At 27.8% G+C, this 70215-nt stretch overlaps 2 protein-coding genes across 2 annotated transcripts; one reads left to right on the forward strand and one right to left on the reverse strand.

Moving 5' to 3' along the window:
• The first annotated feature begins 12406 nt into the window (after positions 1-12406).
• Positions 12407-14075, forward strand: LOC136075362 (uncharacterized). The gene is made up of 2 exons (XM_065788309.1): positions 12407-12661; positions 12836-14075. The coding sequence occupies exon 2, from the start codon at positions 12848-12850 to the stop codon at positions 13967-13969; it is 1122 nt and encodes a 373-aa protein (XP_065644381.1). The 5' UTR covers positions 12407-12661; positions 12836-12847; the 3' UTR covers positions 13970-14075.
• Positions 14076-18287: 4212 nt separating this feature from the next.
• Positions 18288-54734, reverse strand: LOC100200722 (G patch domain-containing protein 1). Its single transcript, XM_065788310.1, has 9 exons — positions 54220-54734; positions 53609-53971; positions 52431-52657; positions 41853-42080; positions 40260-40404; positions 35521-35803; positions 31159-31353; positions 19543-20051; positions 18288-19445 (listed from the first exon to the last, which is right to left on the reverse strand). Exons 2-9 carry the CDS (start codon positions 53955-53957, stop codon positions 18466-18468), a joined length of 2916 nt encoding a protein of 971 aa, XP_065644382.1. The 5' UTR covers positions 53958-53971; positions 54220-54734; the 3' UTR covers positions 18288-18465.
• Between the last annotated feature and the right edge of the window lie 15481 nt (positions 54735-70215).

Below are 70215 nucleotides of genomic sequence, written 5' to 3' on the forward strand. Positions count from 1 at the left end.
ACCATCTTCATAGAAGTTACCCAAAGCATTTGAAAAGTCAAAGATAAAACTCACAAAAAGAAATACTACTCTACCGCTTGCTACAAAATTTAAAATAAAAAATTACAAAATTAAAACATTCAACTTTAACCTACCTCTTCCCAGGTCTGGACGCCCTTTATCCTATTTTTATTGTATCGTGTAACAAAAAATAAAAATTTTAAGTTTTATGAAATTTATTTTCTGAGTTTAAAATTTTCAAACAAAGAGATTTGTTAAGCATTTTATACAAACTCTAGAGTTTAACGTAATTAACAGGAGCTATTGATGACTAACACTAACAGCACCGTCAAGATAACTGTCACTTATTTCACCCTAACTTGATAAAAATTTCATACTTTTTACTCTCTTTCTGGAGTATTCCGTTCATTGTCTTGATCTGAATTACATTTTAACCTTGACTTTACGACTTGCTCAATGTCACCTTCGGTTGTACTTATAGACTGTGCAAATGTATAGCTACTAAAAAAATGGAAACATAAAAATAATTTAAAGTTCGGAACAATAAAATTGTTTGATTTTTATACAAAATACTATAAGCATTTATCTAAATAAGTTTATTCATTTATCTAATTCTTACCTAATTCTTAATTCTTAATTACTAATTCTTTGACAAAAACAAAAATGTAAATGCCTTTGGTTGTTTGTTTTTCTGCCACATACAGTCTAGTCAGCTTCTACCACATACAGGTCATACATACAACATACAAACCAGTCAGCTTCTGCCACATACAGGTCATACATACAACATACAAACCAGTCAGCTTCTGCCACATACAGGTCATACATACAACATACAGTCCAGTCAGCTTCTGCCACATGCAGGTCATACATACAACATACAGTCCAGTCAGCTTCTACCACATACAGGTCATACATACAACATACAGTCCAGTCAGCTTCTGCCACATGCAGGTCATACATACAACATACAGTCCAGTTAGCTTCTGCCACATACAGGTCATACATACAACATACAGTCCAGTCAGCTTCTGCCACATACAGGTCATACATACAACATACAGTCCCGTCAGCTTCTACCACATACAGGTCATACATACAACATACAGTCCAGTCAGCTTCTGCCACATACAGGTCATACATACAACATACAGTCCAGTCAGCTTCTGCCACATACAGGTCATACATACAACATACAGTCCAGTCAGCTTCTGCCACATACAGGTCATACATACAACATACAGTCCAGTCAGCTTTTGAGCAAGTTTGTTTGTAAAGACCTTTAAAATTCAAAATTAAAAGTTGAGGTCTTTTTTTTTTCTTTCTAAAAAAAACTTTGTGTTAGCTAATGCATTTTGGCATGTCCCCTCCTTCCCCTTGAATATCTGGTGCACGAGATAAATTGTTTCGTAAATGATTAACTTTTTAATTGAAACAAACATTACTGAAACTTATTTTTTTCTTTAAACTAACTTAACCTCTGAACATCCATAGTTTTCAGTAGAATTGATGACAATAAAAATCTTTTTAAATTAACATATATTAGTTTAATTAAAAATTAAACTAATTTATGTTAATTTAAAAAACAACTATGTTTACAACAGTTTGAATAGATTTTTGATTTCTTAACTTTATCAAGACATTATTGAAGTCCAGAAAGTTGCAGTTGCAACGCTTTTTAAGTTTCTTGCACTTGTATTAATGATTGCAATGCAAATAATATTTTGAACTTGAGCAATATGGTTTTTGTCCTGCTGTATAATGCCTAACTTAGAGAGAATTAATGGAAGAGCTAAATTAGCGGATGAATTTAAAGAAATAGTAAACAACAACTGTGGAATAATTTCTTTATAATGCAAAGAAAGCTTAAAAAATAATATTTTTTGATTATTAAATATAATAGAATTTTGTTGATAGTATTTTTAGCTTTACATTTGTTTTACTTACATATTCAAAATATTTAAATTTTAAAGTGCTTAAAATGTCCAGTGGCTAGAAGCCAATATAAATATGTTAGTTACTTGTACATCTATCTTTTGATTTTGATAGTTATCAGAATTTATATAGCAATATATAAGTTCTGTTTTTTTCAAAGTTAAGTTTTTACAAACTAATATTTATATTGCCAAAGTTATATAAATTTTACTTCATAAAAACTTAACTTTGACTGCAGCTTCTTCAACAAATCCGTATATCAAAAAATCGACTATTTGTGGAATTGCTCGGTTTTGATAATTCTTTTCATCTTAAAAAGTTGAAAACTCTTTTAAATGATATACAACATTAGATATATTTAAAAGTTTCAGTCCATACACCTACAAATATATATATATATATATATATATATATATATATATATATATATATATATATATATATATATATATATATATATATATATATATATATATATATATATATATATATATATTGTTAAGTAAAAGTAAATATATCTATAAATATATATATACATTTTCATGTTTTTGTTTTAGATTTTGCAGCACTTGCTTATTTTTTCATGGTACCTGCTGTTATAACGGATTTGTAAAAAAATTTCATAACTTATGTTATGTCTATTATCTGTTAACTAAAAGCTAAGATAGTATTAATAATCAACACAACTAATTAGATAAAGTAATATAATATACAAGATACAAAATAATGAATTTAAGTTATATTATATTTCAGATAAAATAAAATTAAATTGTTATATTTATTTATAGGGTGGATACGGAAAAATCTGGTAAACTTGAAACTGAGATTTCTCTAAAACCACAAATGCTTGTTATTTTTTTTTTTTTTTTTTTTAATAAAACGTTACTTCCTTATCTTTAAGTGTGTTGATAAACTTTTGTTTACAAAGCAAAGGTTTGCAAAATAAAACGTTACTTCATTATCTTTAAGTGTTTTGATAAACTTTTGTTTACAAAGCAAAGGTTTGCAAAATGTTTCCGAAACAAATTGAGGTGTGTAAAAAAGTTGCGAATTTTTTTTTTCTTTAGCAAATGTCCATCGACTTCATATCGCTTGATTGCTAAACGTACAAATGTCCCAAAATCTACAGTCATAGATATTATAAATAAGTTAAGACTACTCAAAGCTTCGATAGAAAACCTGGAAGTGAAAGAAAGAAAACTTTCCATATATTCAAAAAGGTAAAGTTGATTCTCAGTTTAATAGCAAGAAATCTGAACCAGTCATAGCGAAATCTAGCAAGAAGTTCAAGACTTCGCGTTCTTATATCAAAAAAGTATTTAAAAATGCTGGAATTAAAGCATTTCATAAGAAAAATACACCTAAGAGAAGCTTAAATTGTGAAACTAAAGGAGTTTGGCGAGCAAAGAAGTTTTTTAAAATAATGGCAGATGAAAGAATGTGCATAATTGAAGACGACGAAACATATTGCAAGGCGAATTGAACTTCCTGCTCAACAATTATATGATGAGAACAAAGATAAACTTGCCGATTTAGATATATTTGACAAATAATATTTGCATCCAAGTTTCTTGTGTGGAAAGCAATTTCTACCTATGGTATTCAGTCCTCTTGTTTTGTTCTACAGTGGTGCAAAGATAATAATGCGAAAATTATTCCTAAAGATGCGAGTCCTCCAAATTGTTCTGACGAGCGCAAGATTGAAGATGTTTGAACAATAGATAAAGGAGTTTTTGTAAGACAGAGTAAAAAAAAATTAAACGGACTTCCAGAAAAAGAGAATAAATGCCGCCAAGAAGGTGAAAAATAAAAAAATCTGCGAAATGATGGCATCAACCCGCTACAAAATTTGATCTCTTGCCAAAAAGCCCATCAAACCTCTTAAAACTAAGTTGAAACCCTAATTGTTGTAAACACATTAAATATATAAAAAATTTAATTAAAAAACATTTATAGTTTTAGAGGAATCTCAATTTAAAGTTGACCAGGTTTTTCCGTGTCCACCTAATACTAATACCCGTATTACTGGTTGCTTACGGCAATATTTGGTGTCATGCGGTGTTACTGTTGTCTAGTATTTTTAACTTATTCAGGAAACACATAAAAATGTCTGTTAATATTAATCGTAATGTGTACTTACAAACATGTAATATGTGTAAGTACACATTACGATTTTAGGTGTTATGTACAGTTATATTATAATGTGCTAATATGTTTTATGTATTTGTTTATGTATGTATTATATTTTGTATATATGTTTATATTGTGTTGTTTCCATATTTTCAAAAGTAGTGTGACTTGACAACGTGTAGAGCAATATTGTTAATTTTGCTAGTCAAGTGGTGTACTTTGAGCAGAGGAGGCACCTCCGAAAGGTAATGATGAACAGCCTGCGAAACCTAAAAAAAAACAAGGTTAAAATTTATATATGTATACTATTTTTACTTATAGCAATAAGGAATGACTTTGCAGCATTTAGTGCCAAGCTAAATTTGGTGTTACTGCTTTAGAGTTAGATTATGTTGCCTAGCCTTTTTAAATTATTCTCAAAACACACAATAATGCCTGTTAATATTTAGCCTAATCTGTACTACAATTACTTTATGCTATCTGCTATTGTTGTTGTGTGTTATCTGCTGTTGTTGTTGTGTGCTATCTGCTATTGTTGTATGTTATCATTGTATTGTTATTGTTATGATGTTTTGTGTTGATAAAGAGCTTGGCTTACCTTCCGCTAGTATCGTTAGAAATGAATAGTGAGTAGTTTTGTTGACGGAGCTTGTCTGTTGACGGAGCTTGTCTGTTGTCGGAGCTTGTCTGCTTCAAGGCATTCACTAAAAGCCAATACAAAACATTTTGCAATAAATTCAATCTGTTTATAACTCAATTTGATTTTTCAACTTTAATTTTGTTTATAATTTTGCTTTTGAAACACTTTGTAATTGGCTTTTTGAAACCTTTACAAACAAAGAAAGTTTTGTAAACATAATTTCATTAGGTTTTGTTACTAACTTTACTAAGTATTTTCCAATTAATGAAACTGTAAATGAGACTTAATCAAAGTGATCTGTTTTCTGATATTTATCAGTAGTTAGTAGAAGTGAATTTTCCACTTTTTGCAGTTTTTATTCTATTCTGCTTACTGTTTTTTTAAAAAAGGGGGTAAACCGGCAGGTCATGAAATTTTGGTGTTCAAAATTGGTAGCTTTCAGGAATGGTGCAAACTTTAAATTTTGTTTTGATACTGGTATGAAATAAGAATGCTTTGCAAAAAGTTACAGTGGTAGGTGTCTGGGAACAATATACACCTTAAAAATCGGGAACCGCTGTCCCAAATGTGGAATAAAAAAAAAAAAATTTTTTTTTTTACCGTATCTTTAAATAGATCAAACTTCATTGGAAAAATTAATTATAAAAAATTAAAAATAAAAATAAAATGGCGACCAATGAAAGTTTTAAACCACTTCTATTTGAGGGGGTTGTCAACTTTACGAGGTCATAACTTTAGAACGTGAAAATAGTTTTTTACTAAATGAGAATTTTACAAATGAATTTTAGTCGAGTTCATAATGGTAGAGCTTTTTTTACGTGCTATTGTTACCCCCTTACCTAATAAATACTTGGAGTTTGGGGTCCAAATTTTATGGAAAATCTTTACATTTTTTAGAAAAAAAATGTTTACATTACAGGTTAAATGTATAAACAACATTCCTCTGTTTTGTATACTTACTTGTGGTATACAATATGAACTTTTTTTTATCTGCTGCAGTAGTTAATAAAAAATCCTAAAACTGATTAGTATTGCTCATATTGTTTCAAAATGCCAAACATTAAAAACTCTTATAAAGATAATAGAGCCTTATTCTGCCTAAATTGTTTTCAAAAGGATCAGGAATGACAGAAGTTAAAGAAAGAAGTCAGGCTTTGAATTGAACACATAAGTTCTTTTTCAAACCAAATGAAAACTTACCTAATGGCATTTGCACTAAATGTTGAAAAGCATTAGAAAGACTTAAAAAGGAGATAAAAACATTATTTTGAGTAAACCCTATGATTTCTCAAAAGTCAAAGTAAGTATACTTACCAGAAACCAATCATTCTGTGTTTGTGACATTTGTGAAATTACTCGAACTACAACTACTCCAGGATCAACATCTAAAATTAGAGGGAGAATCAAGTTGGGAAGAGTAAAGGCATCATCACCTGGAACAATAAAAATATGTAAATATTGTAGGGTTGTCATTGAAAGAGGATTACCTCACCTTTGCACTCACAATCACAATGAGAAGAAAAAATTGAACAGAAGAACTCGACAAAGGTAAGGTGAACCATTTATTTTTGATTTAATATTTCACAGGCTCAAGGAACAAAAAAAATTATATGGGGGGGAGGGGCAGTGCTAGGGACCTTTTTTTTTAGTAATCTTTCCTCCAAAAAAATAGCCCTGGGCCCCGATCTGTCATTTTGAGGGGGGCAATACTACTGGATAGGTCGAATAGTAGTAGGTCACAAATTTTTGTAAAAGAAACTTACGCCGAAAATACGGATAACAAATTAGGTCTATTCTATCCTTTTTTTTCTTTTACTTCTTAATTTGTAATCGTTTGCTTTTTTCTAAATACTAACTTCAAAGTTTTTTTATTTTAAAAATGATTGGGGGGGGGGGGGCAAATGCCCCTGGTGACCCCCCGGTTGCTACGGGCCTGTTTCAAACCTGAAATTAAAAAATTTATAAAAAATATTTGAAATATAAAAACTGAAAAAATGGATGTAAATTTCTTTTGATATTAAGGTAGACGAAGTGCTAAACTTCAATGCTCAAAAGTATTGAAAAAAAATTTGAAGAGGAGGGAACTAAACTCATAGTTGCAGCCAAAGGTCAAGCCATTGCAGCTAAAGGTCAAGCCAGAGAGCCAATGTTATTAACATAATTAGAAGCTGGAAGGGAAGATAATTATTTGAAAGCAATGTAAAAGAAAAATTAAGTAAAAAAGATAGGTTTTTAAATGTTATTGTGATGTTAAAAAAATAGTTTTTGAAAAAAACTTCAGGCAGTTGCTTTATAAAACAATAAAAGGCTTCTTGAAAAAGTAATAAAGGAGAGAAAATTGTCAGAAGACTATATTCTAAATGTGGACATTAACGTTGGAGGCGATTTTGTTTAAATATTATAGAAAAAGTGATAGAATGTTATGTCTAAAAAAAATGTTTAGCTATGAGGAAGGAATAGGTAAAAAATAATAAAAAATACAAAGATGGTGGCGTAAAAAAATTGTTTAGAATCGGCTTAACAGAAAACGTGGCTGAATCTCATTCAAATCTTGAGAAAATTATTTCTGTTTTAAAGCTAAATAGTTTAAAATACTTTTGTGCTTTTAATATGAAATTGGCCAATATGATTTTTTTTTTTAATTTTATTTAGGTTTCCCTTTACGGTCTTTACGGTCTTATCACAGAGCACCGCGGATGAGCATTTAATTGGAAGTTCACGCCTCCTTTTAAAATTAAAAGTACAGCATCAACACATCCTTGCCCTAAGTGTAACATTAGCAAAGAAAAATGCAAGATTTTGAAAATCATGGTAAAATCCGAACTATAGGAAGTATCTGTTCATTTGCTAATGCTTGGAAAGCTGCCTGTAAAGATTAAAAAAAAAATCTTATATTAATTGCGCTAACCTTTTTCCAAACTGGAAGAAGATGAACATATCATTTTTATAGTTAACTCCTTTAAAAGTTTAAAATATGCTAAAGATGCATTTCATGGTTCTAGTTTGTTACCTGAATATGAGTCAACCATTAACGAATACAAAGATGCTTTTGTTAAACTTGGTCAACAAGTGTCACCAAAAGTACATGCTCTTATCAAGCATATGTGTGAATTTCTTTCACTTATGTCAAAATTCAATCCAAATAAAGGATTCGGATGTTGGTCTGAACAGGCCACTGAATCTGTTTATTATGATTTCAAACAGTTTTGGGAGAGTGGATACAAAGTTTCTAGTAGCCTTAAAGACTATTCTGCAGAGGCTAATTAAATCCACTGTTACATACAACTCCCGACATACCTTCTTTAAAACAGTTTTAATTTTGAATTAAATATGTTGTAATATATATGTGTATCTTTTAGAAACTATTATTGGTTGTAAATGGAAATAAATGTAAATGTAAACATTAATTTTTGTCGTTTAAACCATTCTCTAATTGAAAAACAACTGAATATGTACTAAACGATTAATTTCAAGATTTTTTGTTTTTTAAAATGAGTAACCTCCAAATATGTATTTTCACACTAATACAAATAATATGTCAGAAAAAATTCATGGTGTTCAGAGCTTGGGTGTTCAGAGTGTGGTGAGCTTGGTGTTCAGGGTGTTCAGGTGTTCTGGGTGTTCTGGGTGTTCATGGTGTGGTGAGCTTGGTGTTCAGAGCTTGCCTCAAACTAGGGCTCTAAAATCCAAATACTTTTTATGGAAAGAGGCAATGATAGCACTTAAAAAAAACTCTGCCATTATGAACTCGACTAAAATTCATCTGTAAAATTCTCTTATAGTAAAAAACTATTTTAATGTTCTAAAGTTATGACCTCGTAAAGTTGACAACCCCCACAAATAGAAAATAGCCACTGGTATATTTTTAAGTTAGACCATTGACCCAAGGTGAGCCGGTCAGTTTTAACAGAATGATTACTATTATTACAAACTGCTGTATAAATAACAAGGGGGTTTTTAAATGTTCTATGGTCGCCATTTTTAAGCAATATGAAATATTTTTTAGATAAATTAATTTTCCAATTAATTTCGATCTATTTTAAGATGAAAATGTGGAAAGAAGTAAAAAATTTTTTTTTTCTTCTTTCCACATTTTCTTCATTTTTCAGATGTATACTGTTCCCAGGTTCCTAACACGGTAATTTTTTGTAAAGCATTCTTATTTGATACCAGTATCAATATTACAAAATTTAAAGTTTGTGTCATCTCTAGAAGATGTCAGTTTGTGTCATCACCTATCTTGAACACAAAAAATCAATGACTTGTCCATTTAACGCCCTTTTTTTTTGAAAGACTACAGAATATCTTCAAAATTTAGATAATAGTTATTCAAAGTAGTTTTGAAAATGCTAGTCGTTTCTGGTGGTTTTTTTCAAATAATTTATTTCCGCTACAGAATATTATATATTAATAGTACATTACGTATACATCGAAGTTATGTATTCCGTCGGGATATTCTTATATTTCGTCAATATATTTTATTTTTATATTTTATGTTTGATGCCACGTCAAAACATATTTGTCAATTTCTAGCTTAAGTTATATAATTTAATTCATTAATAAGATAAAATCAAAATCTTTGTTACGATTATATTTCTAAGCATTTATTTATGTATTCTACATGAAACGTATTTATTCACTTTTTTTTTTAAATAACTTCTCTTATTTTTATTTAAAAGCTTTTCTTTTTTTTTGTGTTATACTTCGGTGTGGCGAGAAAAAATGTTTATTACAGTAATAAAATTTTTCCTGTAATAAAAGTTTTTTAACGTTTTCGTCATTACGTTTTCGAACTCCTAAACTTGAACTCATTTCACAACTTAAAAAAGGAGTGGGTCGGAATAGAAAGCTGTATTTGTTTTTTCGTTTCAAATCTTATTTCAAAACAAATGCTAAGAAGTTTGATTTATTCTTAACGCTTTGCGCAATATTGCGGAACTTTGAACGTGTGTAATTTGCGGAAATCGTAACAATTTTTCAAACTTCGGGAGTTAATGTTTCACTTCTAACCTTAAATTGCCGTGAATTTGGTGGCTTCTTGAAGTTAAGTTTTTAATGTATTTTATACAAATATTTTTAAGATGCAGGGTTATAGTATTTATTATTTTTTTAAATATATAGATAAATGATAAATAGATAACATATACATCATTGAAAAGGTTACAATATAGGCTGTTAAGAATAGAAGTACAAAATTTCCTGCTAAAGGTGAAAATACAATTTATTATGCATTGAAAAAAATAGTAAAAAGTTCGTTACAAAAGTACTAAATTTTTACTTCGATGGAGAATAAAAAATTGTTCCAATTTATACCTTTTTCCATATTTTAAAATTTTTTTAGTCTATAGTGTCTATTAACTACCTTGTGGCTGCGATCTTAAGCGCAAAATGTTATTGAAAAATTGACGGTTTTTTAAACAGATAAAAAATGTCTTAAAATAAAAATAACTTTTTTTTACATTTATAACTAAACCAAAAAAAAAACTACATCTAAGCATGAAAAACTAAAGTGATTTTTTTTTTTTTTTTTGATGTTGTTGTTCTTGTAAGGAAAAAAGTTATTTATTTTAGTTTGTTTTTGTTTATGGTTGTTATTGTTTATAGTTTTTAAGTTTATGATTAATTTAAAAAAATTTTTGTTCTAAATTATTATTATTTTTAATACTTAATACTTTTAATACGGAACGTTTAAAATAGAGAAGTCACGAGGCATCTCTAATTTAAATCAATCAAAACTGATCAGTCAAAATACCGCATAATAATATAAATGATAATATAAATAGTGATTTTAAATACATTATGACTAAGATTCAGGTCAGAGAAAATAAAAAAATTTATCACGTATATCATATCTAAAAAGTATATATATTTGATAGTAGAAATCAGGTTTGGCCTAAATCTGTTTTTAAAACAGATGACTTAGGTGAATCCCCAGCAAACCAAGAGGGTTTAATAAATGAATCAATCACTATATATGTGCAATGAATTGATAAAAATGCGATGAATTTGTTGTTTGTAACTTTTATATTGAATGTGAAATATGTTTGTAAAATGAAATTTAATATTTATTTGACTTGTAAGTCTTTTATACTTTGTTACGTAACTAACACATTTTTTTATGGCATAACTTATGTAACAAAATATTTTAATATTTTAGAAATTTATTGCATAAGTTATTTTAAATTTTTAATAAGTGTTAGTTTACTAAAAAAGTGTGAATCGTTGCGCCACACAGATAACCTTTTAAATACAAAAATAAGTCTGGATCTGGGAAATATGCAAATATACTATTGTATAATTATATTGGACTTTATTTAAGTACATTGTTTCTTTAAAGCAATTTTAAATGCAATATGCAACTTATATATCCGTTTTTTAAAAAAACTCTAAAAATTTTTATCAAACATTAAACGTTTATCAAAACATAATTATAAAAAAAATATATTTCTACGGATTGGAAAATCCGTAGCTATCCTGTTCAAACACATGCAAAAGAAAAACTTACGCCGTTAGATGTAATGTGTTAAAACTTCTACAAGTGCGTCGCTACATGTAACAGCATGTACATGTTAAAGTTGTTTTTAGTTTGTTACGAAACTGCTCGAGTAAAACATGTTAAAATAGACAAAATATCAAATTTGACGCTACTTTTTTTTTATATATATTTTAACGCCCTTTTTTTTTGAAAGACTACAGAATATGCACAATTTAAAATGCTACAAAACTTTTGTAATTTGCATGAAATACCTCTTTAATTAACTGAGCTCAATTTAATATTTCTTAGTTCTTACACGATTGTCTCAATTTAATGAGACGTGTAAGAACTTAAAAACTTCTTTTTTTTTTCTTTTACTTAATATTACTGTTCGTCCAATTTAAGAAAAGTTATATAGTGTAATAAAACAAAACTGAAATTTAAAAAAAACAACAACAGAACAACTTTAAATAAATTCAATTTTTTAATGTTTTTTGCAGTAACCGTGATAATTTTTATTTATTTAATTTGCTTTATTTGCTATTTTTGTTTTATGCATTAAATAGGTCAAAACGCAGCCAATGCGCAATGGTAAGAGCTCAGAACTAAGAGGTCCTAGATTCAACACCGGCTCTACCCCAGCAAGCGAAATTGGTAAGAAAGAAGCGTGAACTTCCGAGTTAAACGCTCTTATGCGATGTTTTGTGATAAGACCGTAAGTAATTTTAGGAGCACCTTAATAACCAAAAAAAAAAAAAAATTTTATAATAAACTAATAATATTTAACTATATATGATTTTATAAAATATGTTATAATTTAATACTATTGTCATTAAAAATTACAGCCAATCTGTATATAACTTATATTATTATTTAACATTATATAACTTATATTATAAGTTATATAAAGATTTTATAGAATGTATTAGTCAGTGTTATATTGACGCACTGTATTTTTTTATTTATATTACACATAACTATTGAACAGAACAGTAGTTGTTTAGTAGTTGTTTTTCCTGTATAATAATCATTAAGTTTAAAATTTTTTGCTTTTATTATTATTTAAAGATAAAAATAAAAATGAAATAATGAAAAGGTATTGAAGCTAAGTTTATGTGATTTATTATATTTTGTTGATTAAATTGTTTGTGGGTTTGGCTTTAAAATAATTAACAATAATTAAGTTTACTTTTAATACTAACAACAAGCAGGGAAATGTTTTTTAATTAAATATATGGTTTTGATTTGACGAGGCATCATTAGGCGGTATTAAACGTTCCACAAGTAATTGAAACTTTAAACGTTTTACGTCGTATTTATATTATTTTTTTTGCGTTAAGAATTGTTACAAGACAAATATTAAACAGTTGCTTTAGTCTTTTTTCTCTGAATCAATGTTTTAATAATTAAAAAAATTACTGATCTATAATACGTCAGAATAAATCCAAAACTTAATTACATCGCGTGGACTTTTTAATTAGGTAAAGGTTTATTTGTTTATATATTTTATACGATAATTTAGAGTAAAACCTTTTGTGCATTATATATTATTGCACAATTTTGCTTAAAAATATGTTTTATTTAATTTTGTATAAAAAATAGTTTGAATAAAATATCTCATAATGTTAATAATTTAAATTGTATTTAATTTTTAGAAGAAGTTAAAAATGTTTTTAACGTTAGTCGTCCTAACAAGCTGTATCTTTTACTTTGTTTATAATCTACGCTACAAGTTTCTAAGTTTTCAACTTTACCTTTTGACAAGGATACAAGGTCATCGTTTTAAATTGGCTAAAACTCCAGAGGAAATCAAAGAGGCTCTGATGTTAACTGACAAAGGCCGCGGAATTGAAGAATTAATAGCGACACCAGCCTTCGATCCCATTCTCTCGTTAGAAAGCGTGAACGGTGAAAAGTGGGTTGAGTTAAAAAAAAATTTTCTAATACTTCAAAGATTTTTGCCCACAATTCAGCAGCTTGGCATTGTAGCAAAATACGAAATGACTAAAAAAATTAATAAAAACAAGTCAAGCGAATTCAATTCAAAAGATGTTTCAATTCTAACTTTGAAAATTTTTGTTAATTGGATGTTCAATGAGGTAGACTCTTTCAACAATATTTTGTGCGAAGAAAAACTAAACAAAATCTACAAAAGTTCAATTGAGTTTCGTAAACAGATTGCATTTAAAGGCGTGGGTTCAAAAGCTAAAAAACAAGAGTCCATTGACATCATAGTCGAACTGCTTAAAAGTAGTCAAAAATACAAAAATGTTTTCCATGATTGGTCCCAGCCAGAATACTTTTCCGTAGTGATGCAGCCATTCATCATTTCTCCAATGATTAACATCAGTGATATAGCTGTTTCAGTGAAACAAAATATGCATAAGATAGAAAAGTTCAACTTTGACATTGATAGTTTCATTGATCACGCAATATTTAAGGCTCATCCCTTTCCAATTTTAGAACGGTATAACAGAAAAACCCAAACTCATATATTCTTTAAAATAGAGGATCTTAAGGAAGAAAAATACAATTATGGATACGGACCTCGTGCATGTTTAGGTCGACTTTATGCGAGAGAATTTCTTAAAAATTTTTTTGAACCCATTATTCAAAACAAACAAACAATCAAGTTTATGCCTGAAAAGGGACACTTATATTCGGGTCGAGACAATGATAATGGACACTTAAAAGAAAGCATTTACCAACTAAAAATGATTGCCAAGATACTGTGTTCATTGTTTTTTGAAAGAGTTAGATTATACTTCAAATCTATTTCTCTTGACTAACAAAAATAAGTTTATTCGTTTATTTATATTCGTTTACTCTTTGTTTATCATTATTATTCTAATTTATATTTTGAAAATAAACTCATAAAATATTCTTTTAAAGTTACTTTAAGTTATATAAATTAAAAAATATATATATTATAAATGAAAAAATCTAATATTTATTTAAACTATATATGATTACAAATATTAATTCAGATAAATGATATCGAATTCTATCAAACGAATAATAATTGTATAAAGTTCTACAAATTATCGAAATCTAATGAATGGAATTTTTGTTTTATTTTTATTTTAGCCTAATTGTTTGAAGAAATAAATAATGATTATAAAAACAATTTTTTTTATTAGGGTATAGAATCATCTTTATGTAGTTATATGATAAATTTTATATGTAGATGCGTTTTTGTAGGGATGTGAACATACAAGTGACTAAGGATTGGTATTTGGAAAGAGAGTTGTTGGAAATAAACTTAAAAATTCACTAGGGAGAATCTTTCCATTGATATTTAAGACCGTCACTTTAGTGCAATAGTAAATGTGTTTTTTATAGATCATTTGTAATATAAAAAATGAGTTTAACTATACAACTCAAAACGTTGTCTCGATTACTCCTATTATTTTAATTTATATGCAACGTGTGCTACGGGTGTGTGTGTGTGTGTGTGTGTGTGTGTGTGTGAGTGTGTGTTTTTGAGAACCTCTTTTTTTTAATAAGCAATCGGTACGTTTTAAGGATTCGCCTCCCCTCATTCCAAGAATCGCCTCTGAACGCATGGCAGACTTGCTATAAAATACGTGTCTGAGATGTATTTCAAAACATATTTTTGGCGTCCACTATTCATCTTGCAAATATATATTACGGATTTGCATTTATAACATATAAAGTACATATATAATATAACCTTTGAATGTCATTTTCTTGTTATACCATAAAATATGGGAAGAATTTCATAAATACGGCTGCGTATAAACTTTTTTTAGAATTTATATACTTTTTACTATAATATTTATTTTTCGATATTTCGCTAACATATATATTAAAGTAAAAGGTACATACTATTATCATAAATAAGTTTATACGCAGTTGTATTTATTGAATTCTACCAATGTATTTTAAATACGTCTTATCGTCGGGGATAGTGCAAAATCACATAACTAGTAGGGGATAATACCGCGTATCTGCTCTAATGGCCTACTTATATTACAATTTAATTAAATTGTAATTTAAGTAGGCCATGCTGGACTACAGACTTTTTACTTTTAAAAAACTTTTTATTTTTTTTATTTTAATAGATTTTGGGCTCATTTTAGTATAAATAGTATTATTCATGTTTTTTGTAATCTCAGCAATAGATATTTGCTGTTAAAATTATTAATATCCCATTATAGTAGCTAATGCTAGTTACACGGTTTTGCACTATCTATTATCAATCCATTTTATTTATCTAGGAAATATGTATCATAAATTTGCATTTAATAATTAAAAATTATTCAATAAATAATAAATTTAAAACGAACTTAGAAAAGGAACATTTAGTTGTTTACCCTTCATCAGCAAGTCAATTGAGAAGAAAAAAAAGGAAAAGAAGTTTAAGAAACAAAATATTTAATCATCTACGTCATGGGTAGTAGTAAAATATTCTTAACGCCCACCTTTGTTTGAACAATTTATAAATTAGTGTTATAGAAAATTAAATTATACAAATACAATATTTTAGTACATTAAAAAAATGTGTATAACCACTTGCTGCATTAAAACAAAGTATCCTAATGTACACTGTATCACATCTGTATCATCACTATATCCTTTGCTTAAAAACTAATGATAAAACACATTACTTATTAATACTTTGAAATAAATATAAATTCTAAAGTAATTAAATAAAACTACCTAACTGTATTATTAATGGGGTTCTTGAAGTTGCAAAGTTAAATATTTAATATCTGGTTCTATTTATTTTGCTTATTGTAAGAAATAAGCAAAAGTCTCCTCTTACTACATGCACAGTCATGCATCAAGATATACTTCGAGCCTTAAAAACCTTAAAAAATTTAAAAACATTAACCAATACTGCAGTAAAGCGCTCAATTTAAGCAGCCGCAGTTAACATGGAATATAAACTGATTAATGTTCTACAAATATCTTTATTTTCCATGTAACTGGATAACCTCTTATATATTAGAATCAGAATCAAAGATTTTACTAGATATTGTGTAAAGAAAGGAAATTAATGAATACACGTTCCCATATATTTGGATATAAGAGATGCATTTTTTAATTCTGCAATAAGTTTACATATCCACCATAATCGAAATTCTATTTTCATCATATTTAATTTTTAAGAGTTTTTTTTGACACTTTGCATTAGCTTTTTTTATTATTATTATTATTTGAGGTGCCCAATTAGTCTTTACGGTCTTATCACAGAGCATCGCGGAAGAGCATTTGAAAGGAAGCTCACGCCTCTTTCCTTACCTATGTTATAAAACTTGCACAGAGGTGGCGTTCAACCATGGATCTCCTTCGTCAACAATCTATTTAATAGATTATAACTGAAAATTTTTTATTAGGGCCTTAAAGTTATAAATTAATATCATTAAATCTCTTGATAAAATCTGCCAAATAAAAAGACATCCTTTTTGTTGGCAGGGAGTGGTTTCATTGCTACTTTTAAAAAATTGCACGATACTATCATACAATCTATCATGTACTCTTTGACATTTATAGAGTTTCTGTGTACAAAAGTAATCTTATAAAACCTTCATTACTTTACCGGCACAGCTGCCAAAACATTTTATCATTTTTATGAATGAAGACTTTCACCTAAATTTTTTCCAACAAGATGTTGTCTGCGCAACGCACAATGGTTACATGAAATACTTGGTATTTGAGCCTTCAAGCAACAATATTATTCAAAGGAATAATATTTTGTAAAATATAATTACACAGAACCAAACCAAGCATGGGCGCCCGCAGGTTTTTTTGATGTTTCAGATAGGACACTTTCACAGATTGAGCAAACTCTAAACTTAAGTATGTTTATATCTATGCCAAGGAAGGCTTTGCAAAAATTTGGGAAAATTTTAAAACGCTTGCCCCCCTGCCTAAACGTGAAGGCACTGATGTAGTAAAATTTTCAACTTTACCATCTTAAATTAAATTTAAACTTATCGACAGATTTACACCCCCTCTTTTTTTTGTTGTTGTTGTTAAGGGGGGTATAAATTTGCGTAGTCATAACTTTTGTAATTTACAGTATTTTTCTACGAAATTTAAAATCTGGCAATAAATTTAAATTTAGTTTAAGATAGTAAAGTTGAAAATTTTACTACATCAGTGCCCTCACGTTAAGGCAGGGGGGGGGGAAGGGGGCGACCGATTTTGCAAGGCCTCCTCATTTAACATAGGTATGAATATTCTTAAGTTTGGAATTTGCACAATGTGAAAGCGTTATATCTGAAACATCAAAAAAAACCTGCGGGCGCCCATGAAACCAAGTTAAATAGGGAAAGGCTAAACTACTAATAAACTTATTACAATATTTCAACCGGCATACCTCATGGTATTCAATATGAACCATTTTATAACAAAAAATTCTGTTTTGCTCAAAGTCATCTCCAGGGCTAAACTTCAGTTTGCGATAAAAAAAATAAATAATAATAATACAGGTGTAACCGAATAAATAATAATACCGAAAAAATAATAACACAGGTGTAACCGAAATATGTTGATGAAAAATTAAAACTTTTACTTGTAGTTAAGTTGATTTTATGTTTTATCTACAAATAAAAAACAATGTAAATGATAAAAATATTAAACTAACGTTTTTTACTATTTTCACCTAAATAAAAAAATCAAAGTAGAATATTTTTGCAGTCTTTAACTTTTTAACTTCAAAAAATGTCACGCAGTGTTGTCTAGCAAACTTAAAAATTTAATAACTATTTGCTTTTATTGTGATGATAAAGTTTTTTTCGTTTCTAATTCTTATTTTCTAAGAATGCTTTCGACTACTTTTGGCCATTATTTCTAAAAATTTAGTCAAACTTCGAATTCTAAAACCTAGAGAATCAATATTTTTTAAAATAATTTTGGAATAAAGTTTCTAGTATAAAATAGTAACACTATAAAAAAAATTTTTTTTTTTTTTAGAGCAGATCACTATTAAAAATTGTATTTGTGCCTAATTCTTACGGAAACTCGCTATAAAACAATTTTCTATATTCAATTTAAATACAATATAATACGTTTTAAATTTTTTTTAATATTTATTTTCGAGTGCATCTTTTTATAAATATATTGAAAAACACTAAATTGTAACTCTTGGCAACTTTTTAATCATGAGCTATTGGTGTTCTAATACTTTATTAATTTTTATACAAATTTATAAAATGGAAATCAAAACAGATTTATTAAATAAAATTTAATTTTCTTTAGAATTAAAGAAAATTCAATATTTCAAATAAATACTTTTTGGCAGCTAATAATAAGTCTACATAAAATCCGCAGCAGAGGCACGTTTCTTTAATGTGTTTGAAACAGATTTAAGTTTTTTAAAAATTTCAGAACTACTTGGCACACTCTCATCATCTTGCTTTGACGACGATTTTTTGTCTTTATGATTCCCCGACGATTTATATTTATCGGACACTTTTTTCTCTCGAATGCATCTGGTATCATCGTCTGATTCACTAGAAACATTTTTCTTTTTATCTTTTCCACTCTTCTTTTTCTTTTTTTTCTTACTCTTAGATTTCGATTTTTTACTGTCGTTTTCGACCCATTCATCTTTGGAATCCTCTTGTTTTTTGAAGCTATTGCGACCAGATACTAAATAAGAATTCGATTTATTATCTTTTTTATATGGTGATGTTTCAAACCTTCCTTTATCGTATCTACGAAATTCATTTGTTTCTATTTTTTTATTAGTTTTAATTTCAGATTGATTACTAAAAGGTTCTTTTGAGTATTTAGAAGATTGAACTTTGACAGAATCTTTAGAAGAATCGTTAGAACATTCGAGTTGGTCTTCGTTAAGAAATGCCAGAGAAAAAAGTGGTTTATCCACTTTTTTGTCCAAGGAATAATCAAGTTGGTTTGTGGTACGACTATTGGAAAACTTATTATTATTGAGATTTCGAGATGATTCACTATAAACTGCGTTATTTACTTTATCACACTCGATGGTATTTATTGCTTCAATAGATTTATTCGCTGTTAAAGATTTATGTTCGTGATTTATTTTTAAATTTTGATCTTTAGAAAGTAATTCCTGTTTAACTTCTACTACTTCCGGATTATTTTCTACAATTTTTGATTCATTTACTACCATGCCTTTAACATTTTCTTTTTCTTCTTCGTCGGAACTACTCTCAGAAGTCGAGTTGTCAAAAATAGCTTTGAAGATATCAATGCTAGGTACCTCGGAATGTTCTTCTGAATGTACAGTTTGAGGAATAGTTGGACCGCTGTCTAAAAATGATTAAAAATTACAACATCAATAAAAACAGAAATTAATTTAATTTTTAGTGAATTGTTCGTACGAGCATAAATTAGAAAATCAATTTACCATTTGTATCATTAAGATGTGATAACGGACCAATAGTGAGCTTCTTCTTCTGAAGTATCGATTTACTTTTAATAACTTCAACAATGTTTTCATCTTTTTCTTCTTCCAGCTGGTTTTTATCAGAAGCCTTGTTTTTGATCATTAACAGCCCCTCTTCAAAAGAAGATTCTGTGAAGAAGCCATTCTTTTTCTTAATTCGGTCAGGTATTCCTTTTGTTTTCATATTCGGATAAGGATCTGGAATGTTGAACCGTTTGCATAATAACTGCTCCGGTCTCCATTCAACCACAGTACGTGTTAGAGAGCCAAACATTCCTGACTGAGCTGCCTTTTTATCATTCATTACGGTACTGTTATCTGATTCGTTATGTTTACCATTTTCATCTGCCGAAAGCATAGTTGCATGTGTAAACCTATTTTTTAATAATGAAGACGAGATGGGCCGATAAAGAATTGCAGCTCTAGCAAACTCAGTAAGTTCTCTTTCGCGTTCCCATTCAGTTACAGCACTAAATATATACATTTCAAAAAATTAAATTAAATTTAAAATAAAAAAAAATTACGTAATAAAAACCTCACAGAACTTCAGAGTGCAAATTCACCAAACTTTTGTAGTTCAAACTTTTGCGTAAGTTCAATAAATATAGATTCGAATCTATGATTCGCTAAACTTAAGCAGTTGGGTGATGATATAAGTTCAAAATTTATGATTTGCCCAACTTAAGCAGTTGGGTGATGATATAAAATGCTAATGCTATTAAAAAACTTAAATGCACAAAAAGTATAAAAGTATAAAAATAAATTTTGCAATTTTTTGTTTTCATTTAACTTTTTGATTGGAGTAGTTTTCATATAAATTAACTTATTAAATATTTCTTGATTTTAGTTATAAAAAGTAAATAAAAAATATCAACGACTGCATTCCTAAAAAATATGCATTAATGTTTTTCATCAATTTTTAAAATATACATATACTAAAATGCCATCCCGTTTAATTATTGCTATACAAAGGGAAAAATAACTAATAAGAGATATATGCTTATATATGATTTTCCATCAAAAAGCTTAAAATTTATTTTAAAATATATTAATAAATTTAAAATTCTAAAAATTAAATATTAAAAAAATTTAATTTATTATTTCTTTTCGAATAAGTGCTCTACTAAATAGGGGAAACTGGGATAAAAACTGGGGTAAAATACTTATGTAAAAAGCTTGTCTATAGTAACAAAAAGCATCTAAATCAATACAAATTTTATTTTAAAAGATAACAACATTGACAGCATGGTAACAAAGAACAAACACCATAGAATGTCAATTTTTTAAGTTATTGAACTTCAAAAAAATATATACAAATATCCAATTTTGTTTCATGCTAGAGGAAAAAGTCATGGAAAAAACTTCATTTTTTTTCCCCAACATCTTCACTTCCAACAAGGCTGCAAGCAACTCAAGGGTGAAATAAGCGATCGTGCAATATCTAGAAAAATATCTGGTCTTAAAAGTTTTAGTTTAAAAACCGTGAACTTTGTTTTCATGGGGATAAATTAATTTAAATTTGTAAGCGAAGAAGTTATAAATAAACAAAAGAAGAAACAATAAACATACGACTACAAGTGTTATTACTTTCATAGTTGTAAGTTTATTGCTTTTGTTTTTTTTTGTTTTTTTATAACCTTTCGCTAAGTTAATTTGCTGATAAAAACAAATTTCACAGTTTTGCATAAACTAAAACTTTGAAGACCAGATATTTTTCCAGATTTTGCGTTTCGCGATTACTTAATTGAACCCTTGCAACCACTATTAGAGTTGGAAGTTACTGAAAGAGAAAAAATAAAGTTTATAGAGCAAGATAACGATTGACAAAAAACTTAAAAGATTTCAAATTATATGAATCAGGAAAGCAAATTGAAGGAAGCGAATTCCAAAGAATTGATGTTCGAGGATAAAAACTAGACAAATAAGAATTTTAGGAGCACTTAGAAACAGTCACAAATGAAACTTAATTGAATGACGAATAACACGAGAATAAATTTTAAAGATACGCTTTCAAGAGATGCTAGCTCTTTAGAGCAGTGCCCATTAAAGTATTTATAAAAAAGAGAAGCAACATTGCAACGATGTGATGATGGTTGGAGGTTGGCTGCAAGAGCAGTTCCAACTATGTTTATAATGCATTTTTGCACCTTGTCTAAAAAAGAAAGGGTATCATTGGAAGATCTGCCCTAGATATGGCAACAGCATTCCATACAAAGACGGATTTGAAATTTATAGAGATAAAGAATAGAATCTGGAGCAAGAAAGTGGCGAGCATGATAAAGAGATACCATCATAGCAGATACTAATTTTGCAATGGATTGTAATGAGAAGTAAGAGTTACTCCTTAAAGACAAAGGGTAGATGACTCATCAAACACATTACTGTTTATAAATATAGGAAAATTGTTGCGATAAAGATTAGCTGAAAAAAATTGACTTTTATCTGAATTAAAGTTCGCTAGCCACTGAGAGCCTCATGCTGTAGCAGAAGTGAGATCCTTTTCAAGCTCAAATGCCCCCTCCAAGCAATCAGAGAGTGTTAACTTCTTATCATGACAAGAAAAAATAGTAGTATTATCAGCAAACAATGCCACCTTAGATGTGAGAATATCTGGAAGATTGTTAATGTTAATTAAAAAGAGCATAGGGCCAAGGATAGAACCTTGAGGAACCCCTGAAATTACAGGATATGAAGAAGAGTGCTGCCCATTGAGGACAAACTTTATACTACAATTGGTAAGAAAAGATTTAATAATCTTAAATATGTTACCTGATACACCATAAGAAGAAACCTTATGGAGAAGACCAGCATGCCAAACTTTATCAAAGGCTTAAGAAATGTCAAGAGCGATGACCTCCACCTCTATCTAATGCACGATAAAACCTATCAGCTGTTACCATTAACAAATCAGCAGTAGAAAAGGAAGATCAAAATCCATATTGATGATCAGAAAGTAAGTTATTAGATCCAAGATGAGAGATTAAGTGTTTGTAAATAAAAGATTCAAAAACATTGCTTATGATAGGAATAAAACTAATGGGACGGTAGTTAGACGAGTAAGATTGCTCTCCAGAGTTTTTGAAAATAGGAATAACAGATGTCGCTTTCCAGCAGGCCGGAAAACAAGACTCTGATAAGCATTTGTTAAATAGCTTTAAAAGAACACTTCTGCAAGACTATAACAGGTATGCTATCCGGACCACAAGCTGTAGAAGAGTCTAAGCAGGAAACCACTTTTGATACAGAAGCTTTCTGTTTGTTGGGTATCAGGTAGAATGCAACTAGTGGAATCAAGAGATAATATTGATGAAAAGTTCTTAGCAAACAATTCGGCTTTGTCTTTAGGTGAGGTGATAAAGTTTGAACCATACAAAAGAGGTGGAATAAAAGATTTACCCCTATTATAGATACTGTTAAAGGTTCTCCAGAAGTCTCAAGAGCCTAATTGTTGAGATGAAATATGAGATTTTGTGACCATAGAAAAGCGGGCTTTGGCGTTAGACAAAATCTTTTTACAATGGTTTCTAGCAATAGTAAACAGAAGTCTGTTATCTGAAGAATTGCTTTGATTGGAAAATGCAGGAAGACCACGGAGAAGACTTGACTAGAAGTCATCAAGAGAGAATAAAATATTCAATACTAGCCTGAATCCAAGAAGTTAAGTAAGAAGCACATTTGACAGCAAGAAGACGAAAGATTATAACTTGTATAACCATCAAAAAAACATCAAAATTATTCACTCTAAATACACAGTTCACAGACAAAGTTTGCAATTTTATTTTTTTCTTCGAGCACAGCACAGGAATTCATGTCAAGCTATGGAACTTGAGGAATAGTGCTCCTCACAATAAAGGTATAATGTCTTTATTTGTATATTTTGAGAACCAGAAAACTTTTGATGTAATTTGACATGATTGCATCCAAACATTTTTTTAAACTTCGTGGGATTAGATTTTACAGTTGTCAGAGTTATAGAATAATTGTTAAATCTGGATTTCAAAGCTCAATTCCAATCCAACTGCATTTTTGAGACTCTGAAAGGTGGGGTGTATTTGCAAAGCTCAAGTTTACCCTAATACTATACTTTTTTCCTATTCCCTATTCTATTTTTTTTTTCAAAATTATAAAATAAAAAGTTCTAAATAAATAATTTTAGTTCGCCAGACTCATCTCAATAAATTCAATATGAACATGGGCATCAGATGAGCAAGGCAAAAGCTTCCATCAATATAAATCAAACTTTGAATGCTGTTATCAAAAATAGTATAACAAAAGCACGAAAAAGGTCTGGAGGTTACTTCATGAAGGTGATTTGCAGTACAATCCGGAGAATCTAATGCTTTCTAATCTAACTATTTCTAAAGATTTTTGAGTTATATTTTACTGTCATTAATTTATCAATATGCAATTTGTACTTAACGTTGTCATTTTTTCAGTCTTTAGATAATACCAGTTGAAATATAACTATAAATAAGAAATATAAGAAATATAACATTATAGCTGCATTTAAAATTATAAATATAATTTTAAATGCAGCTATAATGTTAGGTGTTTTTGAAAAACAAGTGTAACACATGCAGATACTTAGTAAATTGTAAATATTTTTCCATGATTGTGATACATCTATGAATAACTGTCAACTCAATTCTTAACATAAATAAAAAGTTTAAGTAGTACATAAATATGACAAATCAGTTCAACTTTTAAATTGTTGCCTTTAAGTGACTTTAGATTATTCTGTAAAGTGTAAATTAAAAAAACCTAATAAAGGTTTTATTAAAAGCATCTAAAATCAACAAAAATTTTAAATTTAAAATACAACATTTATTTAAAAAATTTGTTTAAAATTTTAATCTAAAAAAATAATCTTTAGCAGCTTTAAATAGCCTATAACTCAGACATCAAGTGGCTGTAACTCTGACATCAAGTGGCTGTAACTCTGACATCAAGTGGTTGTAACTTCCATGTAAAATAAAGTGATAAAGCCAAAAACTAAGTGGTCCAAAAGGAGATCCTGAAATTGTTTGCTCCTAAAAAGACTCTCATGAAAAGATAAGTACTGGTGAAAGATAGAAGCACTGATTACTACTTAAGTTGCAACAAGAGTTCCTATTTTGGCACATTCAATGTGCATTTTATAACTTTGCACACACTTTTTATAGTGTGTACTAAGTTATAAGTGCCAAAATAGGAACCCATTTTTCAACTTTTCAACTTTGGTTGTTTTTGCTTTTTTCTTTCTAAAATCATTTATTTATTTAACTGTTTCCTTGCTTTTAATTTATTTGTTTATTTATAAAGGTATTTGTAATTTATAAAAGTAACCTTAGAACTTTCCTAGCAGAGTAGAGTTACATGCAGTTATTTCTGTCATATTATACTGATATAAATGTATAAAAGAAGTTGTTTTATTTGAATATTTTAGAATCATTTTGTAATTATATGCAATACTAATGGATTGTGACAAACAAACTTTTAAATTGAAGTTAAACATAATTTAATACCACAAAAAGCATAACATAAGGTTTAAATGACTATCCCTTAATCCCTAATATTAGACCAAGATTTTGGCAATTTTGCTAAGTAGTGCTCAAAAAATATATAAAAACATTTTTCTTAAACTTAAAATTTGTCAAAAATTTTTGTTACAAAATATCCCACAAAAAGTTTTCAAAATTGAGATTTTAAGAGATTTTTAAAGAATCTTTAACATCGTATTTTTTCAAAATGTAAATACAATTTACCAATAAAAAAAAGATTTTAGACTAGGGTTGGGAATACTGGACCAAAAATCCAATAACAGTATTTTGGTATTGAAAATTTCTAATCGTGGGATTCTGGTATTATTATTTTTTTAATAATAAAACAAATGAATAAATTTTTGAATTAAAAAATGTTTTGGCAATTAAAAAAAGCTAAATTTATTTATTTTAAGAATAAAAAAAAGAAAAACAAAATTAAGTAAAATGTTAGTTATATATTAATCATACATACACACATTTCATATAATTTTTTTTAAGATTTTGTCATTTATTGTAGGCCAAGATCAAAATATTTTGACCACTTTATGAACTTTTTAAATTAATGGTAACATTGGCTGATGTACCAGAAAAGAAGAATTATCATCATCATTTTTATTGAAGATTATGAGTAAACCATTTTCATTTTTATAATCTTCATCAACTAATAAGTCGTCATCTGTAGAATTCTGCTCTTTTTCAAATCTGGGTGTAGGAACAGATGTAATGTTGGCATCTTCTTCATTATGCAAGCTAGCCTCATTATTAGGTTTTTTGTAGAGTATGCTAATAACAACCAACTGAATTCCATGCACTAAACATAGCTGCTGATGTGCTTCAATTAACGTGCCAACCTTTGTCATAACTGCAGCGCCATCAGTGGTAATACTTACAATACTCTGGCTGTTAAGCCTTTTCTGATACCATATGATGTACAGATGTTGAATGATAAACCATCACATGCAGTCATCCTAGCTAAAATAGCTTGTAATGAGTCATCATTTTATCACTTTAAAAAAAATTGTTTATAGTTACTGAAGGTTTCGATTCTATACAAATTCTGAAGAGCCTAAAACAGTGGTGCTATCTACATCTTTTATCAATAAATTGATTTCATGAATTGTTTTTAAATAGGTATGAAGACCGCTTGTAAAACCTCCATGTGTTGTTATTATTCTCTTATACAATTTACATTTAGCACACTGTCCTGGTTTTTCTCTCACAAAATGAAACCACTGTGAATTTTTATCATTTGCTTTGGAATGCACCTCGAAATCTTGAATATTCATATTATAATATAAGTTGTGCATGAAAATATCTAACATACATAAATTTCAAATTAAGTAATGTCAAGACTTACTTAAACATGTATTAAGTTTTACAGTTTGACTTTCACTTAAAAATTGCATAGCATCGAGCTCTCCTTAATTTTAATCTGTAGCATTTATTTCCGTTAAAAAAACTATTATACAGTTTTAAAAATTTACCTTTTCAACGTGCCAGCGTGGCTGAGTGGATAGCGTGCCAAGCATCTGAACTAATAAGCCGTGGTTTGAGTCCTACCCCTGGTGACTTTTGTTTTTATTCTTTTTTAAATATTTTAAAAGTTTTTTAGAGATTATATAAAAACATATGTAACAATATTATTCACTTTAACAAACGAAAAGGTTTTTAAAAAAGCTAATTTTTTTCTAAAAACATAAAAACACCGAGAGAAAAAATTTGTTGCATGTCATGATTGAAATGTCATGACATGCAACAATTGCGTGTTATGACTGAGCACATTAATAACTTATGTTATTAATGTGCTCAGGTAATTAGTCCTAATAAGCTGCAGACGCTCTGAAAAAAAATTGTCTGAAACTTAATAAAGAAAAAACTTAATAAAACAGTCTTACTACTCCAGAAGGTGCTGCTGTGGAGGCAAAAAAAAAGAAAAAAAAAGACTGTAGCTAGAAAAAACTTTAAAACTTTCTTTTGACAATTAAAAGTTTTTTTTGCTAAATATATGCTGCAGCCGTTTCAAAATATCTTAACTCTTTTGGTGCGCCGAAAAATAGCAGCTTTTTATGGATTCTTATAAAAACATGAATATATTTAAAAAAAAAAAAATCCTAGGTACATAATGTTATACATTATTAAAAAGCTTATAAAATATTGAACAAATCTGTTAAAATTTTTTTTTTTACAACGATGTTAAAATTCATAATGGTGAAAAAAAAAAGCAATTTTTTTTGGGGTTTTTAGAAATATTTTTATACAAAGGTTGATCTAGAAGTTTATGGCGAAGTCTAATGTAAAACATATGTATTAAAGAAATAGAGCCTAATAAATTAGCATTCAGAATTTAAAGTATTTTTGTAAATAATGCTAACCATTATGGCAAGGCAGGTGGTTCATTGTTTTTTGGTATACTAGCAAAAAAAAAGGGGGAAATAATATTATAAAAATATAAAATACAAAAAACTGAAAAAATACTACTAAGATAAATACTTAAACTAACTTAAATTAACTTTTATGAAAATCTATACTGTATTGTAAAAGTTGTTTTGCTGCACTGCGTAAGGTGACGCAGTGAGGTGTTGACGTTGCAGTGAGGTGCATTGTTGAAGTTGCAGTGAGGTGCATTGTAAGGTAACGTTGCAGTGAGGTGCATTGTAAGGTGACGTTGCAGTGAGGTGCATTGTAAGGTGACGTTGCAGTGAGGTGCATTGTAAGGTGACGTTGCAGTGAGGTGCATTGTTGACGTTGCAGTGAGGTGCATTGTAAGGTGACGTTGCAGTGAGGTGCATTGTTGACGTTGCAGTGAGGTGCATTGTTGACGTTGCAGTGAGGTGCATTGTAAGGTGACGTTGCAGTGAGGTGCATTGTAAGGTGACGTTGCAGTGAGGTGCATTGTAAGGTGACGTTGCAGTGAGGTGCATTGTAAGGTGACGTTGCAGTGAGGTGCATTGTAAGGTGACGTTGCAGTGAGGTGCATCACATTTTTTTTTTTATGTTAAGTGTTGCACACTTTTTTAGTTTTGTCTTTTGCTTCCAAACAACTTCTCTTATTATTCATTACTAATACCCTTACTTACTTAATAATACCCTTACTTGTATTAATATTATTACACACCCAGATTTAAAAACATTAAGAAATTGTAAAATTTCATCTATTCTCGTTAAATTAATGGCACGTAAAAACCTCAACCCTTTAAAAAAAAAAAATTAAAAAACCTTTTTAGCTTACAATAAAATTTTAAAATATCAAAATTTAATTCATCATAATTATCAATAATTGAGTAATTTTGTTAATGAACAAAAAAAGCATATAAAAAATAAAAGATATTAAAAAATGAATAAATAAACAAAGTTTATAAGTAAAAAAAAAAAAAAAACTATAAATAAAGTAAATATAAATAAAATAAACTATAAATATAAACAAACAATAAATAAATAAACTATAAATAAAGAATAAATAACTATTAAGTTAATAATTCAAGTAAACTTACCCTTAAGTATATATATTAATACAAGTATATTAATACAAATGAGTCCACTTTCATAATCATAGCTATCTAACACATAATCCAAAACTTTATTAAGAAGAATATTAAATTTTTTTCGCAAAGCAATTTTTGAAAAACTTAAACACTTCAAAGCTTAAATTTTGTATTTAAAATGTATTAAATTTCTGGATAAGCTGCTGTTTCTGATTGGCAAATTATTATGTAGTAATTTTCAAAAAAAAAATCATTTAAAAAGCTCGGTTTGTTATAAAAAAAGAGTGGCAAGAAGTCATTGAACACCAGTGAACAAAATATTACGTATTTTCAGAAAAACGCATTTAAAAAAAAATTATTAGGAGAATTTACTTTTTGTAAAACGTTTTTTGAAACAAATAATTTTTATGATTTTTTTCAGAACTCTTTGAAAATATGTATTCAATAACGTTTGTAGACATCTAAACTAGCTTATTTTGTAAAAAAATTAAAACTGATTGTTTTTACTTTAAGGGCTTTTGAAAAACAGCTGCAGTATGGATGATACAACGAATATGTTGAAATGAGATAACTTGACGCAAAATTCAAAAGCTCTTAACAAAAGCCACTAAGCCAAAAAAATTAAGTAATTGCAGTTCAGTGCTTTCAGTGCGGTTTAGTGGCTTGAAAATTTTGTATGTGTAGTATGTTGGTGTTTGCAAAGAAACATTATATAAATTGTTTTTTAATATAAAACTAATTTTATTTAAACTTTGTCGTATAGGCAGGTTTGGCACTTAACTATGCCAATATAAACAATATATGAAAACAAATATGTTGTTTCTTTATGTATATTGTTTATAAAATGAAAAAAATCCACGTGTGTGACATTTTGATTGAGGATCGTATGTAATATAAGTGAAATTTTCTAATAATTACAAATGTTTTTTGCTCAAGCTGTTTTGTTTTGATTATTTGTATGTATGTTAATATATTTAAAAAAATTGACAAGATTGAAAAAACACGAAACATATTGTCTCATCCAAGTGGAAAATTTGAAATTAAATTTTAGATTTGCCCCTCTCATGATAATTTCTGATTGCTAAAATTATGTTATCTGCTTCTTAGATCATTAAAAATGATAGACGAGGCTTTTTCATAAATCGTAGAAGCCACAATTTTTTTTGCGTATGTGCATCACTTTGTCACAAAAAACTGGAAAAACAAACTATAGTTTGTTTTTCTATAGAAATAAGATTTTATTTAAATTAAAAAAAAAAAACTCCTACTATTAAAGATATATGAAATATATTTTTATGGGATATATTCTAATAAAGACAAAAACTATTTATTTATTACTATTGTAATAAACAGGGCTGTCCCGAGGGGGGCATAGGGGTGCCTAGCCCCCCTACGAATATCCAATATGCCTACGGCATATTGGATATTGGAGCCTGCAAAATTGGATTTATAGTTTGCAGTCAACAAATGCCAGAAAACGAGGATCTTTTTTTTATTTTTAGATAAGTTAGTGGGCAAAAAATTTTTTTTTGGCTTTAGTCAGCAAAAAAAAGACACGTCAACCCCCTTTTAAAATCAGCCCTGGTAATAAATACAAAATTTTAAAAATCCTAAATTTTTTTGGCTTAACATTTAGATTATCGTTTAATATTATTCTTGAGTTTTTAATCATATTCATAATAATGAACTTTTTTTTATGACTGTTTTAGTGGTCTAAGATTTTTTGCTACATTATTATTTTTTTGCTGAAAATTTATAAGCAAGATTAAAAAATTTCAAAATTTATTACACTGAGTAGAGGTCTTAAACCCCCCAAAACAACACTGATGACAGCGCACTTAACCACTGAGCTATCAATGAAATGCATTTAGCAGAAAAACAAACCTAATTGCAAGTCTCTTATAAGCTTTACATATGCGAAAAAGGTGCGCATGTTAAGTTGTTTGCTTTTAACGTTTTTTTTCACAATATATTATTTTACTAAAAAATATTGAAGTAAATAAGGAATAGGTATATAAATAATCGGTGTGAAATAGATATGTATAGAAATGGTAGGTTTGGTAAAGACCTCTATTTTACGGATCCGGAAAGCTGGGATATATAAGGAAAAAGTATAGAAAAGTTTGGTTTGGAATAGACAAAGACCCGTTTTTTACAGGTCCGATCTCAGCTAGTTTTATTTAATATTTTATTTTAACTATTGCAGCACGTAAAAACCACAATCATATAACCACATTTAATTTTGTACGTTGAATTTTGTTTCCATTTATAAGATCAATTAAAATTCTCGGTATCCGGAATACCGGGTACTGAAATCCCGCTATTCCTAACCCTATTTTATTCTAAGTTTTGAATAAGTTTTTTTATGTAACTTTAACGCAGCTCATGCACAATACTAACTTTACGTAACAAGTTTACATAATTCTAACTTTATGTAACAACAAGTATGGCTTTTGAAGCTCTTTCAACTTTTGTTAAAAGAGCTTCAAAATATGAGCTATGAAAGTTTGATGAATCCACATTTGAATTCAATATTTTAAAAAAGAAAATAAAAATAAGTAGTGAATATTTACGCATCATAGACAAGCTGAGGTTGAAGTCCAGCTTTTTGCGCATCAAGAAAGTTCTCGTAGCGTGATTGCTTCTCAGGAAATTTTGAGAATGGTTTAAACAAGCCATCAGTTTTACACTCAGATTTTGAGTCTGAAGATTCTGCAACAACTTTTGGTCGCTCTACATGGAAAGATTTATCCCATCTTGATGTAAACCTAAAAACATAGAAGTGAATAAAAGTAATAAACAAGTTAAAAAAGTTTTTGGATTTGTTTTGAAAGAAACATAATTGAAGGCAGAAACAATCTTTTAGAGCAAATAACTTTGTGATATGTGTATCTTCTGTTTAATATTATATCCACTGGATTTTTTTTAAACATTAGTGTTATATAGTTGTGTCCACCTGATATTATATTGTATTTGATCACCTTAGAAATTAATAAACACTTTACAACTTGTAAGATTTTACTTTTTATTTTTATCAGGAATATTTTTTTTGTAAAAAAGGAAATTTTTTTAAATTAAAGAAAAAATCCTTTCTGTTACTGCAAAATTGCCTAAGTTTGGTCACCATGTAACTTTGGTCAAAGAAAAAAAAGCATGCAAAACTCAAATTTTACAAACTTTTTTTCTCAAATAATAATTGTTATTACTTCGTTAATATAAATCTATAAAAAAAATAATAAAGTTTATTTGCAACCTGCTGAAATAATTTTTTAGCAAAACAGCAATTAAAAAAAAGGCATACAAATAAAATCTAAAATAAGCAATTTAATAATAATCTAAAATAAATTTAATCTTAGTATTATTAAAAATTACCAAACTAACTATATTCATAAAAAAATTATAAATTTTTGAATATTAACTACTTTGTTTTTTAAAATTAGTAAAAAATGTAACTTTGTGAATATGAACTAGTGTTGTGAATGTAAAATTTACAAGTAACTTTACCTGTAAGTTTACAAATAAATTCGGACATTTTTATAATGGATACCTGCCATGATATTTTATTTGAATAAAGAACTTATTTATAATTTAAAAAAATTTGTTTATAAACAAAATTAACCAGTCAATTTTTATGTAAACTTTGATTTCAAAATGGTGAATTTATATCGCTGATATGAACTCATTACAAAACAATAACATATATTGCAACACACTGAAAAGTTTTTTTGCAAGTTAATGTATCTATGTCATCTATGGATTTATGGTGCACAGATGGCTGGTGGTTTGAAGACTGTGTGAGTAAGAGGAAAGCAGCTTTAACATTTGGCTTCAAAAGATCAACCAGAAGTAATGGCAAGCATACTAAAAAAAAAAAAGGCAAACCAACCAAGTTGAGCGGCAATATCAAGGACATTTTAATAAAAATTTTAATATTTATGAGTGATATTGTTTTTAGTTTGAATAGACTTGAAATGCTGTGTGTTGTTATTAACTACTTGGTTAATTCAAATCAAATGTGTTTTGATGGTGGCAAAGTTATACTTGCCTGGTATGTCATTCTGAGCTATCATTCAGAACTACAAATAATATGCCGCCAAACCATGCAATGTCGACTCAGCCAGTCACTATTGATTTATTAAAATTTTATGTTTACATAAAAATATATTTTATAATAAATTATTTTTTAATAAAAAAAGTTGCAATTTAAAAAAAGTAAAATTCAATTTGTTTACAATCTCTAAAAATTTTCCTTTTTTTGTAAACTGCATAACATATAGCATTTTAATGACCTACTTTATAACTTTTTAAAACTATTTAATCAAAGTTTGCGCAAATTTCTGAAATGTATTTGGAATGAATCTGGCCTTTAATATGATCAAGGCAAATTTAAGGTAGTGAGTCGAAGAGGTTCAAAAGAGCCTAAGAAACTTTGCAGTACTAACAGTAAGTTCATATTTTATTCCAAGGCCAAAAGATAATGGTGTTTATGATAAATTTGAGTATATATTTTAAGAAGCATTAAAAACAGATGTGCAAAGAATCCAGAAAACTCCTAATTTTACAAACTATTATTTAATAATTTGAACTTTTAGATTGATGTTCATATGGTTTCTAACTCATGATAAGCCAAACGGTGCTACCTATGGTGCCACGCAATCTGGCTGGATGAAAGTACATGCTTTTGCTGAATGGTATGAAAAGACATTTGTTCCATATTGCCACAAGATTGAAAGTTTTAAAGTATTTTTCTGTGAAAAGTAAACTGTGTGGAGTTCTGAACAAAAATTCCATTCGGTTTCAAAGTTCTCACAAAACCTAGCTACTCTGGGTTGCTCAAACAGGCTTTACTCTGGCAACAGGTATTTTTCAGTTGTGTTGAGAAAAATAAATAACAAAAAATTAGCTATTGGATCAATTTTTGAGCCAAGTACTCATGCCTTACCAACACTGCCTATACCAGTCACCGCAATTCCAGAAATTCCTTTAAGTATACAAAAGCATAGAACTTCAAGTACACAAACTTCTTCAAGCTCATTTAAACAAAGACCTTCTTTAACATGCTGCACAACTGCTTGTAAGCATTTAAACATCAACTTTAAATGCTTTACATGCTAGCATGCCCAAAGCATCCATATCAGAATCAAAACTAAATATTTTCATGAAATAATACATTATGATTTCTCTAGATGCTTTGATAGAACTTACAAACAAGTAAATAATAGCACAAAATCAAAAGAACCAAACACAAGCTAGAAAGGTTTTGTGTGAAAAAACAAAACAGAAAGCTAATTCAATTTAGACTCAAAAACATTTGGCAAAAGAAGCTGATTTGATTGACAAACCTACTATTAAACAACAGAAACAACAACTAGTGAAGGTAATCAAAAATCTGATTATATCAGAACCCAAAGAGACTTCCATATATCAAGAATGTTAGTCTGACAGTTCTTTGAATTCAAAAAAATGTCAAGCTTGTGACATTTTTTTCAGAAATAAAATTACAGCTCAACAACAACTATGGATGCGAATCCTGTGACATTTGGGTGTGTGGATCTTGCTGTTCTACTTTAGTCGACGATGTGCAAGAGTTGCCAATAAACATACAAAGTCTATTTAAAGCAAAGTAGTATTTTTTTTTTTAAATGAAAAAACTTTTTTAACTTAATTGAAAAATATATTTTTAATTTTATTAACTAGTAGCGTAGTGAAAGTGATAAAGACCAAAGTAATAAAATAGTTGACTAATTATAACAAAAATTAAAAATAATACTATTTATACTTAAAAAAGCCTTTTTTTATGTGCTCCTTGTTGTTTTCTTTGGCACACCAAGACTTTTTTTTATGAACCCAGGGTGATGCCCTACTAGGTTACTGGTATCTATGGTACTATTATCTGATTACTAGGTACTATTATCTGGTATCTATGGTACTATTATCTGACTACTAGGTACTATTATCTGATATTATATTATTATTTTATAATAAAACAACATTTAAAAATTAGTTTTCATTATTTTTGATCTTAAGTTTGTAATGCATTAATATGGATTTATATAGCAACCGAACTTTTGAGATGGTATTGAAAGTTCGGTCAAAGTAGATGTTTTCATTTCAAACATGTATTGAGTATTAGTTTTTATTTTTCATTTTTTTTATTTTCACAATATTAATTATTAAATAATTGTTTGTATGTTTCAGGAAAAAAAATTGAAATATTTTTATTTATGTGTGATAATTGAATGCTCAAAGGACCGAACCTAGGCAACTTTGCAGTATATCTTATTAAATGTTTTATGAAAAAAAACATAACTATTTGAACAGTTAAAACAAAATAGTTACTATTTAACAATATAGAATAGTTTTTTTTTAATGTAGAGCAAGGAAACAGTTGGATTGATATATAGAGTAAGGAAACAGTTGACAGAAGACTTAAAAAGTTGAAGTTTGTATGAGTCCGCAAAACATGAAGATGGAAGAGAGTTCCATAGGGTTAAGATGCAGGGGAAAAAAATTGGATAAATAAAAGTTTTTAGAGCATGCAGGGACAGAATAGAGTTAGTACAGTAAAAGAATGAGACTTTGCTGAATGACAAGTCAAGCGAGAATGAGTTTTAGTTGATGGAACCAGCGATGATAGCTCTTTTGAGCCGTGACCATGATAGTATTTATAGAAAAGAGTAAGAGATGTAACTTTACGACAATGGGCAAGAGGTTCAAGCTTAGCAGATAAGATAAAGCAACTGATTGTATATATGGTTTCCATGAAAAGTCAGTAGTAAACAATGAGGACTCAGTGAGGAAAAAAAGAGGACTCAGTGAGAGGGTTGATATTCATTAGTATTTATATAGGAATTATATAATTAATAATTAATATAGATGTCTTATTAAAAGCAACTTGACTTTTACTTTAATTTTTATAAAAAAATATTTATTACTTTGTTTTTTTGTCATCCCTGTCTTCTAATTCTTTCTTTATCTTATTTTCATCAAGATTTTGTTGTTGATCCCAACGCAAAGTCCATTGACTGACTGGCTTAGATACTTCTCCTAATAAAATACTGCGTTCTTTTGATGTTAATTTACCTTCCGGTGGCAAATTTCCTTTCCCTTTATCCAGAAAAACATGTTTTGGTTGAAAATCAGGAGGTATCTCAGGCATTTTTTTAGGTTTAGGTATAACAGTTTTAATAGATGACTCAATGAAACCAGTTAAACAACCTAAAAATCTAACAAGTTTTAGTTAAAATAAAAATTTATAACTTTTTCTCTTATGTTTCTTTACTAAGGCATACTTTAGCCAACTATTATACTGTTTCATAATACATTTTGGATATAGAGACAGAAGACAGTTCATTTTTTTGATAACAAAAGAGGATAATGGTTTAATATTAATAAACAATAAATACAAATAGTAAAACCATTTACTAAAACACTTCTTTTAAGAAAAATCAAAAACCTTTCTATGTTTAAGCATTTACTTGTCTAGTTGTAATTGATTTATTTAAATTACTTATATGATTATGTAATTAAATTTTTGATTTAAATAATTGATTTATTTAAATTACTTATATGATTATGCAATTAAATCTTTTTTCAAAGCAAAATTAACAATTGTCAAATATTCCATTCCATTTTTATGCAACTGATTTCAATTTTTATTTTATTTGTTTGTTGAAAAGAGGATAAGTCAAGTACACAACAAATCCAAAATGTGTTGATAAAATCTTTTTACAAAAGCTTATTGCTTTTATGTCAACAAAAAACTACAAAAAAATTAATCAACTTTTGATTACAAAACCTGAAACATATACAAAACCTAAAATATATGCACAACCTGAAACATATACAAAACCTGAAACATATACAAAACCTAAAACAAATGCAAAACCTGAAACATATACAAAACCTAAAGCAAATACAAAACTTAAAACATATGCAAATCCTAAAACATATACAAAACCTAAAACATATACAAAACCTAAAATACATGCAAAACCTGAAACATAAGCAAAACCTGAAACATATGCAAAACCTGAAACATATACAAAACCTAAAATATATGCAAAACATGAAACATATACAAACCTGAAAGATATAAGAATATAGAGAGATTTGATGACAATGATTCTGTTAAAAGTAAAGAAACAAACCAAAAAATGACATGAAAAATATGTAAAATACATTGTACTTTGCCTTGAACCAAAAAAAAAATGGTTCTGGTGTTTGTTTCTGTTCTGTGTGCTGAAAATTTGTACGCTTAGATATTTTAAGACAAGGAATCCAATAAAACAGCATTAAATATTTAAAAATAAACATAATGCCTGAAATTTTAACCTTTATTGCAATTTTACTGAGGTGAGTTTTATTACAAAAATGGATGATTTTTTTTTTAAGATGTTGTCCTGAATAGTTTAGTTAGAGCTGTTAGAAAGAACTGGCCTTGTTTATTAAGATATCCCCCTCCCCTTTCCTTTCTCATCTCTCCCCATTTATTACATATGGGTAAAAATTTACAAATATCCTTTTATTCCCACCCCACCTTGTGTTAAGCATCTGAAAGTAACTTAGCAATAATGAAACTGAAACGGTGTTGACTATAAAAAAATCAAAATTAAATAAAAAAATAAAAAAAAAATCAAATAGTTCCTTCAGTTGTTGATGACTTGCTTTTTTAATTTTTTTTTGTAGTTTTATTAAATACGAAATAAATTTTAAAAATTTGTTAAAATTTTACCAAGGGTGAGTTGAATTATAAAAATGCAGAAGTATAGGCTAATTTTTTTCAAAAGTTGTCTTAAATAATTTAGTTAGAATTATCACAATCAACTTGGTTGTGGTCTTTTCTAAAACAGAATTAAAAAACATCAGAATTAAATGACATTAGTCAAATGTATGTCATTAGTAGATGTAATGACATACAGTAATGAGGAAAAAGCTAGTATACTAAGCTTTATAGTAAAAAGAATACTTACTATACTTTTTACTGTACTAAACAAGTTTTGACCTATTAAATTAATTTTAATGAATTATAAACAGTTGTTTTTTATTGACCATTGACTAAAAATTGGTTGAGATTGATTTAGATAAAAAATATACGGAGTATGTTAGACAACATAATGCAATATTTTAAAATAAGTGTTGTTGCTAATTCAGGTGGAGATGTTTCTAATTTTGCACTATCTTCTTCAATTGTTTAGAGCTTTGTAACTAAAAGAGGAGAAATGATTATAAAACATACTGGTCACTCACTCAAAATTTAGCATAATAAACTTGTTAAACTCTTTCGATCAATAGACAAATCAAGTTTAATGTTTTTGTCCAGATGTAATAAATTGGCTGTAAAGGGAAAAAAGGGGGAAAGAGGTCTGTGGAAAACAAATTTTTATTTTAATTCTGCAAGTGAGTTTATATTTTCTAACTTTTAAAACCTAAACCGGCCTCAAAAATTAGAAAATAAATGAATTTTTTTTTTTTCAGTTTTGAGATACAGTTTCTTTGAGAATATTATCATCAATTGTATTTATAAAGAATATCACCATCAATTGTATTTTGAAGCTTTCGATCTTATCAGCTCTATCAAACAGAGATTTATTTGATAAACCTAATTGTGGTTAAAGAGATTTAAACAAAAAATCCAATTTTTAAATGAAAAACAGAGTTGATGAACCTAATTGTCTTTATAAAGATTATAAAAGTCATTAAAGAGATTACAAATGAAAAGAGGAAAAATAAGACTGGAAAGTAAAATCCATAAACATCTGCAACCAGTTTGTTATTTTACAATATTTGGCTAAACCATAATTGTTTTTTTCGCTAGCAACAACATCAGTAAATTACAGAACCTTTAAAACTTTAAATCTTTCTTAAGCATTTCACTCAAAATGAGGTTTACTTATCAAAGCCATAAAGACCAAAACCTGATTCTGCTTATACTACTGGTGCTATTAGTTAAAGTTCCTCCTTAACTTTGAAAAGAGTTACAAACCTATTTTGAGAAGGACTTTGATCATAATTATTTTTTAAAGGACTTAAAACAAAAATTAAAAAGACCTTAAAATACTTAATACTACTTTCTTTTAAACTAATTTCTATAACGGGTGATGCGGAAGTTATCGGACAACTCCGAATTTCATTATTTGAGCATAATAATTAGTTTTTGTGGTTTTATGCGTAGGCATAAACGTTCTATAAAATATAAACTTTATTATTTGAAACACAATTATTTAAAATGAGGTTAAATGCAGCTGAACAAGAATCTTTTCGAAAGCGACTAAAAATGTTTTTTGTAAATAAACCTAATATAAAATAAAAAAAATCGTAAATCATTTTGAAAAGGAAGGATTTGCTCGAAGTACAATATATGATAACCTAAAAAGACTTGAAACTGTTCAATCGTTTTCTGATAGAAAGCACCCTGGTCGTCCGACATCCTGGACTAGAGAAAAGAAAGCCGTATTAATGAGACTTGTCAACAATCGAAAAGGGGTCAGTCAGAGAAAAATAGCTATTAAATTCGGTGTAAATCAATCGACAATTGGTCGTCAGTTTAAAAAAATGAATATTAAATATAGAAAACGTGAAAAGACTCCAAAATACACTATAGAACAACAAATAAAGGCAAAGAAAAGAAGCAGGAAACTAGTTAACCAACTCTATAACACAAAATCGCTTCTAGTCATCGATGACCAAAAAAACTTTTGTTTTGCAGGGGATAACATGCCTGGAAATTCTGGATACTACACAAACAACAAAAAGACATGCCCAGAAAGTGTTCGTTTTATAGGAAAAGAGAAATTTCCAAAAAAATTATTAATGTGGATAGCCATATCTGACCGTGGTATGTCCGAGCCATTGTTTCGCACTTCCAAGGCTGTAGCAATCAATTTATCAATCTATATTAATGAATGTTTAGAAAAACAACTTCTTCCATTTATTCACAAGTATCATGGAGATTTTAACTATTTATTTTGGCCAGATTTAGCAAGTTCTCATTATTCTAAAGATTCTCTAAATTGGATGGACCAATATGTCTATTACGCTGATAAAGAATCCAATCCCCCAAATGTGCCTCAAGCACGACCAATTGAAAATTGTTGGGGGCATTTGGCACAGAAAGTTTACGAGGGAAATTGGCAAGCTTCAACAGAGCAAGTTTTTATTGATCGCATTAAACTAAAATTACAAAAAATTGATTTAAACTTTTTACAGTCGCATATGAAAAGCGTCAGAGTAAAATTAAGATCAATTGCAGATGGTGGTGTTTTTTCATATAAAAAATAATATATTTTTATTAAAAGATAAATGCTTTATTTAAAAAATATATAATAGTAGTTAGTAGTGTTTAATAGTAGTGTTTTTTTTATTTATAAATAAGTTATTGACGTTTTTATTTTGTCCGATAACTTCCGCATCACTCGTTAATACAAAAGTAATTTGAAAAATAAACTTAATTTATTTTTAAAGTATATAATATATATATATAAATATATATATATATATATATATATATATATATATATATATATATATATATATATATATATATATATGTATATATATATATATATATGTATATATATATACATATATATATATATATATATTTGATAAATTAATTAATTGCAAAATTTAAATATTCATAATGATTATAATTATTTTATCAACAAAAAATTACCTTTAAATACTTCATTTTTAGGTGCACCTGACCAACCATGATTAGTTTTATCTTCTTCATCAGCCATAACAACATCATAGTTCGATATTTTGTCAGTTGAATAAATGTCATCATCTTCATCTTCAAATACGCCAACACCAAATGCCTTTCAAGATTTAATAAAATACAATTAAACAAAGCATAATAAGAACAAATGAATTGATGGTAGTAGAAAAAATGATATAGGAGTAAACTTTTAAATTCAATTCACTCCATTTCTAGAATAGTGATTTACAAAAACTGGATCAAATCAGTTTTAAAACACTTTTTTTTACGATACGTTTTAAGTTCATAAAAAATAAACTTTTTATGAAGACCATAAGATTAAAGTATTTTAAGAAGCATTTTAGTTGTTAAGAAAAGACCAGTGTTATTAAACTTTTTGACAGAGAACCTTTAAGTATGCTGTAACTATTTGTTTTAGTTTTATCTTAAATTGTAAAGAAATATTTTTATCTATATGGTTTTGAGTTTGCAATAAATTTCTTAGTCTTTACTCCACAAAGCCTTATTTACTCATAACTTATTAAGCCTTTTTTGTTCAAAGAAAAAGTAAAAATAATATACTTAAGTTGTTATTGTGATATTGTTATTGTGTAAGTATATAATATACTTACACAATAGCAACATCAAAAATAACAACAATTTTTGTCAAATCTAACAAAACTGAAAATTAATGTTGTAAAAAAATTTGTACTAAATCCTGATTTTTTTCATATAGGCAACCTGAAATTTTTTTTGTTTCTTTAATTAGCTTTGAATGACTTTTAAAAATTAATATATAAAGTGAAGGTAGAATGGAAAAATCAATTGCCAGTTTTAGCAATAAAGATTCTTCTAAACTAGTTTGGCTGGAATGATTCATGTTTATATTATTCCTATCTGACTCATACAACCTACAACTTTTCAAGTGTTCTGTCAACCATTTCCTTGCTCAATAACTCTTCAATTCTTTTTTTTTTGTAATTCCCAACTTAATAGTGGTTGCTTGCAGCCTTGTTGTGCATGTGAATCAGAATTACAGTAAAAAAAAAAAAAAAGAATTAACATTTAATTGAGGTTTTATTAAAACTATTTTTAAGGTCACCTTTAAAAAATCTCAGTTGTCTAGATGAGTTAGGGAAAGACTTTCAATACAAAAACAATTCAATGGCAAAAAAGATTTTAAGATTTCTTGAAATTTGGAATCGCTATCAACTGATATCAAAACTACTATCTATTTGCAAACCCTTCACTTAAAAAACTTTGTTATGTTTAAAAAGCCTACAATATATGTTTTTTTATTACATTATATAAACTTAATTGTGACATAACTGTAACTTATAACATCATTGAGACTTTACTGATTTATTTATAACATATCATTTACATATATATTAATTAACAACTATTTTTTTAACAACTTAGCAACATTTTTTCCTTGAATATGACTAAAATGTGAACAAAAATCACATAACAAATCAATAACAAAAATTTATGTTTTTGTTACCTTTTCCAAACATATAGTTTTTATTTAACTTTTTTGATCGACTTAAATACAGAGAAAATAATCACCTGGCCTCGGATTCCTCTTTTTTCTTTGCCTGTCGGACGAAATGTTGGTTTATCAAGATCCTGAAGAAATCCACACATGGCAGTAGCAGGATTTATACCTGAATAACCAAGCCCATGAACATTATCTTTAGAAAAAAATTGAAAAGGCTGAATATCTTTTGGAGCTATATACTTGGCGGATATCTGTTCTGTATCATGTGCAGAATTTTGTGGCATACACCCATAAATCTAAATGATATGAGAGTCAATAATATATCAATAGCAAAAGTAATTAAAAATGTCAAATAAAATTTGGCTGAAAATATAAACCTTGACCCACTGATTTCTTGAAATTAATTTCCTTTTTGTCTTATTGAAACACAAAAAATTATTCAAAAATTTAAATAAAGTTTAAATAATAAAATTGTGACAATGCTAACAAAAATGTAAAAAAAAAAAAAAAAATTTGTAAAGTTATTAAATTCTTCTTAATTATCTGTAAACACCCGCACACACTCGGTAATGTATATGATTTAAACAGAGGTGGAAAGTAATGAATTACATTAACTCTAACAAATTACATGTTACTGTAATTGAGTAAATATTTTGTGAATTTTGTACTAGTAAGGTATTTTTTTAAATGTGTACTTTTATTAAAGTATATATTTTTTTAAATATTGTATTTCACTACATTTAAATCTGACTGAAGTAAACTGAGTTTAGAAAATTTATTACATATTAGTAACTGAGTAAAGAAAATTTATTACATATTAGTATTGTTTAATATCACAAAAAGTATGATTTAATTCTTTTATTTGATAAAAAAGGCGCCTTTTTTATAACTTTGTTTCCTAATAGTTTTCACTAATGTTTAAATGAAGTTAGGGGTTGTTCACAAATTACGTCATGCGACTGGAATAAAGATGGGAGGGGCTAGTGATTATATGATGATTTGTTACAAACAACTTTTAGTTTTTTTTTCTAATCCAGCTAAGAAAATTTAAAGTATGGTTTTTAAAGTCAAAAACGTGCATTTGCATGATGTAATTTATGAACGACTCTTAAGAAATTAAACATGAACACTGCTGATTTTTATAATTTTAATCTTTCTTATTTGAGTTATAAAAAAAAGCTGTTAAAAAAGTTTTGCAATAACTTTTACTTTTACTTGAGTAAACTTTTTTCTACCAGTTTACTCAAGTAAAATTTCACTAAAGCAATAGTACTTTTTCTTAAGTACAGAGTTTTTTTACTTTTTTGTCTCTGGATTTAAGATGTAGTGAATTAAATTACTTTAAAAAAACTATACTCAAGTAATAGCACACATTTAAAAAAATACTCAAAAAGTACTAAAATTACAAAAAAAACTTGTCAATTACAGTAACATGAGTAAATGTAATTTGTTCCTTTCCACCACATATAAGATATAATTAGAAACACTTGTATGGCTAAATTTTGAAAGTAAATGTCTTTGAGCATATTAAGTTTATATAATAGTTAAGTACAATAACTCTAGTAACTAAACTGGTTGTTTTGATTTAGTTTATAGGTAAACTTACTTTGATACACTTTATCCATTAAGTAAATCACACTAAATTTAACTTTAAAATAGAAGTAAGATATTATTGATTTCCATGCAGAGACTAAAATTAATTAAAGTAATTAAAATTCAGCTTTGCATTGAATGAAAATCTCCGCCCAAAAAAGCAAATAACCATACTTTGATTTAAAAGTTAAAATAAGTGTGACGTACTTTATAAGTGACCCATAATAAAAACCTCAGACAAAAACATTCAATTTATTTTAGAATGGTAAAAAAAAAAAATGCTAAATTACAAAAGTAAAAAAATAATGAAAATATTGAAAAGAAAAAAAAACTAACTGCGAACCTGCAAAAAGCAACCATGATATGCCTAATTTGAGCCCTGATATATACATACACACATACATACATACATACATACAAATCAACGGGCAATAAACAGTGAATGATCATCTTATTTTGGGAGGTCAAAACAGCAGTTTCATCAAAATTACTGTTTTGACCTCCCAAAATAAATTCTTGGTGGTCGAGGTTGATTGTTAAAAAAAACCTGAGATTTAGAAAATATGTTTTTACAAACAACAAAGATATATTTCAAAAATAATAAATATTTGTAACACTTAAAATATTAAATAAAAAAAAGAATCAAAAATATTCTTATTGTTTTTCATAAGCTTCTTTTAACTTATAAAGTTGACGCATATTATATATGACGTAAAATATATCTTTATTTTTTACACACCATTAGTTTTACTTTACGGTAAAATCAATAGTTGCATTTAATATATTGATAAATGTTCTTATTCTAATAATATTTTCTGCTGTTAATTGAATAAATTCTTAGTCAAACTGTTGTAGTTTTTTATTATATTATTATAAAAAAAAATTTCAAACTTTGCCACTATTTCACAGTGGGTCCAAGTGTGTCAAAATAAAAAAAAACCTACCATTAAACCTACATTGTGTTCAATGTAGGTTTAATGGTAATTTTTACATACTTTAATAAACTGATATGCTAATATGCTTTATTAAAATGGTATTTGTTAGGGATTGTCCATAAAGTACATACACTAGGATGGGGGGGAGGGGGTCTGCAAATGGGGTATATGAGATGGAGTATATGAGATGGGGGGCAGAGGGTTAATTATAAAAGAAAAAAGACACTAAATTAAAAAAAGTATCATAAAATGTTGGGTAGGTAGGTTAAAAGTGTAAGTTTTTTAGGAAGGTGGAGGGTACTCAAAAAAGCGAAATGCAGGAGGAGGAGGGGGAGGGTTGAAATAAAACCGTATGTACTTTATGAACAACCTTTTAGTCACTACCTTTTATATTAAAGTTTAAATTACCTATTGAAGTTGAAATTTTTTTTCAGACTTTTAAGTTTTAAAATAAAAATAAATTAAAAATATAAGTTGCTATACATAAATTAAAATTTTTTTTTTTAATTAAAATTATGTGCTATTTTTTATTTATATATTGATAGATTTATCTTTTTTTAAACAACAACTTAGCTGCAAATTTTTGCTTGTAAGAAGTTGTAAGTAAGAAGTTTTGTAAGAAGTGGTAAGTAAGAATTTTGCTTGTAAGTAAGAAGTTTGCTTGTAAGTAAGAAGTTTGCTTGTAAGTAGGAAGTTTGCTTGTAAGTAAGTAAGAAGTTTGCTTGTAAGTAAAAAGTTTGCTTGTAAGTAAGAAGTTTGCTTGTAAGTAAGAAGTTTGCTTGTAAGTAAGAAGTTTGCTTGTAAGTAAGAAGTTTGCTTGTAAGTAAGAAGTTTGCTTGTAAGTAAGAAGTTTGCTTGTAAGTAAGAAGTTTGCTTGTAAGTAAGTAAGAAGTTTGCTTGTAAGTAAGAAGTTTGCTTGTAAGTAAGAAGTTTGCTTGTAAGTAAGAAGTTTGCTTGTAAGTAAGAAGTTTGCTTGTAAGTAAGAAGTTTGCTTGTAAGTAAGAAGTTTGCTTGTAAGTAAGAAGTTTGCTTGTAAGTAAGAAGTTTGCTTGTAAGTAAGAAGTTTGCTTATAAGTAAGAAGTTTGCTTGTAAGAAGTTGTAAGTAAGAAGTTTTATTTAACTTTGAAGTTGATGTCTTTTTGTTTTTTGTTTTTGTTTTGTGCAAATTTTTACTTTCTTTAGGTGATTAAAAAAACCTCCAATATCCTCCAGTCAAAAAATACTTTAAAATCTTTATAAGTATATAAATGATAATTTAAAATCTTTATAAGTATATAAATGATAATTTAAAATTGGTTTGAGCTTCAACAAAGTACCATCTTTCCTAAAAAAATAACTTTTAGATAACAGGGTACAACTAAAATTTTGCCTGCGACAAATAAATCTCAGGTAAATTGTGATTTCTTTCCTCAGCTAAAACTGTATTGGCTTTTTAAATAAAAATAAAACACATCATCTTTGAAAAGTAAGATCTATGATTAGAAATGATTCCTAAAAAGAGTAATTTTGAATTTATAGGTTAAAATTAAATATTGATCTATTAAACTACATGTTAGAAAACAAATTAAGAATCTCTGACCATGGTGTTTTAAAACAGTTTATATTAATTAATTAAAAACAGGATACATGTGGCAGGCTTTTAACAACAAAGTACAGGCGTATTACTAATTGAAGCAAAAGTTGTGCTTTAAAAAAGAGAATAAACTTGATGAGGTCCATGCTGTAAAGAATATTTTTGAAAATAGTGATCAAGTATCCTAACTATCTTGCATCATAACTATCTTGCATCATAACTATCTTGCATCATAACTATCTTGCAATGAAGCTCTGGTTTTACTTTTAGATACAAACATGACCAAATATGGATATCAACTATATCAAAATATAGCTATGAGAAAAAACTGTGAACTTTACCCTTCATATTACATTATAAAGGCAGCAAAATTGCCTTGTTATACAAAGGAAATAGAGATAATTGATTATTAAGTTAAAATCTCAATGCAGAGTTTGCTAGACTATGCTGCATAAAGACTGTGTCAAGTATATAATGAAGTCATTAAAACAGTTGCTGGTGATACAGCCATTTTTGCTACTTTAAGACACAATGTAGGATTTGATGGCTCCACTGGGCAAAGAAATGGAGTTATTAATGCCTGGAGCATAACAATGTAAATTCTTAATCATATCATTTAAATATATGCAGACGTGGATGACATGATGGCTATTATGACGTTGTAAATTGTGTATGAATTGAGTTGATGAGATACAAAAATTTTTTTTCATGAAATTGTGCTATTAAAAAACAATATGCTGGTATTTTTAAAATATGTATAATGTGATATGTGGTATATCTACCACTACACCACTATGCGGTAGTGGTGTAGTGGTAGAGCTCTCTCTTCATAAGCGAGGTTATGAGTTTGATCCCCACTATGTCCCTGGTAGTACTGAGCTCAACTTGTTTCTCTATGCAGCAGCCTTGTTTGTCAAGGTTTGTGTTTTGTGAGTTGAGAGAGGGCTATAACCACAATTAAGTAGCCTTCTCATCTGTAGGGCGTGAAGGCTACTTAATTGACTACAGACATTACTACTCTTGGCCTTGGGGAGGTGAATTCACATTTAAAAAAATATGAATTAACTTGATAAGGTGTGAAAAGAAATTTATTTTATTGTTATTAAAAAAATAAATTTTTTTTTTTTTAAATTAGAAATATATTTATAAGTTCCAAGTAAATAAAAATATAATTTTAGAACAAAAATGGGCAATGACCCACTGTGCATTTGTGAAGTTTTTTTTTTTTTTTTTGTAATTCCCCTCCCCAAGGCGGAGAAGGCCACTACAGATGAGGAGCTACCTAATTGTCATTATAACCCTCTCTCAACTCTATAACTCTGAAACACAAGGCCGCTGCGCGGAGAAACAAGTTGAGCGTGGTTTTGATTGTTTCCAAATCGTTATTTACAGTAAGACTGTGTTTTTGTTGAAAAAAAAACAATGATTTGATTTGAATTTGCTGAATTAAAAAAATCCTTTATGTTAAAAAAAATGTTTTTGTAGCATAAAGTATTTTTTTATTTACAAAGTTCAGTAAGTGTTATGAAACAAATATTAAAACACTGAACTTTTTTTTTTAATTTGCAGGCTAATAAAAACATTTGGCTGGCAATTCTATGATTTAGAAGGTCAAATTGACAGCTTAACACATAGTTCAAATTTTTATTTTGTGCGCTGTATGTATGTATGTATGTATGTATGTATGTATGTATGTATGTATGTATATATATATATATATATATATATATATATATATATATATATACATACTGCCCACACTCCTCTAAAATAGTTTACGGGAGCAATTTACGGCTCTCCCAAAAGTATTGCAACTAAAAAAAACAACAACATTAAATCATTAAAAAAAAAAAAAATTGCATAATAAATTGCAACGGTTTTTAAAAAGCACGGTTGTAGCAAAAGAAAAAAAAAATAAACAAAAAAAAAGCGCCAACTGAAATAAAAATATTTTTGATTAGGTTGGACTAACTGAAAAATATAAAATTACACTCTAAATTATATTGATAAAATATAAATATTTTTTATAAGCAGTAAAAACTTGTATAGCTCTTTGTCAAAGTTTTTATCAAATAAGCAATGTTGTTTATAAATAAATTCTCTGTGGTAGCTCTCAGAGAGGCTGATATTGTAAATAGGTTTTGTCTAACACCAAAGCCTGCTATTCTCAGGTCATAAAATCTCGCATTTCATCACAAAAATTAGGCCCTCGTGACTTCTGGAGAATCTTTTATAGTATCAATAATAAGATAAATTTGTTATTCCACCTCTCTTATATGGTTCAGACTTTGTCACGCCCCCTTAAGATAAAACTGAATTGTTTGCTAAGAACTTTTCATCAATATCATCTCTTATCATCAATGCTTATCATCAGTGCTTATCAGAGTCTTGTTTTCCAGTCTGCTGGAAAGCGACATCTGTTATCCCTATTTTCAAAAATTCTGGAGAGCAATCAGACACATCTATTTACCATCCCATTAGTCTTCTTCCTATCATAAGCAAGGATTTTGAATCTTTATTTAACAAACACTTAATCTTGAATCTTGAATCTAATAACTTGAATCTTGAATCTAATAATCTTGAATCTAATAACTTACTTTCTGATCATCAATATGGATCTTCTCCTTCTACAGCTGATTTGCTAACAGTAATAACCAATAGATTTTATAGAGCATTAGATAAAGGCTATTATTTTTGACATTTCTAAAGCTTTTGATAAAAATTGACATGCTGGTCTTCCTTATAAGCTTTCTTCTTATAACATCTGGTAACATCTTTAAGATTATTGAACCCTTTTATTCCAATCGTAGTATAAAAGTTGTCCTCAATGGACAGCACTCTTCTTCATATCCTGTAACTTCAGGGGTATATCAATACCGTTGCAAAATTAGTATCTGCTAGGGTTTCATCTCATTATCGAGCTCGACACTTTCTTACTCTGGATACTATTCTCTATCTCAAATCTCAAAGTCTTCTCAAAATCTCAAATCCGGCCTTGTATGGAATACTGTGGCCATATCTCGGGCGGATCTTCTAATGATGCCCTTTCTCTTTTAGACAAGGTGCAAAAAAGGAATTGTAAACATAGTTGGTCCTGCTCTTGCAACCAACCTCCAACCATTATCACACGTCGTAATTCTAAAGAATTTTTCATGGCGCAACAAATGACGCTTGTTATGTATATATTCTTCTAACATTAACGTTACAAACATATGCTTGTAAGATGTATAAAACTGTATATATATATATATATATATATATATATATATATATATATATATATATATATATATATATATATATATATATATATATATATATATATATATATATATAGTATTAGTAATTGCTGTAACTGGTGTGAGCCAGTGAGTGTGGTATTGTTGCTCATCCAGTAATTAAGACCTACTTTAAAACTGTTAACTGATTGTGCTTTAACCAACTCGCTTGGCAAGCTATTCCATAAATTAGCTGATCTATAAAATAAAAAGTTTTTACGACATGCTTGCTTAGTGATTTCTTTGACATATTTAAAGCTGCAACCTCTTGTTTGAGTTTGTTGAATACTAATTTTTTTGATTGTTTCCAAATCGTTAAAACTGTTGAAGAATTTAAAAAGTTGAATTATATCTCCTCCTTGCCTCCTTTTTGTCAAGGTAGTCAAGTTGAGAGCTTTTAGACGATACTCATAGTTGATTTTTTTAAGCGATGGTACTAACCGAGTTGCACGATGTTGGACTCTTTCTAATAACTCAATTTCTCCCTTTCGAATAGATGACCAAACTTGTACTGCAAACTCTAACAGTGGTCGCACAAAAGAAACATGAAGTATTCTCAGCAGTCTAATATCTAAGCAAACGAAGCATTTTCTAATCCGACCCAACATTTTGTTGGCTTTGCCTACGCATTTTATAACATGATTTTTTCATTTCAGATTGCTTGAGAAAATTACTTCAAGATCACTTACAGATTCTGTTATGTTTAACTTTCGTTCATTGATATAAAGGGGTGATTTTTTTGTTATTCCAGCCAAAGTGCATGACCATACATTTTGAAATATTAAATTTCATAAGCCAGTCTTGAGTCCACTTGAAAGCTAAATCAAGATCTGATTGCAAAGAAAGAGTTGATGCACTGGAAAGCATTTCATTCAAAATTTTGGTGTCATCTGCATACAGTTTGGTTAGATTTTTTTAGAGTTTCAGGCAAATCGACCCTTGTGGCACACCACTGGCAATTTCTGCCCAAGAAGATACATTTTCGCCTATCACAACTCTTTGTTTTCTTTCTTTTAAAAATGCTTCAATCCATTGTATTGTCAGACCAGATACTCCAGAAGCTGTAAGTTTAAGCAACAATCTTTTATGTGGCACTGTTTCAAATGCCCTGGCAAAATCCAAAAAGATAACATCAACAGGTTTACTATTCTCTAAGGCGGTTGAAATAAAATCAAGTGTTTCAAGTAGATTTGTTAAGCATTATCTATTTTTAACAAAACCGTGCTGTTGCTTGACTATTAGTTTGAACTTATATAGAAAAGTTTCAAGTTGACATCTGATTATATCTTTTATTCATTATTTTACATGCACTTGAGGTGAGTGATACTGGTCGGTAGTTTCCTGCTAAGGTTTTTTCACCTTTTTTGTACAGAGGAGTGATATTTGCTGATCTAAATTGCACTGGCAGTTTGCTGGTTTTAAACGATTCTTTAAAAATATATATAAGTGGAATGGCAAAGGCTGATGCACAATTCTTTAAAATAGCTGAATGTAAATTATCAACACCACTTGATTTGTTATCTTTTAAGTTTTTTAATCTTAGATAGACATCTTCATATGTAAAATCTTCATTTGTCATAATGAAGGTTTCAGTAGCTCTTAAATCAAAAGAAGGCAGTGGAACATCATCTTTTTTCACAAATGCAGCTTGAAAATTTTTGTTTAAGATACCAGCAATATCTTTTGAATTTTGAGTGTTTATACCATTTTCTCCCTTTAATGCTTTTATAGTATCTTTGACTGCTTGTTAATTGTTCATGTAGGTGTAGAGAAGCTTTGGATTCTTGATGGCTCTTTTTACCAGATTAAGCTCAAAGTTTTGTCTCACTTTTTTAATCTTGTCTGCTACATTTTTGCAAATCATTTTGTATTTAGATTTCAAAACAGGGTCTTTCCATTTGCAAGAGCAGTTTTTATATCTTAAATTTTGTTTGCTTCTAATAAGAAACTTTAACCTAGCATTAACCCAGGCTGGTCTAATTTTTAAAGAGTTTAATGTCTTTTTAATTGGAGTGAAATGTACTTTCTGTACAGATGGTAACCTTCAATGTTTTTAACTGAATCACTTTTAAACCATGTCTCAGTCAAAGAAATTACATTTGGTTTGTATTATTCAATTACCACTTTAAACTCATTTAACTTGTTATCGAGAGAGGTAGCATTTAGGCATAAACATGACAGCTTTTTAATTTCATTGCAATCTGACACTGATTATGTATAAAATTATTGATCTGATTTCTTTTTGAATTTGATGATCTTATTGCCACAGATGCCATACCAAAAGGGGTCATTGTCTGGTCTTGCTTGATTCATTTTATTTATTTCAGTCCTGAGGTTAAAATCTTGGAGTCTCTGAGCCTCAGTCAAATCTGGACTAAGATAAATATCTTCATGTGCGACATTACTTCTCAATTTTTTAACTGATGCTAATATTGTGTTGTGAAGAATATCCTCAGCTAATTCAACAAGAATTGGACCTGGTTTATTAGTTTTAGATCTCAGCTGTCTAACAAATTTTGGTATTAGGTTCTCTAGATTTATGAGCTTAAAAATTTCACCAATTATGAATGTCTTTAGTTGTTTGAGAGTACGAACCGGCACCCAATTTTGGCCAATTGTCCTGTTTAAGAAAATCTAAATTTATTCCTTAACTGATATTGTCTACTCTCTTGATTAGAGGGCTACCACCCTGAATAACAGTGGATTACCTCTTGTTGTGAGTTTATTAAACTTATTACACAGGGACTAAAAAGTTTCAATATGTGTTTTTTTTCGTATATATATATAATATATATATATATAATATATATATATATATATATATATATATATATATATATATATATATATATATATATATAATACATATATATATATATAATACATATATATATATATATGTATTAAATATAAAAAATATATATGTATATATATATATATGTATATATACATGTATATATATATGTATATATACATGTATATATATGTATATATACATGTATATATATGTATATATATATATATATATGTATATATATGTATATATATATATATATATATATATATATATATATATATATATATATATATATATATATATATATATATATATATTCAGATTTGGGTCTGCATTATCTCGATATATTTTGAAGATATTTTGAAAAAAAGTTTTAATTAAAGGATGGATATTATGCTAGAAAAATGAAAATTACTATTATACATTAAATGAATAAAATCATTACTAGTTATTTTTTAAAACAATATACCTTTTTAGTATTTTCATTTAAAACAACATCAGTTGATTTTAAAGGTAATTTTTCTCCAATACCTTGCCCGAGTTTCCAACCCATGCCTTGTAGTAGCTTTATACCAACTGAAAACTTGCTTGGCACAATTAAATCTTCCATTAAAATTCCCCCAGGTACAGCTGAATGAATTTCTCCTGCATCCACAGCTTTTTGAATCATTCTCTTACGTGATGCAATGTCTTGCTCTATTTAAAAAAAAACTAGTATATATATATATATATATATATGTGTGTGTGTATGTGTTTAACTTTTTCACACACCTCTCTTGGGAAATAACAATATTATTGCAAAAAATCAATGCAAAAAAGTCCTGTCTGATGCTAACTTTAATTATTTTCAGTTTATTAATGTTGTACTTTGTCTCAGAATTTAGGTTTTAAAGATCTTTGACAAATCTTGAGCAGTGTCATCAACAAAATAAGTCAAACATCTCTAATGCTGAATGCTGGTCTTCTCAAAAAACTTACTTTATATGGTGTATATGGTTAAGTTTTTGAGATTATTAAATCATTTCATTAAAGTCATACTCAAACATCAACACTCTTCTTCATTTCCAGTAACCTGAAAAAAAGTCTTCTCTTTTTGATTGATTAGAACAGACAATCAATCTTGAATCTGATCTCTCTTCTGTAACAGCTTGGGGCTTGCAGTGGCTTGTAAATTTCAACTCCATCAAAACCTAGTTATAGTAAATGTCTGAGCAAACAAACTTTTCATATTCTAAAAACTTTTATATATCTACTTTTTTTACTTACACATTGTTTTGAAACTCTTTCTAATCTTCATGTTTATCTGACTTAAACAACCTACCAGACTTTTTAAGTATTCCATCAACTGTTTTGTTGCTTTTTAATATTTTTCTTTGTTTTTAGTAACTCCCAATTTAATAGTGGTTGCTTGCAGCCTCGTTAGGAATGAATTAGTGTATAATATATAAATATAATATATCATATTTATTAGATATATAACAGAAAAAGCATCTTGTTGTAAAAAATTGGTTCAATTCTTTCATCTCATATCAAAATAAGAAAATGGCATTATAAAAACCTACCTAGATTATTAAAGTGTGAAACCATGAACTTTATATCTACTAAAAACATATAAAAACTATAAAATATATGTGTAAAAACACTAACCATCATTTCTGAATTTTTCACTGGTAACTAACTTTTTAGGGGCTATTCCATGATCAGCAAAATCATCTTCATCCATAAAATCTTCTGGTTTAAAACTATTTTGAGCTTCCTTCCTATCTCCACGAGAAGATTTAAAAGTTGCAGGTACCCATCCTTCCTTTGAACCTACTGTATTAAAGTATCCAGCAGAAAAACCACCAGTAAATGCACCATGAAAACGCTGTCGACCTTGTTTATCAAGAACAATTTGGTCACTGATTTTAACAGGCTTTGGAAGAGGCTCATCCTCTTCTATTTCAAAAGGTGTTCCAATAGATATATAGTCCTGTTCTTCATCACTTTGGCTCATTATTTTGATTATAACTAAATAAGAAAGTTACCATGTAAAAATAAATAGACAGCTGCTAAATAAAAAAAAAAGATATCTAAATCATTACTTATAAATTATACACAAAGATACATTTGAAAAGTAGATTTATATATATATGTATATATATATGTATATATATATATATATATATATATATATATATATATATATATATATATATATATATATATATATATATACATATATATATACCTAGAAGTTGGATTTTAAAATTTTAAACCTCTTAAACTTTGAATGGTAATCTTCTTAGTTGCAGTATCACAAATTAAAACACTGCGTCCAGATCTGCAAAACAAGTTAATGTCAGGAAAGATACACAGCGGTTACTTCGAACTTCCATTTCATATTAAACCAAGAAAATGGCATTATAAAAACCTTTTTAAGACAACATTAAAATTAAAAATCATTTTCTGATATTTTATTTGTATATATGTAAAGTGTTTATATTATTATAGTTATAAAATGCTGCAAATTTCGAGCTCTATTTGTTACTGGTTCAAAACTTAGTCGCATTTGAAATTTTACTAATGTATATACGTCAGTTTAAGCACAACTGGAAAAAAGTCAAGACCAAACCAGAGCACCATATTTTAATTAGAGGATCACCATAAATATCACAATTTTATTTAGATTTATTTCTACCACTTTTGGTGATGAGCTTAGATATATAATGGGTGTTTCCTCAAAAAATGGAACTCCACATAATGCAATGGCTTATGTGCAAATGTTAAAATAATAACATATGATTTAATATTTTTGTAAACTAGATATAATGTTATTACAAAAATAAAAAATTCAAAGACAATTTTTCTTTTGTTATAAAAATGAGCTCAAAAAAAGTAGATGCAAGAAAATGTGTGTACAAGTTCTACAAAAATAACATTACATAAGGAAATCCGCTTACTTATAATCATTTAAAAGCAGAAAATGTTTTGAAAATAACTGTATATCGTATAATTAAAAGATATGAAGTGGACTGAGTGCAGAAAATAAAAAAACTTTGAAATAATGGCATAAAAATGACAAAAAATAAAGTCAACCAGCTTGCTGCTTATTTTGACAAAAATCCCAAAGCAACCATTAGAAAAGGTACCAAAAAAATCAAAATTTCCACCATTTACTCATAAATTGTTAAAAACAAAGACAAATATCAAATATTTGTCTTTGTTTTTAACAATTTATGCGTCACCAGGAATCAATAGCAAACAGTCTGAGCAGAAGAAGAGTGACAAAGAACTGTAACTTGCCCCAAATGCGAACATTTGTATAAAAAGGTTTTTAACAAAAAATTTATTTTGGATGTTGTATCTTATTTTACTTTGTCAAACTCCACAGTGACCCTAAGAATGCTTCTCCAGATCTCAAGTACAAAAGAAAAGTTAAATTTGAAAGCAAAGTATTGGTATGGCTTGCAATTAGTCCCAAAGGTATGACTAGACCAGTAATCAAGAAATCTGGCTATTATGTTAACAAAAATATGTACAAAAGAGATTGTATTGAAAATATTTTGATTCTGCTCATACGTGAACAATATCTGAGATAAGGCCAATTGAAGACTTGTGGAGTTATTTGAAAGGTCTTCAGTCTACAAGGGAAAGTGGCAAGACAAAAATGCTCAAAAATTAATTGGAAAAATCAAGTATCATTTTTTAAATGATAAATAGTAATACAGCAGTTTGAGAGCTCGACTAAAAGAAGATTGAATGTAGTTTGTCTTAAAGGATTACCAGAAAAGAATTGATTAGCAATATCAAATATACATTAGAAGAATGTTTTTTTTTAGAGAATAATTTTAATTTGATTTTTTTCTAAAAAAAAACATTCTTCTACTTTTTTTAAATGTTTTATTGTATTTCCATTTTTTAAGGGAACACCTGTTATACTACGTTTCACTAACTAAAATATGTCGTTTTATCATTTTTGCTTACCTAATTAAATGCATAGAAATGTTTAGGTATTGAAAGCTTTATCTTTACTCAAAAAAAACAATACTAATACTTTGATGTTAGTTAATAGACATTAACTGACATCAAAGTTAATATTTATGTATATATGTGTGTATATATATATATATATATATATATATATATATATATATATATATATATATATATATATATATATATATTAGTGATGTACCGATAACACTTTTTTGGCCGATGCCGATACCGATGCCGATGGATAGGAAAAGGCCGATACCGATGCCTATACCGATGAATTAACTAATTATTAAATTTGAAGATATAAAGCCGTAGAGCTTTAAATTGGGTAAATTTTTTATGGAATCCGTACTGGTAAACAAATACTTGGACCCAAATAAATAAACTTGCCTGTAAATAAAGTCAAAATAAACAATTTTTCTAAAAATTCTAAGCGATGCATAAAGTTTAGATTATTTATTATTTAATAATTATCAAAATGCAGGATAAAAGTATTAAAATGCCATCGGTAATGCATATCGGTAAACTAATAAAAAAAGGCTGATGCCGATACCGATTCCGATTGTACAAAAAGTGGCCGATTAAGCCGATACCGATGCCGATGCTGATTAATCGGTACATCACTAATATATATATATATATATATATATATATATATATATATATATATATATATATATATATATATATATATATATATATATATATATACGAACATATTTTTAAGAAAAACACAAGAACAAATTGAAAATTAAAGAAGCACTCTATATTAAATGGGAAAACCCAACTTTAAATAAACAAACTGTTCATTATAATATAAATTTGTCAATCTAGTTTGTTTTATTTACTTATTATTTTTATACTATTTACAGTATCATAAATTGTATTATAAATTTATTGGTTTGTAATAATTCTATTTGTCCGTTAATATTTCTCTGAATGTCTTTAAATTTTGTTTTTATATTTATATCCAGAGTTTTAAATTGTAATTTTATTTTTTGAAAATGTAGTATGTAAACTACGAAACATGTCAAGATTGAAAAATATCGTGTTTTTCTTAAAAATATGTTCACATAAATTCCTATTACGTTGCTCAAGAAATATATATACATATATATATATATATATATATATATATATATATATATATATATATATATATATATATATATATATATATATATATATATATATATATGTATATATGAAGACCTCAGTGGAAAAACCGGCGTTGTCACATTTAAAAAGTATTAAGAAAGTATTTATTGATCATTAATAAAAGTCTTTATTTAAAGTAAATGAAACTAAGCAATTTAAAAAAATTTATATTATAATTATTTTATTGAAAATTTATTCAAAAACAAAACATTTTGTAATTTTTTATACAAAAATTTTTTTTTCTTTGCTTTAAATAAAGACATTTATTAATGATCAACAAATACTTTCTCAATACTTTATATATATATATATATATATATATATATATATATATATATATATATATATATATATATATATATATATACAGGGGCTATTCTAGGAAAAAAATTTGGGCACTGGTACCCCCTGTCCCAGAAAAATTTAGCGGAAAATCAGTGTTTTTATTGCAAAAAAAAAATTTGCTGTAAAAAAAAAAAAAAAAAAAAAGATCCTCAAATTTTAATTTGGATGGCCCTTATATACATATACATATAATAAATAATAACTATTTTTTAATGAAATGAATAAGCTAACCAATTTTACAAAAGCAAATTTTAAAAATTTCTTTATTTGCTTACAAGGCTCTTCTTACATTCTTTTTTTTTAGGAAAGGAAGGAGGGGGGGGGATTTCTGCTTAAATCAGTCTTATCCTAAAACATAAAACTTAGCCTTAAATTAATAACCTGAACCTAAATCTAATGATAATTGATTAAAGAAAAATTAATTTTCAAGAAACATTTTAAATAATTATTTAAGAAATTTAAAAATATTATTTTTTGAAAGATAAAGCTATTCTATTTTAAAGAATTAGTTTAGCATAGACTTTATTAGTGAGAAATTACTAGCATTATTGAATTTAAATGCTATTAATAAAAAAAACTTTATTAGAATAATATCATTTACAATAATTATATATATTTATACTTTTATTAATTTTTCTTTAAGAGTTACAAAAAACGTTACTCTTAAAGAAAAACTATACGGGAAAACAATTACCCATAAACCTTTCTGCCATGACAACTATGAGAACAAACCCTTTTGAACTATTTTCTATTCTCACTCTAGGTTATTAAGTAACTGCTACTAATTTGAGTAATTCAAAAAGCAGTAAAACATTTATATAATCTGAAAGTTACTACCTTGTATTAGAATTAAAAAATTGAGCCCAATAATTCTCATTGACACCTCCAAGTAATTATAAGGAATAATCCGAAATAATTAACAAAATAATTAATCAATTGATGATAGTTGAATACTTTGAAACTATAAACAAATATTCCTAGTTATATGCTAATTTGTTACCAAAAGTCAAAGTAATTGGCAATCTTTAAATATAAAATTTATACAGCTTTTAAAAGTAAAGTGCTATAAATATTGCATTTAAAGATCAATTGAGTTGTCAAGTGTAGGGTGCTATAAATATTTCATTTAGAGATCAAACAAATTATTAGGCACTTAGTTGTTCTGACAACTCAGTGATGACAATTTAGAGATTGTACTATTGAAGGTTTAGTCTAGACCTTCATCAGCACGATCTCTAAAGATCTAGATTACACCTTTAAAAAATTCATACTAGCAAAACTTTTATTCAAACATGATAGTGTGATCAGGGTTGGGGTCAAATACATTTCATCAAAAACAAATACATTAATTCTAAATTTCAAAACACAAATTCAAATAGAAATTTATGCAATCAGCATTTTTCCAAATACAAATATTTGTTTTAAGGTTGAGAAAAAATTTTTTAAAACAAGACTGATAAAATAATATACTGTATAGAAGAATGAAAACAAGTTTTTTAACAAATATCCTTTAAAAACAAATTTTTAATTTATTTTAGTGTCATAAAAAAAATTTATTTTGAATCCCCCCCCCCCAAAAAAAAAAAAGGTTAACCTAGTTTATGTGATTGCAAATACATTTCAATTAAATACAAATACATATTTCAGAAATTTATATATCTGAATACAAATACACAAATTTAGCCTAATTATACTAATAACAAATACAAATATGTATTTGACCCCAACCCTGGATGTAATGAATAATTTTCATTTTAACTTTTAATACCTTTGAAGCTAATAATAAATTGTGGCAATATAGAATGTATTTTGTTGATTAGTATGTTTTTAATGCTAAATAGATATTTTTTGTAAATATAAAAATTTTGATTAAATTGCAAACTATGTTTTGCAATATCGGTGTCACTTTCATTATTTCATATTATTAAAATGAAAGAGTAGAGATATAATTAAGGCTACTAACATAAAATATACTAAAAACCCGTTAAATTTAGGCTAAACAAAATATAGTTGAGGATTTTTAAAAATAAATAGATAAGCACTTAAATATCAGAGTTATTTTTATTGTACAGGGCTTGGACGTTAAGCTATCTCGTGTTTTTATTGCATTTTATTATATATGATTCATATATCTCTGTGTATTTATTGTATTTTATTATATAATATATAATAAAATACATAATATAATAAATACATAATATAAATATGAATCATATATAATATATGATTCATATTTAATAAAATATAATAAATACACAGAGATTGCTGAACACGATTATATTTTATTATATATGATTCATATTTAATGAAATACAATAAATACACAAAGATAGCTGAAAACGATAAGAACCAAAACTAAGTTAACAATACCCAAACCCTGTACAGTAAAAATAACTCAGATATTCAAGTGCTTAACTATTTATTTAAAAAAAATCCTCGACTATATTTTGTTTAGCCGAACTTTAACGGATTTTTAGTATAATTTATGTTAAGTAGCCTTAGTTACATCTCTACTAGAGACTAGTACATAAAGATTTTTGAATACATATATCAAATGTATCTTTATTACTAAATATACAGACCAATATTCAAAACTACAACAAATAAAACAAATATTTCAAAAGAAAAAAAGAAAAGTAATAAAAGCGGCGCACTTAACGGACTCATTGCCGGTATTAATGTCGGTGTTGTGTTAAAGTTAAATATGCGCGTACAATTTAAAATAAGCAATAAAAAATAATTTTAGGGGTGCTTTCTCAAATCAAAGTTTGTTATTAAAGTTAGTGCATTTTTGGCCACTGTTTTTCGTTTTCACATCACATTGGCTATATCTTAAACTTCGTTTGAAAAAAAAAGGTATTATGAAATAATATGAAAACATACTTGTATAAAAAACTTTATATATCAGAACTTTCAAACGTTATTTTTGTTTGTTTACATCTTTGGGATGTTAAAGGGCTTTTGAAATGTATCATTTTAAAATAATTGTAATTTTCTAAATTAAACTTTCTCAATTGATAAATTAATTATAAATCCTTTAAAAATACAATTTATTTATTTTGAATTTGATAGCGATCTTTATATTTTACTATGTTCAAAAAGAAGGTAGATATTAAAAAAAAACCAAAACTCAGTAGTATTCCATTTATAGTGATCAATAACCAGAGCCGGTCTGTAGGTGTGTGTGTGTGTGTGTGTGTGTGTGTGTGTGTGTGTGTGTGTGTGTGTGTGTGTGTGTGTGTGTGTGTGTGTGTGTGTGTGTGTAGTAGCCATAGCCAGCCGTTACAATCATAGTCAGTTAATTGATTTAAATCTTTAAATTAGTTTATGTCCAATTGTTGGCATATAATTTTATCATATCACCTACCAATCGTTTCGTAAGGGATCGCCCATAAAAAACGTATGCTCGGAGAGGAAAAGGGGGTCTGCAAATGGTGTATATGAGATGGGAGGGCAGTGGAATAATTGTAAAAAAAAGAAGACAATTTTTTATTTAGTAATCAGTTGTACTGCAGATACTGCTTTGAAGAGCAATCAAATGTCAATGAAGGTCGTTTATCAAAGGTTTATGCAACTTCAGCTACGACATTCTCTGGTAATCATCTAAACCATGCTGTTTTTAAACATGGAAAGTTAATTCTAAAATTACTAATTGGGCCCATACTGTACAACATAATAAACAAGCACAAAGTCAATTTGAATTCAACAGAGATCTTTGTCTGTTAATATGTTCAGATCTTAAGCCATTTAGCTCAGTTGAAAGATCTGGGTTTAAAAATTTTTGTTCGAAAAATACAGCGTTTCAACCTCCATCATCTGACTGTAAATCTGCCCTACAAAATGTTTATACTACTGTTAAACAAAGAGTCTTAGAAGTTCTACAGTCATGTGTAAGTGGAACTTTGATGATGGATGGTTGGAATTACAAGCATAATCGTTTACCTTACTTTGGAATTCGCTTAAGTGTTGTGCATGATTGGAGATTTAAAATTTTCACATTGGCTGTTCAGCGAGTGGAGTCGCACACTTCTGAGCAACTCTATCGATTTGTTAAAACTGTTTTAAAAGAATTTTCACCTCAAGATAAGCATTTTATATTATTTAACACAACTGATGGTGCAGGTAATATGAAAAAATTATCAAAGCTATTAGGCCATCAACGTATAACACTGCACATGGAATTCATATGCTTTTAACCTCAGATAGCTTTAATAAAATTCCTGAATTAACTTTACTGGAAAGCAAATGCAAAGAAGTACTAAAAGCTTTATATTTTAAGTGATATATGCCATCAAATGAAATTGAAACTGTGAAAGACGAGGAGTTGTTCAAAAGAATAACAACTCATGTTGACCAGGTAATAGCTGATGAAGAGAATACAATTCTGGATTTCGAAATTGAAACTGAAAATGTAAGCATTCTTCCACAAACACAGCTAACTAAACATATTGATCAGGCTGCTGAAGAGTATTCACTTCTGGATTTTGGCATACTAACTAAAAATAAATAAAAATTATCCAAAAACAAAGTTACGTAAATACCATTAGCCCAGTTCTTTAAAAAATAGTGTCCCAATAAGATGGAATAGTATTCTTGATTGACCAAAATTATAACCAAAATTAAAAATTGTTGCATTGTTCAAGTCACAGATTCTTCTGTTATAAAACAACATATAAAAAGTTAGTTGGAAAATACATTGAGAAACGGTTAGTTGTTACTAATTTAGTAGAATGTTTTGATCCAGCAATTCGTGACGTTGTTTTGACAAAGGAAAATTGTGAGATTTTGTTAAAAATTAGCTGTGACAAAATAAAAACTTCTTTATTTGGTTCAAACATTTTACCACAAACAGGAACCATAGATAAAAAGATTAACTTCTCTGCATCATACATTGAGAAGAATCAAAATAGTAAAAGCTCAAATGCAGCTCAGGATTTTAAAAAACCTAAACTGACTTTATTACAGGAAACTGCAAAATCTTCACTAAATTCTGGAGCAATATTAGAGAATAGCAATGGGTTGCAAGCTGAAATATATCTTTATCTTACCATTTGTGACAATCAATCACCAGCCTCGGAGTTTTGGAAAAATATTGCAGAAAAATTCCCAATTCTAGCATCCAAAGCCATGGTAGAAGATATTTTTATTTTTGACATTAAACTAATATTAGTGACAAAATTAACAACTAAAATATACGAATAAGATAGAAATATAGCCGATTCTGATTTTTATTTTAAAAAATACATACTCGTTAAAAAATTTTTTTTTAAAAAAAAGTTGTTTAGCATTATAAATATTAATTTTTTTTCTGAAGTTTAATGTTGCCTATTTTATATAGTTTCAATTGTTGGAGGTTTATCTTGCATTGAGCATCGGCAATGTATCTGTTGAATGCCTTTTTAGCACGACTGGTTTAATTTTGAATGGAAAGAGATCCTCCTTGGCACTATATAGAATGAATGGAGTTTGTTTTATACATGATATCTATCCAAATGCTGGTCTATGAGCTTAGACTTTTTTTGGATAAGGACAATATTTATGTTTTTATATCATTTTGATTATCTTTGTATTTCATATATGTATATTTATTATATGCAAAGGTTTGGTTTGATTAATGCTGTCAGTATTATACTTGTACTAGCAGTAAGAGACCCGTAATACGGGTAGTAATTAGTAGTTTATAAATCATTTATATAAAATTATTTATAACAGTAAAAACACATTAATAACTTGATATATTATTTAAAGATTAAATACAAATTTATCTATAAATAACATTTTAAGTTGGACCCCCTATTAGCAATGCCATTGCTTATAGTTAACGACATAAAAACTGCATTAATATCAGTTAAGTTCTTTTTAAAATCTGTCACAAAACAGCAGGTATCAGTAAAGGAAAGTCAAGTAAAGCCTGCAAATACCTAAAAAAAGAAATGAAAAAAAAAATTACTATTTTTAATTACAAAAGTATTATTTGTATTTTATTATGTAGAATTAGGATAATACTAGAGAAAATATAAAAAACAAAAAAATAGCTATAACAGCCTAGTTCTATCAATACAAAACACAGTAACAATAGCGCATAGCATAAGATATTTGTAAGCACAAATTACTGTGTTTCCAGAATAATTAAAAAAGAAAATATTATAAAAAGGATAGACAATACAACGTAATAACACCACAACTTAATAAGATATTTTATTAACTAAAATACTTGAACTCAAAGGATTTTATTTGTTACAAAATTTGAACAATCAAGGGACATTTATAGTTATTAATTTGAACAATTATATCAGAAAATAGCAAGCAACTTGTAAGATATTTCTTATAGATGTGGTATTAAGAAATATGTAATAAGTTTTGTTAATTCTCCCTCTATCTAAGAAAAAGAGGGAGAGAAAGAAAGTGTTTTCAAAGCAGAATGTTAAAAAAAGTAAAAAAACACACAATAAATAATAGTAACCGGTTTTATTGTTACCTGTAAACAAAATTATTTTTACCTTGATTAAAAGAGAAACTCCCAGCATTTCTTAATTAAGTTCCGGCTTCTCTCCGACTGTTAACTAAAGATTAATAGAGTAAACTTAACATCATACTAAATTTACAAAATTAAAATCATGTTTCAACAGTAAGCAAACTAATCAAGAAATGACAAAGGCAACTAAAAAAAAAAGAACAATTATGTTTGAAATTATAAAAAAATTTCAAATCATTTATGTTATTAACTGTTTGTTTACAAATTGTTGTTATAAACTGTTATTATTCTAAATATTACTAAAAATATATATACTATAAATCACTCGGTATATTACTATAAATATATAAATAATATTACTATAAATAGAAAAATTCATACTTTGCATATAAATTCATATTTATTTCATCAAGAAATTATTTAGCACAGCAATGCTGACATACCTGGCTCATTTCTCCTAAATAATTATAATCTAGAATAGTATCACTTCTTGCTATACAATATATTCTGATTGTCTAGCAGCATTTCGTACATTTTGAGGATGATTAATCTCATCTCTTTTATTTATGTGAAAATTACTTTTAACTCGTCTAACCATGATGCACTAATTTAGGTATAAATTAATTTCTTCTTACCAAGCAGCATTTCTTATATTTTGATGAGAATTAATTTCAGCTCGCCTAGTTCTAATCATTTCAATAAATTATCAATTATTTTTAAGCTGATAGTATTTCTTCTAATAACTTACTTAAGCCTAATATTGACCATCCAAAAAAAAGAGAAAAGAAATAAAATGAAAATATCAAAATATTAATAGTCTAAAGTGATAAACATATCTACAAAAAGATAGATAATAATGTTCAAGTAAAAATCAACAAAAACCTGCAATCCTAATAACAAAGATATTATTTGGTAATAAAAACAAAAACACAATCTTACTTGGTTTCTCATTTATAAAACGATTTTATTTAACTATTTAAAAATAAAAAAAAAATAAAAAAAAATCGAAATGCCTTATGTTAAGAAATGTATTTAAAAAAAAGAATAAAATGCAATTTACTTAAGAATATATATGATATATACAATGCCGGATTAACCCGGGTTCCTGGGAGCCTAGGCGCCCGGCCCCCAAAAATTAGGGTATCAGTGGGGCCCCCGATTTTTAAATTTTGATATTATTTTTTTTATTATATATGACTTGACATTCTAAATTAATTTTATTAATTTCTAAGGAAATTAATTTTGATAATTTCTAATCAAATTAATTCCATTAATTTCTCATGTAATTAAAAATAAAAACTTTTTAAAAAAAGTTCGAACTTGAACACGTTTGAACTGTATTGGAAAAAAGCTCGAACAATTTTTATCTTTTTTTACTTACTTGAAAAAGTGAAATAAACGGATATAAGTTAAATGCTAAACTGCTTAATTATTTATCAAGAAATGCGAATTGACATTTTGATTTGAATTTTTTTTTTTATTTGAGAACAAATAATATCACTTAAATTAATAGTTGTTTTTTTTTTTATTTTTTTATATTTTGGTAAATATGTATTAAATATTTTATATATCTTTTGAAATATTAGTTTTTTACTTCTTTCTTTTTACCACTAAAGAATTATAAATTAAGATTACAATTATTTTTGCAATAACTGGACAATAATGTACAGAAAATATCTAAGCGGAAATTTAAAACGCAAGCTGAAAAAAAATTAATGTGACAGACAGCAAACAACATTAAAAAAAATCCCAAAATTGACTAATTTTTTCCGATCTCCTGATAAAGCATTAGAGGAGAATCAATGTTTGTCAACTGAATCAAACCTAACTGCAGAAAGTTCACAATTGCAGAACGTAACAGATAATTCTTCAATGAACAATGTATCGGTGTTATCCAATTCAACAGCGCAGCAAAAAAATGTGTCATATGGCAATGCAAGAATACCTTGGAATTTAGAGGAAGGAATAAATAATTAAATTTATTGTTATTGTTGTTATTACCATTATTATTATTTCTTTTGTTATTGTTGTTATTATTATTATTGTTATTATTTTTGTTATGACTAATATTATTAAACGTATCTATCTTTCGAAAAAAAAAAATTGAATTAAAAAAATTTGAACTTAACTACCGAAACTAACAAAACTTTGTTGTTACAGTTAAATCACGCAAACTCTCACCTACAAATAACTACGGAAAACAATTCAACGTGATGTAAAACATATTCCTGCTTTCAAAAGACCTATAAAAATACTTCGAGATAAAATAGTTTGAATTAACTGGTGTTAGAGTTATTGAAATTTAACTGTACTTAATAAAATACATTCTTTCCAAACTAAGTAAATTGAATCGATGTATACAAAAACGTTCTAAGTCATAAAAACTATTTTTAAGTCAGACAACTTTAACTATGTATAACACATATATATATATCACAAATTTTGATATATATTTTAACAAATCTAGTATTTAAATATGTCAAAAAGCACCCAGATTTTTTTTTTTGAATTCATTAAAGTAATAATTTTGGATTTAATAAGTTTTTTCTCGTTCCCCGAAAAAATAGTTTTTATGACTTAGAACGTTTTTGTATACATCGATTCAATTATGTCCACGAAAGTAATGTAAATAATTTTATAGCGTGGCATTTAATGTGGACTTTTTCCAAATTTATAAAAAAAAATTTTATAATATAGGTAATACCTAATTTAAAAAATTTTTTATTATTATTATATATATATATATATATATATATATATATATATATATATATATATATATATATATATATATATATATATATATATATATGTATATATATATATATATATATATGTATATATATATATATATATATATATATATATATATATATATATATATATATATATATATATATATATATATATATATATGATATATATATATATATATATATATATATATATATATATATATATATATATATATATATATATATATATATATATATATATATATATTGCAGATACAAAGATTAAATCAGAAGATTAAAGCAGCAGAAAAAAAAGTAGAATCCGTGGGTCACACAACCTTTTATGAGTTACTTAAACAGAAGAACGTTTTTATACACAAACCTAGAAAAGATCAATGTGATTTCTGCGTTGAAATTCGAGAAAGAAAAAAAGATACACCTGATTATATTCTTCCTTCTAGCTATACAGATCACTGGCTTTTAAAAACAAAAGCTCAAAATAGTAAAGACTTTGATAAAATAAATGTTATACTTAACGAATTAGTTTTAACAATGGATTGCGAACAAACTCTTTTATGCCCTGTTATATCTGCGGGTGCTTCATATTTTAAAAAAAAGATCAAAATTCACAATCAAACAATTTATAATCTTCATACAAAAGAGGCAACTAATTATTTATGGGATGAAACTGAAGGTGGGCTGGAAAGTGATGTGTTTGCTTCCATATTATTTTATCACTTATCAGAATGTAAAGAAAAAAATCCTAATTTAAATAAAGTGAGAATTTATTCTGATGGTTGTACGTATCAAAATCGTTGTACTACGCTAGCTAATTCACTTCTTCTGTTTTCTGTTCAAAACAATTTAATAATTGAGCAGAAATATTTAGAAAAAGGACATACGCATATGGAAGGAGACAGCGTACACGCTGCCATTGAAAGAAATCTTAGAGGTAGAGCAATACATGAGCCTAGTGACTACATTGCTTACATTGAAAATGCGAAAATCAGTTTTCCAATGTACAAAGTAAAGCTCCTTAAATATGATTTTTTTAAGATATTTTCTAATATCAAATATTACACCGAAATCCGACCAGGTAGTAAAAAGGGCGATCCAACTGTTACAAACATAAGGTGTCTAAATTACACACCAGAGCCAAAAATATTTTACAAAGTAAGTTACTCTTCCACTGAAGAATACAAACCTCTTCCTCAAAATCTAAACACAAACCCTACAGTTGAACTTATTGACGCTTACCAATCTAGAATACCGATACAAGATGCCAAGTACAAAGACTTGATGAATCTTAAAGCATTTTTGAGGAAAACTGCTTGGGAATTCTATTCCAATATGCCTCATAACTCGAAAGGAACAAACTAAATGGTTTCCGCTTTGTATACCTTTTAACCATATTTGATATGTCACGTTATGAAATTTACTTATGACCGTATTAGCTTTTTTTTCCCACCACAAAGTTATTTATATTTATATAAGTTATAACAGTATATTAGAAATCTAATCTTGAAAACAACTAAAACGATTTAAAAAAATACAATAGCTAACCAGTAATAACGGGTGATGCGGAAGTTATCGGACAAATCCTAATTTCATTATTTGAGCATAATAATTAGTTTTTGTGGTTTATTTGAAACACAATTATTTAAAATGAGGTTAAATGCAGCTGAACGAGAATCTTTTCGAAAGCGATTAAAAATGTTTTTTGTAAATAAACCAAATATATATAAAAAAAAAATCGTAAATCATTTTGAAAAGGAAGGCTCGAAGTACAATATATGATAACCTAAAAAGACTTGAAACTGTTCAATCGTTTTCTGATAGAAAGCACCCTGGTCGTCCGTCATCCTGGACTAGAGAAAAGAAAGCCGAATTAACGAGACTTGTCAACAATCGAAAAGAAAGCCGAATTAACGAGACTTGTCAACAATCGAAAAGAAAGCCGAATTAACGAGACTTGTCAACAATCGAAAAGGGGTCAGTCAGAGAAAAATAGCTATTAAATTCGGTGTAAATCAATCGACAATTGGTCGTCAGTTAAAAAAAAATGAATATTAAATATAGAAAACGTGAAAAGACTCCAAAATACACTTTAAAACAACAAATAAAGGCAAAGAAAAGAAGCAGGAAACTAGTTAACCAACTCTATAACACAAAATCGCTTCTAGTCATCGATGACGAAAAATACTTTTGTGTTGCGGGGGACAACATGCCTGGAAATTCTGGATACTACACAAACAACAAAAAGACATGCCCAGAAAGTGTTCGTTTTATAGGAAAAGAGAAATTTCCAAAAAAATTATTAATGTGGATAGCCATATCTGACCGTGGTATGTCCGAGCCATTGTTTTGCACTTCCAAGGCTGTAGCGATCAATTCATCAATCTATATTAATGAATGTTTAGAAAAACGACTTCTTCCATTTATTCACAAGTATCATGGAGACTTTAACTATTTATTTTGGCCAGATTTAGCAAGTTCTCATTATTCTAAAGATTCTCTAGATTGGATGGACCAATATGTCTATTACGTTGATAAAGAATCCAATCTCCCAAATGTGCCTCAAGCACGACCAATTGAAAATCTTTGGGGACATTTGGCACAGAAGGTTTACGAGGGAGATTTGCAAGCTTCAACAGAGCAAGTTTTGATTGATCGCATTAAACTAAAACTACAAGAAATTGATTTAAACTTTTTACAGTCGCATATGAAAGGCGTCAGAGCAAAATTGAGATCAATTGCAGATGGTGGTGTTTTTTCATATAAAAAATCATATATTTTTATTAAAAGATAAATGCTTTATTTAAAAAAAATGTAATAGTAGTTTGTTTTTTTATTTATAAATAAGTTATTGACGTTTTTATTTTGACCGATAACTTCCGCATCACCCGTTAAGTGTAATGTTGCCCTTTAAATCCGACAACTTTATCATTGTGTATTATGTTATTATGATACTTTTAATAAATAAGTTTTTATAAATCAGTGACCTTGATGTATGAAGGGACACACATCAGATAATTCTTTTTATATCTATCTATCTTTGCTGTTATTCAGGTTTACTGACTTGTTGGTAGTGGTGGATTGGACCTAAGACAATTTTAATTTACGAACCCTCAACTCACTTTTTTAATATTTAAACCACTTTTCTTATGACAGTATCATTTCTCTAAAGAATTTTTCATGAAACACCAACTTTTCTAAAAAAAAAGAAGAGAAAGGTCTTCAAATCTCACATGACCCTCTAAAAGACCCCGTGACCCTTGACAAATGTCTTTTTTTTATATTCATTAGTTACTGCAACACATTTAAGTTTCATGACAGTTTTAAACAGCCTTTTTTATTAACTTTACGCTTACCAACAACGTGTTATATTAAATGTATAAACTTAGGAAAAATATAAATGCAAAGTATCTAAGAAAGCGAGATTTCTCCACACCCCCCGCAATTGATCTGATTGTGAAACGGCGATTGGTCTCCACGATTGATCCCTAACCCCTGTGAACCCGACCTTAGGCTATAATAATATTGAAAATGACTTTATTTCAATG

The sequence above is a fragment of the Hydra vulgaris genome, chromosome 01, assembly GCF_038396675.1.
Source record: "Hydra vulgaris chromosome 01, alternate assembly HydraT2T_AEP".
Classification (NCBI taxonomy): domain Eukaryota; kingdom Metazoa; phylum Cnidaria; class Hydrozoa; order Anthoathecata; family Hydridae; genus Hydra; species Hydra vulgaris.

Bases quoted from the DNA above. Each gene is read 5' to 3' on its own strand.
- LOC100200722 (XM_065788310.1), bottom strand. From the start codon at position 53,957: ATGAGCCAAAGTGATGAAGAACAGGACTATATATCTATTGGAACACCT. The intron at 52,658-53,608 runs GTTAGTGTTTTT...TTTTTTAAATAG, and splicing joins TGAAAAATTCAGAAATGATG to AGCAAGACATTGCATCACGT. The intron at 42,081-52,430 runs GTATATTGTTTT...CATATCATTTAG, and splicing joins TAAATGAAAATACTAAAAAG to ATTTATGGGTGTATGCCACA.
- LOC136075362 (XM_065788309.1), top strand. From the start codon at position 12,848: ATGTTTTTAACGTTAGTCGTCCTAACAAGCTGTATCTTTTACTTTGTT.